The sequence below is a fragment of the Nicotiana sylvestris genome, chromosome 5, assembly GCF_000393655.2.
Source record: "Nicotiana sylvestris chromosome 5, ASM39365v2, whole genome shotgun sequence".
Taxonomy (NCBI): Eukaryota; Viridiplantae; Streptophyta; class Magnoliopsida; order Solanales; family Solanaceae; genus Nicotiana; species Nicotiana sylvestris.
In genome coordinates, this window is record NC_091061.1 from 176582032 (window position 1) to 176654120 (window position 72089).

At 39.8% G+C, this 72089-nt stretch overlaps 3 protein-coding genes across 3 annotated transcripts; 1 reads left to right on the forward strand and 2 right to left on the reverse strand.

Annotated features, from left to right (window-relative positions):
- The first annotated feature begins 30044 nt into the window (after positions 1–30044).
- LOC138869700 (uncharacterized) lies at positions 30045–32507 on the forward strand. The gene is made up of 3 exons (XM_070147346.1): positions 30045–30344; positions 32078–32145; positions 32420–32507. The coding sequence occupies exons 1-3, from the start codon at positions 30045–30047 to the stop codon at positions 32505–32507; spliced, it is 456 nt and encodes a 151-aa protein (XP_070003447.1).
- Positions 32508–41749: 9242 nt separating this feature from the next.
- LOC104213242 (uncharacterized) lies at positions 41750–42427 on the reverse strand. Its single transcript, XM_009762695.2, has one exon. The coding sequence runs from the start codon at positions 42425–42427 to the stop codon at positions 41750–41752; it is 678 nt and encodes a 225-aa protein (XP_009760997.2).
- A 19444-nt stretch (positions 42428–61871) lies between these two features.
- LOC104228979 (DELLA protein GAI-like) lies at positions 61872–64272 on the reverse strand. Its single transcript, XM_070145684.1, has one exon. The coding sequence runs from the start codon at positions 63939–63941 to the stop codon at positions 62238–62240; it is 1704 nt and encodes a 567-aa protein (XP_070001785.1). The 5' UTR covers positions 63942–64272; the 3' UTR covers positions 61872–62237.
- Between the last annotated feature and the right edge of the window lie 7817 nt (positions 64273–72089).

Sequence of the window (72089 nt, forward strand, 5' to 3'; positions counted from 1 at the left end):
TTCTTTAACAGCTTAAAGATAGGCTCACAAGTTGTCGTGAGCTGAGCTATGAACCTGCAGATATAATTCAATCTCCCCAGCAAACTCATCACCTCGATCTTGTTCCTCGGAGGTGGCAATTCATGGATGGCCTTGATTTTTGATGGATCCAGTTCAATACCCCGGCAGCTGACTACGAACCCCAACAACTTTCTAGACGGCACCCCGAACGCACATTTTGCAGGATTAAGCTTGAGATTGTACATGCGAAGCCTTTGGAAGAACTTTCTCAGATCCCTGACATGGTCAGATTGCTTTCTAGACTTTACAATCACATCGTCCACATACACCTCGATTTCCTTGTGTATCATATCATGGAATATTGTTGCCATTGCCCTTATATAAGTTGCCCCAGCATTTTTCAAACCAAACGGCATGACCCGATAGTAGTATGTTCCCCATGGCGTGACAAATGTCGTATTTTCTGCATCTTCCTCGTCCATTAAAATCTGATGATAACCCGCGTAACAGTCCACAAAAGAACCAATCTCATGTTTGGCACAATTATCAATCAATATGTGGATATTCGGCAGCAGAAAATTGTCTTTTGGACTTGCCTTGTTAAGATCCTGATAATCGACACAAACCCTGGTCTTGCCATCTTTCTTTGGCACAGGCACAACATTAGCTAACCAGGTGGGATACCGTGTAACCCGAATGACCTTCGCATCGAACTGCTTGGTGATTTCTTCTTTGATCTTTACACTTATGTCCGTTTTGAACTTTCTCAACTTCTGCTTGACAGGAGGGAATGCCGGGTCAGTGGGTAATTTGTGAACAACTAAATCGGTACTTAGACCCAGCATGTCATCATACAACCATGCAAAAATATCCTTGTACTCGAACAATGTTTTGATTATCCCCTCCTTGAGCTGTGGCTCCAGATGAACACTTATTTTAGTTTTGCGAACGTTGTCTGGGTCCCCTAGATTAACTGCTTCTGTGTCATTTAGGTTAGGTTTGGGTTTTTCTTCAAAGTGACTTAATTCTTTACTAACTTCCTCATAGGCCTTGTCATCATCATATTCCACCTCATCATGACGCTCGATTTCTTGCACTATTATTTCTGAATTAGATTGGCTTTTAAAGCTGGGCCGAAGATTCCTCATGCATGTCATGTCATCGATATCAGCATAAAAAGAACTGTAGAGAAAAGAAAAAGAAAAAGAAATGGAAACAAAATTAGGAATTTAAGAAAGAAAAGGAATTGCATTTCATTGAATGTAAAGATAACAGGGTTTTAACTCATCCAAACGGACAGAACATAACAACTGAATTACAAACCCTGGAATAATCCAGGTGAATAAAAGGAAAACAAAACCCACTATCGCGACTCCCTCCGAGATGGAAGAGGAGTGGCTTCCTAGTTGTTGACATTAGCACGTGGCCCGATGTACTGTATATCTGCTTTGCTCGACCCTTCCCCGGCCTCAACCATGTTCACCTCAGCAAATACCTTCTCAAACCCTCTCTCCAAATTCCCATCCGCACCAATCAGTGGACCCGACACCTTTGCCAATAATTGCTTCCCGATACTTGGCCTGACGATGGACCTAGACAGACGTGGAATTGGTTTGGGAAGAACCCAGCCTCGTTTCTTCATCTTGTGGGCTCGCCTTACATACGTCGTCGTAGGCTTGAAACCCAGCCCAAAGGTATCCAGATTTTTGGGCAAATAAACTGGCTGAACAATACCTTGCAAATCAGTACCCAACCCTTTGCCTGGTACAAACCTGTTTTTCAACATTTCAGAGGCTACCATGACAGTTCCAGCTGTTATTCTGGGAACCGGGACGCTTTTCCCTTCAGGAACCTTTTCTATCGAGACTGTATCGAAAACCTGGTAAACCCACGGCCCCTTATCGTCATCAGTCTCTATGAAGGGTACGATGGCATCACTTACAATGCTCATGTTGTCTTCCCTATGTACTACGATCTCTTGTCTATCCCACTCGAATTTAACCATCTGATGTAGTGTAGAAGGCACCGCTTTGGCAGCGTGGATCCATGGTCGCCCCAACAGAAAAATATAAGACACCGCCACGTCTAACACCTGAAACTCCATGGTGATCTCGACCGGACCAATTGTCAATTCAAGTATGATGTCACCCACTGTGTCTGTACCACCACCATCAAACCCACGAATGCAGATGCTATTCTTATGAATTATGTCATCATAAACCTTCAACTTGTTCAGTGTAGACAAAGGACATATATTGGCACTGGACCCATTATCAATCAGTACTCGAGTGACTACCGAGTCTTCACATTTCACGGTCAAATAAAGAGCTCTATTATGTTCTGTACCCTCCACGGGCAATTCATCATCAGAAAATGTCACTCTATTTTCCTCAAAGATTTTGTTCGCGATTTTCTCCAAATGATTCACCGAAATTTTATCGGGGACATGAGCTTCGTTCAATATCTTCATCAGAGCCTGTCGATGTTCATCCGAGTGGATAAGCAATGAAAGCAACGAGATTTGGGCTGGCATTTTTCTTAGCTGCTCAACAATAGAATAATCTTGCACTTTCATCTTTTTCAAGAACTCTTCTGCCTCTTCCTCTGTAATAGCTTTCTTAATTGGCGCCGGATTTTTCTTGGGAACCCTAGCCTTACTCAACTCTTTGGGGGCAAAACAACGTCCCGAGCGAGTTAAACCTTGTGTTTCACAGACTTCCTCTTTGATTTCCTTCCCCTTGTAGGTCATAACTACCTGTTCATACTTCCATGGAACGACTTTACTGTCAATCACTGGTAACTGGGTTACTGGTTTTATGACAACTAGTTCTATGTGAGCCCCCTTCGCGACTACCGCAGGTGTGCTTGATACTCCTCGAACCACTACCTTGATCGGCTCTGGTTTCTTTGCAACGATGGAAGATCCTTTCCCCATCACCACAACTGGCTTGTTGTCTATTCTTTTCACCTGAACCGTTGGTTTCACATTAGCTGACATTTCATTCACTTTGGCTTCACTAGAACGGATCGTCATGACTGTCTGTGATGGCTTCTTAAGCTCTGCTCCCTTATGTGTCAGTTCAATCATGTTGGCCTCATGATGTACTGGCAACGGGTTCCGGTTAATATTGGGTGCCTCAAGGGCCTGAACCTCGATGCTATTTGTGTCAATAAGTTCTTGCACAACAGTTTTCAACCTCCAACATTTCTCAGTATCATGTCCGTGAGCCCCTGAGCAATACTCACAGCTCACAGAATGGTCCAGATTTCTAGGAAGGGGATTTGGCATTTTGGCCTCAACCGGGTTCAACAGGCCTACCTGCCTTAGTTTGTGGAAAAGAGTGGTATAGGATTCTCCCAGCGGAGTGAATGTTTTCTATTTCTGCACTCTCTCGTTTCTGAAAGCCTGGTTTCGCCGGAAACTGGATCCTGGCCTATAAGCCCTCAGGTGTGGATATGTGTTTTGTGGAGCTGGGTATGTATTTTGGGTAGCCGGCGCACGCCATTGCGCGTGAGCCGGAGGCTGGGTATAAGTTTGGGCATGATGGACGGAAAAGTGTGGCTCTGGTGGTGGATAATAGTGTTGAGGAGGGCCATATGGGGTATACGGGTAACTTGGGTGGTGGGGTCTGGGTTGGTTGTAATAAGGTGAAGGACTTCTAGACCTGGACCATGCTCCGGATTCAACAGTTGCAACCTCTTCATTCTTCTTCTTCCCAAGCACACACCCAGTGCCGTTTTGAATGGCTTGGGTGGTTGCTTTGATTGCTGAATAACTCATGATCTTATTGGATTTGAGTCCCTCCTCAACCATGCCTCCCATTTTCACGACTTCATTAAAGGACTTGCCCACTGCTGACACCAAATGACCAAAATAGGTGGGCTCCAAAGCCTGCAAGAAATAATCAACCATTTTGCTCTCTTTCATCAGGGGGTCAACCCTCGCTGCTTGCTCTCTCCAATGGAACCCATATTCTCGAAAGCTCTCACCGGGCTTCTTCTCGATCTTTGTCAATGACAGTCGATCTGGGATGATTTCAAGGTTGTATTGAAACTGACAGGCGAAGGCTTGGGCCAAGTCGTCCCAGGTGTACCACCTGTTATGGTCTTGTCTAGTGTACCATTCCAACGCCGATCCGCTCAAACTTTGGCTGAAATATGCCATCAGCAATTCATCTCTCCCTCCTGCTCCTCTCATCTTGCTACAGAATCCCCTTAAATGTGCTACTGGGTCGCCATGCCCGTCGTACAAATCAAACTTAGGCATCTTGAACCCGGCCGGTAACTGAACATCTGGGAACAGACATAAATCCTTATAGGCCACACTTACTTGGCCCCCTAACCCCCTCATGTCTCGGAATGATTGCTCCAGGCTTTTGACCTTTCTGATCATCTCCTTTTGCTCAGGGTTTTTGGACGGCTTCTCGGTGCCTGTCGTGAGATCAAGATGAGGGGTATAAGAGTACGGTTCTGGTACTTTGAAGGTAGGCTCAGGGGGATAATACTGATTGTCGTGCGTCTGGAATAGAGGTTCACTGGGGGATCGGTATAGGGTAGCAGGCGGAGGTGCTACAAAAATGGGAGTGATTGGTGGAGGAGGGTATGAGACTTGTTTGTACGGAGGATCCTGTGATGTATAAGAAGTGGTGCCTTGGCATTGTTGGTAGAGGAGAAATGCTGGAGATGAATTCACAGTGGGTGGCTCCTGAGGCTAAGCCAATGGTGGGATATAAGCAGGGTTAGTGGGATAAACTGGCGGTGCATGCCCCTTTGCCCAGGCTTGGTACATTTCATCCATCTGTTGTTTCAATTTATACATTTCCTCCCTCATTGCATAAACGTCCATTTCTTCTACTTCTTTCGATGGGTCAACAATACTCGTGTCAGATTCTAGGCATGTTCACTTTATCCTTAGACCGGGTGTTGTACGGATGAGTTGCCAGAATGTCAAACAACTAACCACCTACCTGGACTCACACATTTAGACAACAATTCCGTTAGCGATTAGGCTTTAACAGATTGGATAACCGCACATTGGGCATGAATGCACCTATACAGTTATCCATTTCTATTATAAATTTGTTCAACTGCATGCGTCATCCCGGCATTTCCTTAGTTCCAACTGTAAGCTTTCTCTTGTTTGGTGCATTCTATCCCTTTCTTGTTTTTCCGCTCTTTTCTTTTCTTATTCTTTTTCCATCCTCTCTTGTTTTTCTTCTTTCTTTCTCTCTTCATTTGGTTACGGTCGAATCCTATGGAGATTTCCTACGTATCGTGACCCCGCACGAATCAGACCAGGCGTAGTTCGTGAAAATAAGTGCCAAAATAAAGGAACAATTTTTTTGGGAATTTTCAAATTTTTCATTACCACAACATTCTATTACAAACTAAACATTCTGAAATGGAAAATAACAGACTCCAACTAAACTCAAATACAGACTCCGAACATACTAGCATACTTGGACGCAAAAAGAAAACAGACTAACAAACAACAAACTCTGAAGTGGAAAATACAGACTCGATCTATGAATACATTAGTGCTTCAAAAGTGGGTGCTCGTGGGGCATATTTCGGCCTCGCCGCGGGCTTAGGTGCCAAATCCCTTTCAAGTTGCTCTAGCTCATACATGGTCCGCTTGACATAAATCATTACTGCCGAAAAGAAGGTAGTGCGGGTCATATCTTCACATGCCCGACATCTCCTAAGGATGGCGTGGGCAATAGTCTCGATCATGTATCTTGTTCGACCCTTTTCTATAAGCAATCGCCTTACTTGATTATTGCGAGCCTCCAACACATGAGAATCCTGAAGATGCTGATCCTGCAGCTTCTGTATTTCTACTTTCATTCGGGCCAGTAAATCATAGCAGTGTCTACTTTCGGTCTCAAAAGCTTTAGCTTGCTTAGCTGTTTTATCCTCAAGGGTGACCACTTTCCTTTTCAGACTAGCGATGGTCTTTCCATAATCCTTCTTTAATTGTTGCATGTAATGGGTGTGTTCTTCTGTTCTTTTTACCCACCGTGCCCGGAGTTCCGCTATGGTGCCTTCAGATTTTTTCAGCTTATCCCGGCACTCACTATTTTCCCTTTTCAGCCCTTTTATCTACCGTTTGTCCGACCGGCTCCTTTTTGGTTATTGGCAACTATCCTCATTTGCTGGATTTGGGCCCTAAGCACCTCGTTTTCTTGGGCCAACCTGTTCTTTTCTCCCTGATCAGCAGCAACTTGCACACTATTCTCAAATTTCAAAGCTCCAATCTGTTGTTTTAGCTTGCCGATTTCAGCCTGATAGCCTTCTTCTTTTGCTAGCCAACCCCATTGTTCTTGTGATGAGTCAGTGAAATCCTGGATGTGGGGTCTTTTAGCTGGCCTCTGATGCTCAAGTTCTCTTTTGTACTATACGAGGTATTCTGGCGACATTTCTCCTTTGGTCCGATCCTGCACACAAGTATCTGCTTGTAGATATTGACATTCATTCCAAATCTCGCGGACTTTTGCTTTGGGAAACTGTTCGTCGGGGCTAATCTCAATTACTTGAGCACTAAGATCTTCCTCTCGTGGCACTGTTTGGCATCTCCCGAGTTGTCTCAGAACTCGACATGGAGCATAAGGTTGGATGCTCTTAAGTCCCATCAAAAGAAAATGTGACCTAGTTGTTGGCATGTATATGATTTCTTCAACAGGCAACCATCCCAACGTCCACTGTATCTGACTATCCGTGAGAGTACGAAAGTAAGATATCCATGCTATTACTCCTTCAGGCAGACTAACCCCGTCAATCCTTGTGTAAAACTCTCCTATACATGTCTTGTCAGACGAACCATAACTCAAGAGCTGGAAACGGTGGCATAGATGCTCAGTCATCCACATTTGTAGCAACAAGTTACACCCCTCAAAAAAGTTGCCTCCGGCTTTGCAGGCAGTGAGAGCTTGGAAAATGTCAAACACGATCATAGGCGCAAGAGTGCTTTCATTTTGAGCAAGCAAGGTACTGACGACCCCGACTACTTTTATATCAATATTCTCGTCTTTTCTTGGGAACACCAGGAGACCCAAAAAGGTTATCCTGAAAGCCACCCGTCTGTGCTCATTCCATTTTTTACGGTTATTTTTACTGCATAGCTTGATGTCCGTCTTGTTAAACCCTCCCACGTGGTCGTACCTGTCGTATATAAAGCGCAGAGTACAGAAGCCTTTTTCCAAATTTGGATTATGGACTGCCCTGGGTATTTTTAATGAATCTAAAAATCGATGCACCGTCATGGCTCTTGGAGCAACCAGATATTTTTCTCTTAATGGAACCTCGGCATTTCCGATGTACCCGGCGATTTCCTCCAGAGTTGGGGTGAGCTCAAAATCTAGGAAGTAGAAGACATTGTGCGTCGGGTCCCAGCAAGTGACCAACGCTCTTATAATATCACCCCGAGGCTTGATTCCAGCAAACCCGTAAGACCTTTCAGATATTTCTTGACCTCGTCTTGTCCTTCTTTGCCTAAATCGTTCCACCATAATCGCAACTCGAAAGGGATTTTAGTCATTATTGAGAAAGGTTCGTTTTGCATCGTGCTCATTCTGCACATTTATTAAGGTGATTTAAGCAAAAACAAAACTTTTATTTGACTTAAAACAACATTAACTATTTCCTTTTCCAAATTTAAAATGACATACACTGTTTTCAAACACGGCCTTTCAGCACTCCCAAGAACGAAGGTTTTAAGGCTGTGAGAGTCAACCAATCAAAAATCAAATTTGACCAAAGGTGGCCGTTATGCAGAGTCAGCCTTCCGACGTCCATTTCGGGAACGTTCGGATGTTTTTGACAAAACGGCATCACCCGATTTATTCATGCCAAAATTTAAACTTAAATATTCTTTGGCTATTTTTTTGGAAAAAGGGAGGTTGGACCCGATGAGGGTTGCCTACGTATCTCACACTCGGTGAGAATCAAACCTGCGTAGTTCGACCCGAGAAACTAACTATATTTTGACAACAAGACTCTTTTTTTCATTTTCCATGGCAAGATAAACTATTTTTCTTTTCTATTTTTGAAAATGAGACAAAACAATGACTCTTTTTCATTTTCGACAGAAAATAAACAACCTATTTTCCTAAAATAAAAACTTTTTTTTTTCAATAAAAGACTCCTTTCTATCTTTCTTTTGCTTTCCGTAAAGCAGATTATAAAAATAAAGCATTTTCTTTTTCACTTTCTCAAAATTTCGGCAGAGTTTCGACAGTATTTGGTCATTGGTTTTCTAAACTAATCAATTAACCCCTAACTGTTATTTCTCTCGTTTCTCTTTTCCTCTTTTTCTCAATTTTCCAACATTCAAAAGCCGGTCAACATGCTGGTTCGAAACAAATATATGTACATAACAAATAGGATGCATCAGGATGGTCTTTTATTTCAGGTTGCTAGCCCTAGACGGACCCAACCCCTGTGTTGAGTCCCCTAAGTCAAATGCAGCGTGATGCAATTAAGCGCTCCTACTAGGGATCCGGCATGAAGTCAAGTTATTCTAGGTTCAAAACCTGGTATGTGTTCTAAACAGTGCACTCGAGCGGACAACTCGAGTCGAGGAGGGGGCAGCATACCGGGGACCCGCGAGATCGTCCGGCTTTGCAACTTATCCGAGCCTCTTTTTTATTTCAGGGTATGACACTAACAGAATAGGGAGTCTCAACCAGTAAGCACATCCCCGGGGATGAAGAGAGAAGGGTGTCGGCACAGTTTATATACAGTTCAAATGATATCAAAGCGGTAACATTTAACATATTCAGCACAAAACATGTAGGAAAATCAGATATAACCAAATACAACAATTTACCTAAGCTCAAATTCTGAACCCTGAACCAGAGATTCTGGGTTCGTCCCCAGCAGAGTCGCCAGAGCTGTCACACCTCCTTTTTCACTTACACCCGCAAGGGCATAAAGGAGTTTTTCCAATTAAAGGACAATCAGAACGGGATTTATTATTATTATTCAGAGTCGCCACTTGGGAAATTAATGGTGTCCCAAGTCACCGGTTGTATCCCGAACCGAGGAATCGTATGACTTTGTTAACAGTACGCGAACCAGAAATCTGATTAAGGAATTCTGTTAACCCGGAAGAAGGTGTTAGGCATTCCCGGGTTCCGTGGTTCTAGCACGGTCGCTCAACTATTGTACTTGATTTTATCTAATTTTAATACATGCTAGCCTATGTGCCACTTATTCGTAAACCGCTTTTATCATTATATTTTAAAAGAATTGCAACATTGTGGAAATGCGTCTCGAACCACGTCGCAATCAATGCACTCATGGTTGTCAACACATTTCGAATCCGTTGAGATTTGGATTTGGGTCGCATCAATGCGCACCCGAGTTTAGGAATGTAATTTTATTAAAGTCGTGCTTAAAGAGTCTAGTGTATTATTATTTTGGGGAAGTCCGTGAAATTCGCTAAATAGCCCTCTCGAATTCATAGCGTTTATTGAGGGCCCCGCATTTTGTATTTTATTTGGCGAGGCTCGTCTTATCATTTTATTAAAAGGCCCACCTAAAAGAGACTACGATTTCTATTTTTATTTATCTCTAAAAAACCTACTTAATTTTACATTGAATTATACTAGGTTAGCTGAAAGTTGAAGCCCAACGTGAGCGGATGATGACTTAGACAACTGTGGTGTTTCCATCTTGGGATCGAGTCCCAGCAAAACAAATATACCTTCAGCGGCTACGATCAATGTCCAGTTCCCTACCACAACAGTGATTACTTGTCTAAAATTCTAAATAGTCTACTAATTGACGAGTTTAAACAACAATACTGGAACGATTAGCCTATGTCACTGCATTAATCTCAGAACCAATTCTTACGCCAGCTTTCCTTTTGATATTACCAATTGCATTGCACGGAACCTGAACCAAATTTACTAAGCCCAATGAAAATATCTATTATAACTTGCCTAACAATCCACTTGAATTAGATAACATACTGAGTTAATCACGAATCGTGCCATCTCAAACTGCAGCCTACTGTCTAATTTCAAAATTTTAAAAAAAAAAACAAGTTTAGGCAACCAATTCAATTTAAAAGTCCATTTGTTCATACAGTCCCATTTCAGTCCAAAATATACAACAAACTCTGTTCGAATCTAGTTCAAATGATTACCCGAACTAACTTTATCCTACATAATTAAGCTGATGTCTAAGTCCAATTACAGTCAACGAATTATGACAAAAAATACAACAGAGGACATTTCAAATATAACAAAGCTAACTAGAGTAGTGAATTTACAACAATAGAACCAATCTCAATTTATTTCATGTTCTAATCATGTGAAGCTACGGCCATGAGATCTCGAATCGTGTACCTGGATATGAAGATTCAAAGAAGAAGAAAAGATCAGCAGTAGTGGATAACAGGCAGCAACACTTTGAGATAACCAAACAGCAACAAATACACAGCCCAGAAATCGAAGTATAGCCCAGAAAGAAGTTTGAAAATCAGACAAAGTGATGGATCAACTTCAAAACAGACCAAATAACATTGGAAATCACTCAGAATGAACTCAACACTTTCAACCAGACCCAAGCTCAATCAAACTTAGCTTAATTGAACCTAATCTCATGCGAAACCATCTCAAATTTCTCTGACCACAGCTTATCTGATTTTGAACTAGGAAACTGGAAATTGAACTGCAAATTCCAATGGAATAATAACTATTTTTTTTTGGTTTTTCTATTAGATTTTCTGTTGTTTTTGGGTTTTTTTTTTTGGAACTTTTGAATGTTTTGAACTTCAAGTTCAGATCTGAAAAATCAGAGAGGAGCTTCCTTGGGGAATTTTTTTGGCCAAGCCCCTTAATGAAGGCATTGGGGTTGCCTTTTATAGGCAACAAATACGGTAGAATGTTCTAGATGGCACTCACACATTTTCCCTCTTTTAATTTCAGATTCCCCCTATTAGTCCTTCAATTTCTGCCTTGTTTCTTAAGTTACTGCCCTAAGTTTACTGAAATCTACACTAAAGTCTTATTATAGAAGGCCCTAGGGTGTTCTTTTACCTATACAATACCTATACTACCCTTATCTTGGTTTTGAAATTACTATTCTTAATACAACTACCTTTTTCCATGCCTAAACTACCCTTATTTCCTCCCTGAATATACTATCCAAACAAGCTAAGCTTTAAACCCCTAACTAACTGACTCAAACACTCTGTTAGCCTAACTACAAATCAATTATAGTCTCCCAAATAGTCCAATTCAGCCTTAATCAGACCAAAACAAACTAAACTAATTAGAACTAGCTAGACGACTAATCAAACTGAAGCCAAATATGAACTAATTAGTAATTAACTAGAGGAACACCAGAAACTAATTTAAGCAAAACTTAGTAAAACTAATTAACAAATTATAAATCGAACTAGGATCAGGAATCGGAACATATTAAAATCAAACAAACAACTAGACTTATCAAATCAGGACACAAGATTAGAACAATATTGACAAAAATTAAAACGCAAATTAACAAGACATTAACCATGGAATTCACACATGCAGAAAATCAGAAAAGGAAAAAGAAATTGAAAATAAAATACCAATAAGAACTCACTGACAACAAAGAGCTCCGGCCAGTGGTTGTTTCTCCAAATCCCTCGAAATTTCTGACCCGTAACATCCCTAACCACGTGCTTTCAAAGGAAAACAACTGGTTAGGGTTGTTAGTGTCCGAAATCATGGAGATTTTGCATTAGGGTTTTGGTCAGTAACCTTCTATTTGATATTCGAGCTGTTCCAGGTAGATTCGAGAGACAGGGCCATGGGGTTGGGTAGAGGAGTCCCAGGCGGTCACATGGTGTTAATTTGGTGGTGATTGGGTTACTTTGGGTTTTGGCCGGAAACCTTTGATCGAAGATTCGACGAGCTAGGGCTGGATTTGAAGGAAACGAGTGGTGGATTCATGACGAGGGAGAAGAAGGTCTCGTGGTGTTATTTTGGTGGTCGATGGCATAAGTGGCGTTCGCCGACGGTGGGGTTCCGGAAAAGTAACAGGGGGTACAAGGAAGATGAACTATGTTTTTAGGGTTTGCGAATTTTCGGACAATTATATTAAAGTGGGGAAGGGGGTTCCTGGCCGTCGGATCAAAAGTTTTAATGGCCAGGATTTACTGTCCCCCAAACGACGTCGTTTTGAGGATTTATGAATTGGACCGGGTGGGAAGGGCTTGGACTGGGTCGAATTATATTGGCCATTTGGTCCTGAGTGAAATGAATTGGGCATGGCCCAAATCGTGGGCAGCCCTTTCTCTATTTCTTTTTGTTTTATTTTCCTTTTCATTTGTTTCTTTTATCTATATTTTCTATATTTTTCTGATTTTATAAAATTGAAACAATTAAAATAAAGTTCTAATATATTTCAAAATTAAACTAATTAATTTCTAAAATTATTTTAAAAACTATTTCGGGACGAATTCACATTTAAACCATTAAAAATGCAAAAGTGAACTATTTTTGTTATTTTCTTCATATTTTGTTCTAAAACAAATTAACCCCTAATTAATAATAAAAATATGAAATTAAATCCTAAATGCAAATGAATATGTTTTGTATTTTTCATATGAATTAGAATGCACATATAAATGAGACAATTAGCAGAAAATGACACCAAAATTCACAAAAATTATAATATAAAAAAATGTTTTGTTTGAATTTCTGGGAATAATTTGCTTTGGGCAAAAATCACGTGCTCACAGCTGCCCCTCTTTGCTCGGAAACATGAAAAGTTTTCGGGCAAAGATAAGTGAGCAAATATGAGCGATTTTTGCCCGTTTGAATATTCCATGTGAGGCATTTTTGAAAGAGTTGACCGCACCCTGCTTCGGAAGTTGCCTACATATCCTGGGCTAAACATGAATCAGGTCAGTGTAGTTCAGGAGTGTGTGGTAGCTAGGACTACCATGAGCTATGATTTCACTACGATTATTGTTGCTACTGCTTGCTGACCTTCCTTATTATACCATGGCAAAATAAAAGAAGCTAAACTAAACTATGACCTATGAATTACAAAATCCTATCTAAATTCTTCAACCCTGTTGTTGTACTTCCTCGCTGCCTTGTTGTCTTGTGTTTTCTTGGTAAAATCCCTTGTTACCATTGCGAACTACAAACTGAGGTGTTGTTCCTTTCTTCAAATTGTTGAACTTGAATGTATTCCCTTATTGTACGGGTGGGCTCCCGATTACTAAAACTTGAACCGTATATCTCTGTTCTCCAAGCGGACTCCTGACTTCTGAATCTTGAACTTGAATGTATTCCTCTGTTATCCAGGCGGACTCCTGACTGCTGAACTTGAACTTGAATGTATTCCTCTGTTATCCAGGCGGGCTCCTGACTGCTGAACTTGAACTTGAATGTATTCCTCTGTTATCCAGGCGGGCTCCTGACTTCAAATAGACAAAACAAAGAAAATTCCTGCCCTAGTTTGGTGGCTTTTTGGTGACTGCCTTTCCCCGCAGAGAGTTCCTCTGAAACAAACGAACTTTTCTGCCCCTGTCTTAATCAAAGAAAAATTTGTTAGTTCAAAAATGGTGGTTAGTTGGCGGCATACTTGTTGGAGATCTTTCTGCTGCATTGTTTTGTTCCGACTGGCTTCTCGAACTGGCCCTTAACCGCTTTGACTTTCTGACTGATCTTCAAACCCCTGACTCTGACGAATCGAGTGTTATGTACCCATGTTGTTGTTTCACACCTCTGACCCTTTTCTGAACCTTTGCACTTCCCACGACATTTCCCAATCATTCCACCGATGACATTTCTGGTGATTCCCTGTATTCCACTTTTCATCATATTGTTTTTGACATGCTCTGACCACATTGCGCTTTACACTTTCCGAAATCTGGTAGTGAGTTTTGAAATCCCTTTCCACTTACTTTGAAAAAAACTAACATTGAAACATTTTAGACAGATAAAACCCCCAAAGAAAATAAAATGCAATGAGTTTACGAGTTAAGGATAAGAAGAATCCAAAACTGGATGATTGTTAAAAAGAAAAGGGAAACAAACTTATCTGACCGGAGCAACTGGTACCAATAGTCATGACATGCATTTCGCACTAATCGGCCCAATCTGTCCAACTAACCAACTCTTGGTCGACACCCTCCGTTGCCCTAGAACCATCACTTGATTACTTTATCCAAAACTTAGCCTTGTTCATCCTGTGGTGCCTCGAAACAATTTTCCACCAACAGACCTTTCTCCATTAATCATTCCTCAACTCACTTTTCCCTCAAGGTGCCCGCAAGGGTTTTCACCAATAAGACTCTCTCATTTTATTCTTTTTCTTAACTCCCGTCGCCTTACGGTGCCTGTGCAGGTTTTCACCAATAAGACTCTCTCATATTTATCTTTTTGCTTTTCTTGCTTGAACTAGAGTGTTGCCCCAGACATGAATTACATTTACCTGCTTGACTTGGCATTTCTTAAAGATTAATCAAAAGGTCTTCCTTTGGACCCTAATGTGGGCTTTGGACGGGGCTAGAAAGAAAGGGTATGAAACTCTCAAAATAATTTTAAGGTGGGTTAAAATTACAACTTTCGAAATCAGATTTCTTACAACAACCACGACTTCTGCCCCAGTTTCTTGCTTGAGGACCTTTGAATTTTATTTTGGTATGACTGAACCTCAAAGAGGCTGCCTACGTACCCTTTCGGGATCAAGTCAAACGTAGTTCACGTCATAGAGACTATGTTGTTGTTGTTTTTTCACTCTTCGTTTCCTTTCTTTTCTTCATTTTCTTTTCTTTCTTTTTTTCTTTCTTTCTTCTTTTCACTTTCAATTTTCTTCTTCTTTTCTCTTCCTTCTTTTATTCCTTTCTTTTCACTTTTCTTTCTTTTTTTCCATTTTCTTTTCTTCCGCACTCGCGTTTCTTAATGGTGACATTGATTCCGAAAGAGGGATATGAAAGAAAATAAGTAAGTCTCAAAGGGGATGACAAGGGGTAAAAGTGTTTAAATAGCAGATCAAAACGCCTTCGTCATTTCAATCTTTAAAGTATGCCAAATACAAACAAGTACAATCAAAATAAAGAAATCATACATAGTATCTCTTGACCGTATCGGAATTGATGGCCATTTCTACACATTTTCCTTCTATGTCTGTCAAATATAGTGCACCGTTAGACAACACTCTGGTTACAACAAATGGCTCCTGCCAGTTCGGGGCGAACTTTCCTTTTGCTTCGGCCCAATGAGGCAAAACACGCCTCAACACTAACTCTCCCACCTCAAACTTCCTTGAACGCACTTTCTTGTTGTATGCTCTTGCCATTCTTTGCCGGTACAGCTGACCATGACACACGGATGCCAATCTCTTCTCGTCAATTAAACTCAACTGCTCAAGGCGGATTTTCACCCATTCATCATCATCGATATCGGCCTCCTCAATGATTCTAAGAGATGGGATTTCCACTTCGGCGGGTATCACCGCTTTCGTGCCATACACCAAAGAGTAAGGAGTTGTCCCCACCGAAGTACGAACAGTGGTGCGGTATCCCAATAATGCAAAAGGCAGCTTTTCATGCCATTGTCTAGATCCTTCCACCATTTTTCGAAGTATTTTCTTTATATTCTTATTGGCCGCCTCAACCGCACCATTTGCCTTAGGGCGGTATGGAGTAAAATGATGATGAGTAATCTTGAACTGCTCACATGTCTCTTTCATCAAATGACTGTTGAGATTAGCTCCATTGTCTGTAATGATAACTTTGGGTATCCCAAACCGACAGATAATGTTTGAATGCACAAAGTCCACTACAGCTTTCTTGGTCACGGACTTGAATGTTTTAGCCTCCACCCACTTGGTAAAATAATCAATGGCCACCAGAATAAACCTGTGTCCATTTGATGCTGCTGGCTCGATTGGCCCAATGACATCCATGCCCCAAGCAACAAAAGGCCATGGTGCAGACATTGTATGTAATTCGGATGGTGGAGAATGAATCAAATCTCCATGAACTTGGCACTGATGACATTTACGCACAAAACTGATGCAATCCCGCTCCATAGTGATCCAGTAATAACCTGCTCTGAGAATCTTCTTTGCTAGAACGTACCCACTCATATGAGGTCCACAAAATCCGGAATGTACCTCAGTCATGATGGATGTGGCCTGTCTCGCATCAATGCATCTCAACAACTCGAGGTCTGGAGTTCTTTTGTACAACACTCCTCCACTAAGGAAAAACCCGCTGGTCAACCGTCGAATTGTTCGTTTCTGATCACCTGTGGCCTGCATCGGATACACACCCATCCTGATATATTCCTTGATGTCATGAAACCACGGCTTACCGTCCAGTTCCTCTTCCACCACATTACAATAAGCGTACTGATTGCGGACCTGAATCTGCAAAGGGTCCACGTAAGCCTTATCCGGATGGTGTAACATCGATGCCAGAGTAGCCAACGCATCGGCCACTTCATTATGATTCCTTGGAATGTGCTTGAATTCTATTGACTGAAACCGCTGACAAAGCTCATGCAAACATTGTCGGTACGGTATAAGCTTTAAGTCCCGTGTTTCCCATTTTCCTTGAATTTGGTGTACCAGCAAGTCCGAGTCACCCATGACCAAGACTTCCTGGACACCCATGTCTACAGCTAATCTCAACCCCAAGATACATGCCTCATATTCTGCCATGTTGTTCGTACAATAAAAAGCTGAGCTGTAACATGGTAATGTTGCCCTATTTCAGAAATAAGCACCGCTCTTATTCCCATGCCTTTCATGTTTGCGGTGCCATCAAAGAAAAGTTTCCATCCTGGCTTCTTAACTTGTTTCAATTCTTCAACATGCATCCTTTCAAGATGAGTATACTTAGCCTCGTAGGGTGTGAACTTCTTGTTGAGGTAATAGATGGCATGCTCCTTCCTTCTGGTGATATCATGTTGACCCAATACACAGCCGAACGAATTGTCCAGTACCGTCAAATATAGAATCAAAGGTCGCCCTGGTTCTGGCGGAACCAACACGGGTGGATTTGACAAATACCCCTTTATCTTATCAAACGCCTCCTGACATTCGTTTGTCCACTTGACTGCAGCGTCTTTCTTTAACAGCTTAAAGATAGGCTCACAAGTTGTCGTGAGCTGAGCTATGAACCTGCTGATATAATTCAATCTCCCCATCAAACTCATCACCTCGATCTTGTTCCTCGGAGGTGGCAATTCATAGATGGCCTTGATTTTTGATAGATCCAGTTCAATACCCCAGCAGCTCACTACGAACCCCAACAACTTTCCAGACGGCACCCCGAACGCGCATTTTGCAGGATTAAGCTTGAGATTGTACCTGCGAAGCCTTTGGAAGAATTTTCTCAGATCCCTGACATGGTCAGATTGCTGTCTAGACTTTACAATCACATCGTCCACATACACCTCGATTTCCTTGTGTATCATACCATGGAATATTGTTGTCATTGCCCTCATATAAGTTGCCCCAGCATTTTTCAAACCAAACGGCATGACCCGATAGCAGTATGTTCCCCAGGGCGTGACGAATGCCGTATTTTTCGCATCTTCCTCATCCATTAAAATCTGATGATAACCCGCGTAACAATCCACAAAAGAACCAATCTCATGTTTGGCACAATTATCAATCAATATGTGGATATTCGGCAGCGGAAAATTGTCTTTTAGACTTGCCTTGTTAAGATCCTGATAATCGACACAAACCCTGGTCTTACCATCTTTCTTTGGCACAGGCACAACATTAGCTAACCAGGTGGGATACCGTGTAACCCGAATGACCTTCGCATCGAACTGCTTGGTGATTTCTTCTTTGATCTTTACACTTATGTCCGTTTTGAACTTTCTCAACTTTAGCTTGACAGGAGGGAATGTCGGGTCAGTGGGTAATTTGTGAACCACTAAATTGGTACTTAGACCCGGCATGTCATCATACGACCATGCAAAAACATCCTTGTACTCGAACAATGTTTAGATTATCCCCTCCTTGAGTTGCGGCTCCAAATGAACACTTATTTTAGTTTCGCGAACGTTGTCTGGGTCCCCTAGATTAACTGCTTATGTGTCATTTAGGTTAGATTTGGGTTTTTCTTCAAAGTGACTTCATTCTTTACTAACTTCCTTATAGGCCTTGTCATCATCATATTCCACCTCATCATAACGCTCGATTTCTTGCACTATTATTTCTAAATTAGATTGGCTTTTAAAACTGGGCCAAAGATTCCTCATGCATGTCATGTCATCGATATCATCATAAAAAGAACTGTACATTAAAGAAAAAGAAAAAGAAATGGAAACAAAATTAGGAATTTAAGAAAGAAAAGGAATTGCATTTCATTGAATGTAAAGATAACAGGGTTTTCACTCATCCAAACGGACGGAACATAACAACTGAATTACAAACCCTGGAATAATCCAGGTGAACAAAAGGAAAACAAAACCCACTACCGTGACTCCCTTCGAGATGGAAGAGGAGTGGCTTCCCAGTTGTTGACATTAGCACGTGGCCCGATGTACTGTATATCTGCTTTGCTCGACCCTACCCCGGCCTCAACCATGTTCACCTCAGCAAATACCTTCTCAAACCCTCTCTCCAAGTTCCCATCTGCACCAATCAGTGGACCCGACACCTTTGCCAATAATTGCTTCCCAATACTTGGCTTGACGAAGGACCTAGACAGACGTGGAATTGGTTTGGGAAGAACCCAGCCTTGTTTCTTCATCTTGCGGGCTCGTCTTACATCTGCCACCGTAGGCTTGAAACCCAGCCCAAAGGTATCCAGATATTTGGGCAAATAAACTGGCTGAACAATACCTTGCAAATCAGTACCCAACCCTTTGCCTGGTACAAACCTGTTTTTCAACATTTCAGAGGCTACCATGACAGTTGCAGCTGTTATTCTGGGAACCGGGATGCTTTTCCCTTCAGGAACCTTTTCTACCAAGACTGTATCGAAAACCTGGTAAACCCACGGCCCCTTATCTTCATCAGTCTCTATGAAGGGTACGATGGCATCACTTACAATGCTCATGTTGTCTTCCCTATGTACTACAATATCTTGTCTATCCCACTCGAATTTAACCATCTGATGTAGTGTAGAAGGCACCTCTTTGGAAGCGTGGATCCATGGTCACCCCAACAGAAAAATACAAGACACCGCCACGTCTAACACCTGAAACTCCATGGTGAACTCGACCGGACCAATTGTTAATTCAAGTATGATGTCACCCACTGTGTCTGTACCACCACCATCAAACCCACGAACGCAGATGCTATTCTTATGAATTCTGTCATCATCAACCTTCAACTTGTTCAGTGTAGACAAAGGACAGATATTGGCACTGGACCCATTATCAATCAGTACTCGAGTGACTACCGAGTCTTCACATTTCACAGTCAAATAAAGAGCTCTATTATGTTTTGTACCCTCCACGGGCAATTCATCATCAGAAAATGTCACTTTATTTACCTCAAAGATTATGTTCGCGATTTTCTCCAAATGATTCACCGAAATTTTATTGGGGACATAAGCTTCGTTGAATATCTTCATCAGAGCCTGTCGATGTTCATCCGAGTGGATAAGCAATGAAAGTAACGAGATTTGGGCTGGCGTTTTTCTTAGCTGCTCAACAATAGAATAATCTTGCACTTTCATATTTTTCAAGAACTCTTTTGCCTCTTCCTCCGTAATAGATTTCTTAATTGGCGCCGGATTTTCCTTGGGAACCCTAACCTTTCTCAACTCTTCGGGGGCAAAACAACGTCCCGAGCGAGTTAAACCTTGTGTTTCACAGACTTTCTCTTTGATTTCCTTCCCCTTGTAGGTCACAACTACCTGTTCATACTTCCACGGAACGGCTTTACTGTCAATCACTGGTAACTGGGTTACTGGCTTTATGACAACTAGTTCTATGTGAGCCCCCTTCGCGACTACCGCATGTGTCCTTTATACTCCCCGAACACTACCTTGATCGGCTCTGGTTTCTTTGCAACGACGGAAGATCCTTTCCCTATCACCACAACTGTCTTGTTGTCTATTCTTTTCAACTGAACCGATGGTTTCACATTAGCTGACTTTTCATTCACTTTGGCTTCACTAGAACGGATCGTCATGACTGTCTGTGATGGCTTCTTAAGCTCTGCTCCCTTATGTATCAGTTCAATCATATTGGCCTCATGATACGCTGGCAACGGGTTCTGGTTAATATTGGTTACCTCAGGGGCCTGAACCTCGATCCTGTTTGTGTCAATAAGTTCTTGCACAGCAGTTTTCAACCTCCAACATTTCTCAGTATCATATTCGGGAGCCCCTGAGAAATACTCATAGCTCACAGAATGGTCCAGATTTCTAGGAAGTGGATTTGGCATTTTGGCCTCAACCGGGTTCAACAGGCCTATCTGCCTTAGTTTGTGGAAAAGAGTGGTATAGGATTCTCCCAGCGGAGTGAATATTTTCTGTTTCTACACTCTCTCGTTTCTGAAAGCCTGGTTTGGGCGGAAGCTGGATCTTGGCCTATAAGCCCTCGGGTGTGGATATGTGTTTTGTGTAGCTGGGTATGTGTTTTGGGTAGCCGGCGCACGCCATTGCGCGTGAGCCGGAGGCTGGGTATATGTTTGGGCATGATGGACGGAAAAGTGTGGCTCTGGTGGTGGATAATAGTGTTGAGGAGGGCCATATGGAGTATACGGGTAACTTGGGTGGTGGGGTCTGGGTTTGTTGTAATAAAGTAAAGGACTTCTAGACCTGGACCATGCTCCGGATTCGACAGTTGCAACCTCTTCTTTCTTCTTCTTCCCAAGCATACCCCCAGTGTCGTTTTGAATGGCTTGGGTGGTTGCTTTGATTGCTGAATAACTCATGATCTTATTAGATTTGAGTCCCTACTCAACCATTCCTCCCATTTTCACGACTTCATTAAAGGACTTGCCGACTGCTGACACCAAATGACCAAAATAGGTGGGCTCCAAAGCCTGCAAGAAATAATCAACCATTTTGCTATCTTTCATCGGGGGGTCAACCCCCGCCGCTTTCTCTCTCCAATGGAACCCATATTCTCGAAAGCTCTCACCGGGCTTCTTCTCGATCTTTGTCAATGACAGTCAATCTGGGATGATTTCAAGATTGTATTGAAACTGACAGGCGAAGGCTTGGGCCAATCTTGTCTAGTGTACCATTCCAATGCCGACCCGCTCAAACTTTGGCTGAAATATGCCATCAGCAATTCATCTCTCCCTCCTGCTCCTCTCATCTTGCTACAGAATCCCCTTAAATGTGCTAGTGGGTTGCCATGCCCGTCGTACAAATCAAACTTAGGCATCTTTAACCCGGCCGATAACTGAACATCTGGGAACAGACATAAATCCTTATAGGCCACACTTACTTGTCCCCCTAACCCCTTCATGTCTCGGAATGATTGCTCCAGGCTTTTGACCTTTCTGATCATCTCCTCCTACTCAGGGTTGTTGGGCGGCTTCTCGGTGCCTGTCGTGAGATCAAGATGAGGGGTATAAGAGTAGGGTTCTGGTACTTTGAAGGTAGGCTTAGAGGGATAATACTGATTGTCGTGCGTCTGGAACAGAGGTTCACTGGGGGATCGTTGTAGGGTAACAGGCGGAGGTGCTACAAAAACGGGAGTGATTGGTGGAGGAGGGTATGAGACTTGTTTGGATGGAGGAGCCTGTGATGTATGAGAAGTGGTGCCTTGGCATTGTTGGTAGAGGGGAAATGCTGGAGATGAATTCACAGTGGGTGGCTCCTGAGGCTGAGCCAATGGTGGGATATAAGCGGGGTTAGTGGGATAAACTGGCGGTGGATGCCCCTTTGCCCAGGCTTGGTACATTTCAGCCATCTGTTGTTTCAATTTATACATTTCCTCCCTCATTGCATGAACGTCCATTTCTTCTACTTCTTTGGATGGGTCAACAATACTCGTGTCATATTTTGGGCCAGTCATATTCAATTTATCCTTAGACCGGGTGTTGTACGGATGAGTTGCTAGAATTCCAAACAACTAACCACCTACCTGGACTCACACATTTAGACAACAATTCCGTTAGCGATTAGGCTTTAAGAGATTGGATAACCGCACATTGGGAATGAATGCACCTATACAGTTAACCATTTCTATTATGCATTTGTTCAACTGCATGCGTCATCTCGGCATTTCCTTAGTTCCAACTGTAAGCTTTCTCTTGTTTTGGTGCATTCTATCCCTTTCTTGTTTTTCCGCTCTTTTCTTTTCTTATTCTTTTTCCATCCTCTCTTGTTTTTCTTCTTTCTTTCTCTCTTCATTTAGTTACGGTCGAATCCTATGGAGATTGCCTACGTATCATGACCCCGCACGAATCAGACCAGGCATAGTTCGTGAAAATAAGTGCCAAAATAAAGGAACAAAATTTTTGGGAATTTTCAAATTTTTCATTACCACAACATTCTATTACAAACTAAACATTCTGAAATGGAAAATAACAGACTCCAACTAAACTCAAATACAGACTCCGAACATACTAGCATACTTGGACGCAAAAAGAAAATAGACTGACAAACAACAAACTCTAAAATGGAAAATACAGACTCGATCTATGAATATATTAGTGCTTCAAAAGTGGGTGCCCGCGGGGCATCATTCGGCCTCGCCGCGGGCTTAGGTGCCAAATCCCTTTCAAGTTGCTCTAGCTCATACATGGTTCACTTGACATAAATCATTACTGCCGAAAAGAAGGTAGTGCGGGTCATGTCTTCACATGCCCGACATCTCCTGAGGATGGCGTAGGCAATGGTCTCGATCCTGTATCTTGTTCGACCCTTTTCTATAAGCAATCGCCTTACTTGATTATTGCGAGCCTCCAACACATGAGAATCCTGAAGATGATGATCCGGCAGCTGCTGTATTTCTACTTCCATTCGGGCCAGTAAATCATAGTAGTGTCCACTTTCGGTCTCAAAAGCTTTAGCTTGCTTAGCTGTTTTATCCTCAAGGGTGACCACTTTCCTTTTCAGACTAGCGATGGTCTTTCCATAATCCTTCTTTAATTGTTGCATGTAATGGGTGTGTTCTTATGTTCTTTTTACCCACCGTGCCCGAAGTTCCGCTATGGTGCCTTCGGATTTTTTCAGCTTATCCCGGCACTCACTAATTTCTTTTTTCAGCCCCTTTATCAACCGTTCGTCCGACTGGCTCCTTTTTTGGTTATTGGCAACTATCCTCATTTGCTGGATTTGGGCCCTAAGCACCTCATTTTCTTGGGCCAACCTGTTCTTTTCTCCCTAATCAGCAGCAACTTGCACACTGTTCTCAAATTTCAGAGCTCCAATCTGTTGTTTCAGCTTGCCGATTTCAGCCTGATAGCCTTCTTCTTTTGCTAGCCAACCCCATTGTTCTTGTGATGATTCAGTGAAATCCTGGATGTGGGGTCTTTTAGCTAGCCTCTGATGCTCAAGTTCTCTTTTGTACCATGCGAGGTATTCTGGCGACATTTCTCCTTTGGCCCGATCCTGCACACAAGTATCTGCTTGTAGATATTGACATTCACTCCAAATCTCGCGGACTTTTGCTTCGGGAAACTGTCCGTCAGGGCTAATCTCAATTACTTGAGCACTAAGATCTTCCTCCCGTGGCACTGTTTGGCATCTCCCGAGTTGTTTCACAACCCGACATGGAGCATAAGGCTGGATGCTCTTAAGTCCTATCAAAAGAAAATGTGACCTAGCTACTGGCATGTATATGATTTCTTCAACAGGCAACCATCACAACGTCCACTGTATCTGACTATCTGTGAGAGTACGAAAGTATGATATCCATGCTATTACTCCTTCAGGCAGACTAACCCCGTCAATCCTTGTGTAAAACTCTCTGATACATGTCTTGTCAGACGAACCATAACTCAAGAGCTGGGAACGGTGGCATAGATTCTCAGTCATCCACATTTGTAGCAACAAGTTACACCCCTCAAAAAAGTTGCCTCCGACTTTGCAGGCAGTGAGAGCTCGGAAAATGTCAGACACGATCATAGGCGCAAGAGTGCTTTCATTTTGAGCAAGCAAGGTACTGACGACCCCGGCTACTTTTATATCAATATTCTCGTCTTTTCTTGGGAACATCAGGAGGCCCAAAAAGGCTATCATGAAAGCCACCCGTCTGTGCTCATTCCATTTTTTATGGTTATTTTTACTGCATAGCTTGATGTCCGTCTTGTTAAACCCTCCCACGTGGTCGTACCTGTCTTATATGAAGCGTAGAGTACAGAAGCCTTTTGCCAAATCTGGATTATGGACTGCCTTGGGTATTTTTAATGAATCTAAAAATTGATGCACCGTGATGGCTCTTGGAGCAACCAGATATTTTTCTCTTAACGGAACCTCAGCATTTCCGATGTACCCGGCGATTTCCTCCAGAGTTGGGGTGAGCTCAAAATCTGGGAAGTGGAAGACATTGTGTGCCGGGTCCCAGCAAGTGACCAACGCTCTTATAATATCACCTCGAGGCTTGATTTCCAGCAAACCCGTAAGACCTTTCAGATATTTCTTGACCTCGTCTTGTCCTTCTTTGCCTAAATCGTTCCACCATAACCGCAACTCGAAAGGGATTTTAGTCATTATTGAGAAAGGTTCGTTTTGCATTGTGCTTATTTTGCACATTTATTAAGGTGATTTTAGTCATTATGAGGGTTGCCTACGTATCTCACACCCGGTGAGAATCAAACCTGCGTAGTTCGAGCCAAGAAACTAACTATATTTTGAAAACAAGACTCTTTTTTCATTTTCCATGGCAAGATAAACTATTTTTCTTTTCTATTTTTTGAAAATGAGACAAATCAATGACTCTTTTTCATTTTCGACAAACAATAAACAACCTATTTTCCTAAAATAAAAACTTTTTTTTTTCAATAAAAGACTCCTTTCTATCTTTCTTTAGCTTTCCGTAAAGCAGATTATTAAAAATAAAGCATTTTTCTTTTTCACTTTCTCAAAATTTCGGCAGAGTTTCGACAGTATTTGGTCATTGGTTTTCTAAACTAACCAATTAACCCCCTAACTGTTATTTCTCTCATTTCTCTTTTCCTCTTTTTCTCAATTTTCCAACATTCCCGAGATTCAAAAGCCGGTCAACATGCTGGTTCGAAACAAATATATGTACAGAACAAATAGGATGCATCAGGATGGTCTTTTATTTCAGGTTGCTAGCCCTAGACTGACCCAACCCCTGTGTTGAGTCCCCTAAGTCAAATGCAGTGTGATGCAATTAAGCGCTCTTACTAGGGATCCGGCATGAAGTCAAGTTATTCTAGGTTCAAAACCTGGGTATGTGTTCTAAACAGTGCACTCGAGCGGACAACTCGAGTCGAGGAGGGGCAGCGTACCGGGGACCCGCGAGATCGTCCGGCTTTGCAACTTATCCGAGCCTCTTTTTTATTTCAGGGTATGACACTAACAGAATAAGGAGTCTCAAGCAATAAGCACATCCCCGGAGGTGAAGAGAGAAGGGTGTCGGCACAGTTTATATACAGTTCAAATGATATCAAAGCGGTAACATTTAACATATTCAGCACAAAACATGTAGGAAAATCAGATATAACCAAATACAACAATTTACCTAAGCTCGAATTCTGAACCCTGAACCAGAGATTTTGGGTTCGTCCCCAGCAGAGTCGCCAGAGCTGTCACACCTCCTTTTTCACTTACACCCGCAAGGGCATAAAGGAGTTTTTCCAATTAAAGGACAATCAGAACGGGATTTATTATTATTATTCAGAGTTGCCACTTGGGAAATTAATGGTGTCCCAAGTCACCGGTTGTATCCCGAACCGAGGAATCGTATGACTCTGTTAACAGTCCGCGAACCAGAAATCTGAGTAAGGAATTTTGTTAACCCGAAAGAAGGTGTTAGGCATTCCCGGGTTCCGTGGTTCTAGCACGGTCGCTCAACTATTGTACTTGATTTTATCTGATTTTAATATATGCTAGCCTATGTGCCACTTATTCGTAAACCGCTTTTATCATTATATTTTAAAAGAATTGCAACGTTGTGGAAATGCGTCTCGAACCACGTTGCAATCAATGCACCCATGGTTGTCAACACATTTCGACTCCGTTGAGATTTGGATTTGGGTCGCATCAATGCGCACCCGAGTTTAGGAATGTAATTTTATTAAAGTCGTGCTTAAAGAGTCTAGTGTATTATTATTTTGGGGAAGGCCGTGAAATTCGCTAAACGGCCCTCCCGAATTCATAGCGTTTATTGAGGGCCCCCCATTTCGTATTTTATTTGGCGAGGCTCGTCTTATCATTTTATTAAAAGGCCCACCTAAAGATCACGTGCTCACATGCTCACAATGATGCGTACGTCTCGTTCATTGAGACTGAAGATGACAAAGGGCCTTGGGTCTATCAAGTTTTTGAAACAGTGTCGGTCGAGAAGGTTCCAGAAGGGAAATATATTCCAACTCCAAAGATAACCTCTACATCCGTCATGGTGGCCTATGAGATGCTGAAAAATGGTTGTTTGCCAGGTAAAGGTCTGGGTGCGTCCCTGCAGGGTGTCATACAGCCAGTGTCCCTCCTTGAAAATTTGGGTACATTCGGTCTTGGATTCAAACTTACAACGGCAGATGTGAAAAGGGCTACAAGGTTAAAACAGAAGGCATGGGCACTTCTGAAACCTATTCCACGTCTCTCCAGGTCTTTTGTCAAGCTCGGTGCCAGGAAATTCCTAGTGACGACAGTTCCAAGTTCTGTGGTTGACATTGATAAAGAGTTAATTGAAAAGTTCTAAAGGTTGTTTGATGATGTGAACATGGTAGAAGTTGGAGAAGGCTCTAACAAAGAGGACGTGCAGTTCGTCAGGCCGAATGTAAAACTTAACAATTGGAAGGCTACTCCTCTCTCTACTCGGAAGGAGTCTTGGTAGTTTGTTTTGTTTTCCTTTCTATCTGAGTCATTCCAGGGTTGTGACCTAGACTTTTTTTTTTTGCTTGTTGATGTACAAACTCTGTTATCCTTTATTTTCAATAAAATGCAATTTCCCTTTTCCATCATTTCTGACAGTTTCATTTTTGTTTTCTTTTCTTCTTTGTATAGTTCTGTTTATACTGGTTTCAATGACATGACATGCATGAGGAATCTTCGGCTCAGTCGTAAAAGTGAATCTAATTCTGAAATAATAATCCAAAAAATAGAGTGTGATGATAAATCAGAATATGATGGGGATGAGGCCTCTGAAGAGATTAGTAAGGAACTAAATCATTTTGAAGAAAAACCCAAGCCTAACCTGAATGATACGGAAACAATCAATTTAGGGGACCCAGATAATGTCAGAGAAACTAAGATAAGTGTCCATCTTGAACCGCAAATCAGGGAAGAGATAATTAAAGCATTGTTTGAGTATAAGGATATTTTTGCATGGTCGTATGATGATATGCCAGGCTTGAGTACTGATCTGGTGGTCCACAAATTGCCAATTGATCCAGCATTCCCTCCCGTTAAGCAGAAGTTGAGAAAGTTCAAAACTGACATGAGTGTGAAGATCAAAGAAGAAGTCACAAAGCAACTTGATGCAAAGTTCATTCGGGTCACGCGTTATCCCACGTGGTTAGCCAATGTTGTGCCTGTGATAAAGAAAGATGGTAAGACTAGAGTGTGTGTTGATTACCGTGACCTTAATAAAACAAGTCCAAAGGACAATTTCCCACTATTGAATATCCACATTTTGATTAATAATTGTGCCAAGCATGATATTGGGTCTTTTGTAGACTGTTATAGGGGTATCATCAGATTTTGATGGATGAGGAAGATGCGGAAAAGATGGCATTCATCACATCGTGGGGAACATATTGCTACCGGGTGATGTCTTTTGGTTTGAAAAATACTGGGAAACTTATATGAGGGCGATGACAACTATATTCCATGACATGATACACAAGGAGATTGAGGTTTACATGGATGATGTGATCATAAAGTCCAGGAAGCAGTCTGACCACTTTAGAGATTTGAGAAAGTTTTTTCAGAGGCTCCGCAGGTACAATCTTAAGCTTAACCCTGCAAAGTGTGCATTTGGTGTTCCATCTAGGAAACTATTGGGGTTCATAGTCAGTCGACGGGGCATTGAGTTGGATCCATCAAAGATCAATGCTATCCAGAAATTGCCATCGCTAAAGAACAAGACCGAGGTGATGAGTCTGCTAGGGAAGCTGAACTACATCAGCAGGTTCATTGCTCAACTCACGACAACTTATGAGCCCATCTTTAAGCTGCTAAAGAAGGATGTCGCGGTCAAATGGACTGATGAGTGCCAGGAAGCATTTGATAAGATCAAAGAGTATTTGTCGAATCCACCTGTGTTGGTCCCGCCAGAACCCGGGAGACTTTTGATTCTGTATTTGACAGTCTTGGATAACTCATTTGGTTGTGTGTTGGGTCAGCATGACATCACTGGCAGGAAAGAGCAAGCCATCTATTATCTCAGTAGAAGTTTACATCTTATGAGGTCAAGTATACTCCCCTTGAGAGGACATGTTGTGCCCTGACTTGGGTAGCACAGAAGTTGAAGCATTACTTGTCATCCTACACTACTTACCTCATTTCTCGCTTGGATCCTTTGAAGTATATCTTTCAGAAGCCCATGCACACAGGAAGGCACGCAAAGTGGCAGATCTTGCTCACAAAGTTTGACATCGTATATGTGATTTGGACAGCGATAAAAGCCCAAGATTTAGCCGATCACTTGGCCGAGAACCCGGCGGATGAAGAATATAAACCTTTGAGGAATTACTTCCCAGATGAAGAGGTAATGCATATCGACAAGATCGAGAAAGATGAAAAGCCCGGTTGGAAACTTTTCTTTGATGGGGCTGCCAACATGAAAGGTGTCGAGATAGGGGCAGTGCTTATTTTTAAAATAGGGCATCACTACCCTGTTACGACCCAGCTATATTTCTACTGTATCAACAACATGACTGAGTACGAGGCATGCATTCTAGGAATAAGGCTAGTTGTGGATATGGGAATCCAGGAAGTCTTGGTCTTGGGAGACTCGGACCTTCTGGTGCACCAGATTCAAGGAGAATGGGAGATACAGGATTTAAAGCTTATACCATATCGACAATGTCTGCATGATCTTTGTCAACAGTTTCGATCAATAGAATTCAAGCATATTCTAAGGATCCATAATGATGTTGCCAATGCTTTGTCTACCTTGGCGTCAATGTTGCACCATCCGAACAAAGCTTATGTTGACCCTCTGCATATTAAAGTTTGTGATTAGCATGCCTACTGTAATGTGGTTGAGCAAGAACTCGATGATGAACCGTGGTTCCATGACATCAGGGAGTATATTCGGATGGAGGTATATCCGGTACAAGCCACAGGTGATCGAAAGAGAACAATTCGGCGTTTGGCTAGTGGATTTTTCTTGAGCAGGGGAGTCTTGTACAAAAGAACTCCAGATCTTGGGTTGTTGAGATACATCGACACAAAGCAAGCCACTACTATCTTGACTGAAGTACATTCCGGAGTTTGCGGGCTGCATATGAGCAGGTATGTTCTGGCAAAGAAAATTCTTTGAGCAGGTTATTATTGGCTCACCATGGAATGAGATTGCATCAGCTTTGTGCGCAAGTGTCATCAATGACAGGTACATGGAGACTTGATTCATTCTCCGCCATCTGAGTTGCACACATTGTCTGCACTGTGGCCCTTTGTTGCTTGGGGCATGGATGTCATTAGACCAATTGAGCATGCAGCATCAAACGGGCACAGGTTCATTCTAGTGGCCATTGACTATTTCACTAAGTGGGTTGAAGCTAAAACTTTCAAATCTGTGACCAAGAAGGCAGTGGTCGACTTTGTTCATTCAAATATCATTTGTCTGTTCAGAATCCCAAAGATAATCATCACAGATAATGGTGCTAATCTTAACAGTCATTTGATGAAAGAAATATGCCAATAGTTCAAGATTACGCATTGGAATTCCACTCCGTACCGCCCCAAGGAAAATGGAGCTGTCGAGGAAGCCAACAAGAACATAAAGAAGATACTTCGGAAAATGGTGCAAGTTTCCAGGATATGGCATGAAAGGTTGCCCTTTGCATTGTTGGGTTATCACACTACTGTTCGCACTTCAGTAGGTGCGACTCCTTATTTGTTGGTATATGGCATTGAAGCAGTGGTACCCACGGAAATTGAAATTCCATCCCTTCGGATTGTTGCTGAAGTCGAAATTGAGGATGATGAGTGGGTCAAAACCCGTTTGGAGCAATTGAGTTTGATTGATGAGAAAAGATTGGCAGCAGTGTGTCATGGCCAGTTGTATCAAAAGAGAATGGCAAGAGCATATAACAAGAAGGTGCGTCCTCCGAATTTTGAAATGGGTCAACAAGTATTGAAGTGCAGCCTTCCACATTAGGCTGAAGCAAAAGGCAAGTTCGCCCCAAATTGGCAGGGGCCATTCATCGTAACAAGAGTGTTGTCCAGTAGTGCTTTATATTTAAAAGACATAGAAGGAAAATATGTAGATATGGCTATCAATTCTGATGCAGTCAAAAAATATTATGTATGATTTCTTTGGTTTGCCTAAATTATTGTTTGTACTTGGCATATTATGAAGATTGGAATAATAAAGGCATTTTGTTCTGTTATCTAAACACTTTATCTTTTGGTACCCCTTTGAGCCTTATTTATTTTCTTTCATACCCCTCTTTTGAAATCAATAGCGATATTCAGAAATACGAATGCAAAAGGTAAGTAAAAAAGAAAAAGAGAAAAGAGAAGAGAAAAAAGAAAGAAAGGAATAAAAAATGAAAGAAAAAAAAAAGGGGGAAAAGAAGAAAGAAAAGAAAAAAGAGAAAAAAAAAAAAGCACAAAAAACAAAGCAATTCGTATGACATGAACTACGTTCGACCTGATTCCTTTCAAGGATACGTAGGCAGCCTCACGGTTCAGTCCCATCAAATCAAAAATTCGAAAATCCCCAAACAAAGAAACTGGGGCAGAAAGTTGTGGTTGTTGTAAGAAATCTAATTCCAAAAGTTGTATTTTTGAACCAATTCAAGTTGTTTTGAGCCTTTTGATATCCTTTCTTTCTAACCCTATCCAAAAACTCACATTATGGTCCAAAGAAAGACCTTCCGATCAGTCTTCGATAGATGCCAAGTCGAGCAAGTAGAGGTGTTATTCATATCAGGGGCAACACTCCGGTCTAAGCAGGAAAATGAAAAAAATGAGAGAGTCTTATTGGTGAAAACCTTCTCAGGAACCGTAAGGCGATGGAAAGCTCAGAGAAATTAAAAAATGAAAGAGTCTTACTGGTGAAAACCCTCACAGGCACCGTAAGGCGACGATGAGTTTGAACGAATAAATGAGAGAGGTTTGCTGGTGAAAACCCTTCAGGGCACCGCAAGCCGAATAAGGTTGTTGACTTTGCAAAGGAATCGAATTATGGGAACCCCATGCATAAAGTGTGAAGACTGAAAAGGATTGAATGAATGGACTAGGTTGTTTAATCCAAAATGCATGTCATGATCATTGGTGCCAGCAGCTTCACTCAGATAAGTCCCTTTTTTCTTACTTCCTCAAATAGTCCTTCTATTTTTTATTTTTCTTCCCTACTCATAACTCTCGAAGTCATTGCATTTCATTTCTTTTGAGTTTATATTTCTAAGGTTTTTCCAACGTCAGCCTTGTTTAAGCAATTAAGAAAGGATTTCAAAGCTTACTACCAACTTCCAAAATTTCACAAAGCAAAGTGCGGCCACAGCTTACCAGAAATAGCATGTTGCGAAAGTGGAAAATAAGGTGTTAACCAAAGTTCAGGCGGTCGAGTGGTTTGTCAATTTTGTTGGAAGATACAGAGGTTCAAATTGGAAGGACAAAAATGTAAAACAATTGGTTAAGTGTAGAGCATTCGGGTCATTCAGGGTCCTGTGGTTGAAATTCAATCAAAAATGCAAACAATTCTTGGCCAGTTCAAGGCGGACAGTCAAAGAAAAGCATGGAAACAAAAGGGCCACCTTCATCAAGAATGCCGCAAACTAACCACCACATTTTCAAACTGACGAGATTTTTCTTTGATTGAAACAGGGGCAGAAAATTTCGTTTGTTTCGGAGAAATCCTCCGTGAGGAAAGCAAGTGCCAGACAGGCTTGGCAGTAAGTTCCAGTACCCTCTTGGATAACAGGATTTAGTAAAATTTTGTGACCCTCGCGAATGACAAGGTCTAACGAGAGGTTTAATTTTAGGAAGTATAATTTGGCATTTAAGTTTCCACTTTTGAGATGAGGCTTGGTTTGAAATTTCCAGGATAAAGTAATTTAGTTTAGAATTTATTTTGATAACAAGAAGCGGTTAACACTCACAGATGTTCCCAATATCAAACTGGAGTAGAAAAATTTATTTTGTTTTGTCTGTTTTTGTTGAAATCAGGTGCCCACCTGTAGAACAAGGGAGAACAACTCAAGTTTCAAAGGAAAACGGTGTGAGTCCGGCAATCAGGCACCCACCTAGAGAATAAAGGGAAAGCAGCAATGTTCAAAGGAAGATGGTTCAAGGTCAGCAATCAGGAGCCCACCGGAGAACAAGGGAAAACAAGCCAAGTTCCGAGGAAAAGTAGTACAAGTGTTGGAAATTAGGCACCCACTTGGAGAACAATGAGAAGCAGTTCAAGTTTCAAGGAAAAACAGTAAAGTTTTGGCAATTAGGCACCACCCGGAGAGCAAGGGAATACAGTTGAAGTTTTGGCAATCAGGCGCCCACCTGGAGAGCAAGGGACTACAGTGGAAATTTCGGCAATCAGGCGCCCACCTAGAGAGCAAGGGAATACAATTAAAGTTTTGGCAATCAGGCGCCCACCTGGAGAGCAAGGGAATACAGTTAAAGTTTCGGCAATCAGGCTCCCACCTGGAGAGCAAGGGAATACAGTTCGAGTTTGGGCAATCAGGCACCCACCTGGAGAGCTAGGGAATACAGTTTGAGTTTTGGCAATCAGGCGCCCACCTGGAGAGCAAGGTCATATAGTTGAAGTTTTGGCAATCAGGCGTCCACCTAGAGAGCAAGGGAATACAGTTGAAGTTTTGGAAATCAGGCGCCACCTAGAGAGCAAGGAAATACAGTAAAAAGTTTTGGCAATCAGGCGCCCACTTGGAGAACAAGGAAAGCATGTTCAAGTTTCAAAGGAAGACAGCACAGGTTTCAAGGAAAAACAGTTTAAGGTAACGAAGGGAATACAATTCAAAGTTTGGGTAATCAGGTGCCCGCCTGGAGAACAAGGGAGTACATTCAAAGGTTAGCAATCAGGCGCTCGCCTGGAGAATAAAGGAATTCACTTTAGAATACAATTCAAGTCAGCAACAAAGGAAGCTCACCTGGAGAATACAAGTCAGCAGAGCAGCAGAAATTGCAAGATCAAGTTTGAATATTGTAGATAAGATTCGTGAAATTCATAGATCATAGTTTAGTCTAGCTTCTTTTATTTTGTCTTGGTGTAATAAGGAATTCAGCAAGCAGTAGCAGTAGCAACAGCAACAACAGTGAAATTACAACTTCCTGGAAGTCCCAGCTACCGAAACTTCCCGAACTACACTAACCTGATTCTTTTATAGCCAAGGATATGTAGGCAACCTCGGAAGCAAGGTACGGTCAAATCTTTCAAAATGCTTCCCACGGAGTATTCAAACGGGCAAAAATCACTCGTATCCGCTCACTTTATCATTGCACGAAAACTCGTCGTGTTTCAGACCAAAGAGGGGCAGCTGTGAGCACGTGATTTTTGCCCTATAGGAATTACTCCCATAAAATACAAGAAAAAAATCCATTTTTTACAATTTTATAGGATTTTGTGGGAATTTGTGCTAATTGTTTGCATTTCTATGCATGTTTATTTTTGTTAAAATCATGAAAATGCCAAAAATACCATGCATTGCATTTAGGTTTCATTTTCATTTTTTAGGATTAATTAGTAAATTATTTGTTTTACTAGAAAATTAAAATTACAAAAAAATGGCTCATTTTACATTTTTTACCCTTTAATCTTTAGATTATTGAGTTTTCTCTTTTAATTTTGGATCAAGTAATTTTCATAAATTTTGCAATAAATAATTAGTTTAATTTTACGAATTAGATCAATTTAGGATTTAATTTAGGGTTTTAATATAGAAAAAGAAAATATATATATAAAAGCAATCAAAGGAAAAAGGAATTGTGAAAAAGGGTCTGATTTATGCTTTTAATTTGGGCCAAATTTTTGCACCCAACCCGTCCAAACCATGCCCAAACAAAATCCCTACCCGGTCCAGCCCCCTATTAACCAAACAACACCGTATTGGAGGTGTTTAATCCCAATCGTTGATCTCCATTAAGCAAACAGTTGGGAACTAAGGCCTCCCTTAGTATAAGACTGTCCGAACTAACCCCTACCCCCTCAGAACCCCCCTCCCCCCACTTCACTCTCGTCTCTCTCAATTCCAAACCCTAGAGACCGCCTCCCTAAGAACCCCCACCGTCTCTGCCGGTGGCAATACCCTAGACTACTCCAATCCCCTCCAAATTAACATCATAGGATCTCCTCACCCTCTTCTTGCCGAATCTCCTAATCTTTTTCGCCAAATCACCCTCAAACCTCTCGAATTTCGAATCTAAACTCAGAATCCCGAAACTTAACTCGTCCAAACAACCCCAAACTCACACCATGCAATCCCTCACCCTTCCTCTCCCCCAATATGCCTTTGTTTCCTCTCAAATCAGCCCCAGGTCTGTCAATTTTGAATCAGGGGTTCTGGAAAAGCCCTAGGTTTTCCCCCTTTCCCTTTCTTGGGCAGTACGTGGTCGAGTGAACTCCAAACCGCCATTAATCGATTGTTCCTTGTTAAGGACAGTAAATTAATGATAGTTAAAGGTTCACACTTTCTTTAAAGAGGCTGTCAAAGTTTATGAAAGGTTCCGTCTGAAACGAGCAAGGGTAATTCTCTTTTGTTTTGTCTTATTTGTTTCCCTCTAATCTTTTCCTCTTCTTTCTTTCTGTTCTTTCTTCAAGAGTTTTGTTTTTGTTTAATTGCATGATTTAGGGTTCTGATTTTTTAAGTTTGTCAGATAGTTTCTGTGCTTAATCGTTAATGATAGTCAGTTAGTTTAGGGGTAATGTTGAGTTTGCCATTAGTTCATTAGGGTTCAATTTTTTTTCCTTTCTTCAATTTGGGTTTATTTTGGTGTTTAATGAAATTGAAATCAGCATGTTAGTATCATTTGATTTCCTGTTAATTGGTTGATTTAATTGCTTCAAAGGTTGAAATAGGTCATTCATTGGTTGTTTCTTCCTGAATATCAGTTTCAAGTGTTCAATTGTTGGTTGTTTCTGATCTTATTTCATGTTAAACCTATTCAGGTTTTAGAAACTCATGCTATAGATTTTGTTAGAGAAGCAGTTGCCTTGGTTTGTAAATGCCTAAGACTTTTAGGGTGTTAATTGAATAACTAAAAACTTAAGGGGGTAATTTGGGGATTGTTAACCTACGAGAATCTTTAGCAATTGATTGGGAAACTTCTTGAAGTGGACAGCTACCCAAAATTGTTAGGATAAGAGGCTGAAAAATGAAAATATCTGAAAGGAAAGGGACAGCTGTACATAAATCAGTTTTAAAAGATGTCCATAAGGGGTATTTTGGGGAAAAGCCTATTTCCTTGACTTGGAAGGCATACAACAGATTTCTGTTGTATAAATAAGGCCTTCCCCTCACTCTTTACAGACGAAAAAAAAAACAAACCTCAAAATCTTTCAAAAAAAAATCTCTCAAATAGTAGGCTTTTCTCTTTTCTAGTTTTAAAAAGAAAAACTGAACAATCTTGTTTGGTATTTTCTGGGTTTTGGAATTCTTGTGACTTGAGACTGAAACTATTTACTGACTATTTGCTGCCCTGCTCTCTATTTGTCGAAGTAGCTGTGTTTTATTTGTTATTTTGGAGCAGAATTCCAGGCACTAAGGTACACATCATGGCCTTATTCCAAAAACTTTGTAATCTTGACCTCACATGAATGTTAGAAGTGTTGGTCGAACAATAGGATGTATATCTATGCTGATTCTTGTTTCATATACCCTAAAACATGCTTTCGTTGTGCTTTAAATACATCAGTTGATATCTATTGGGCTTGAGTTTTATGTACACTGTTTTATTGATCATTCATACCTAATATTTTGTTTCATGGGTTGAGCTTTGTGTGTTGGCCAATGGTCATCATGTCTGCAGCATGAATCTTGGTGGATCTGACCTTGACATGATCAGAACCATGAGAGTTGGGAGCTGAAATTGATATTATTCATGTGTGGGAAGAGATAGTGGCTTTATGGAAGATTACTACCCAAATGAGCATTTGGTTTTTAATAGTTTAGGTTAATTCTGTTGGTAATTTCGTAAGTTAAATCTTGTTTAAACTTCATTTGCTAGTTAATTGTTATTCAATGGCTCAAAGTCTTGTTAATTAAGCATTGAGCCTACATGTAAGTAATTGTAACGTATAAAGAAGTGGTGAAGGTCAGAAATGTACTCTCCTAGTAATTTGATGTTGATGTATTAAACTCGTGGGAAATCCCAAAGGGGTTACATGATGATTTACATACTGTTGGTTTTTCTGGAATTTGCCTTTATTCTGTTTGGCCATGTTTGGGATTAATGACAGGTCCAAGAATATTTACCCCCACCCCTTCCTCCTTTTTCTTGCATTTTATGTTTAAGGGACTTTTTTATAACGCGAGGCTTGGTATTTTCGCTGGACCTTTGTTTGGCCCGACCTCAATATTAGGCATAGTTGGCGCTCATTCTAAGAGATGGGCTCAACTTCAAACCCAGTCCAATGCATGACTCGTGAGGCTCAGTTGGTCTGTAGCTGGCCCATTTTCTTTAAATAATCAAAATCATTTAATTACCTCGTCGCATGGTTGTAATTAGGCCCTAGACTAAATTCCAAGTTAGATTAATTTTGAATTGAATTGATCAAGAGCCTTGCAACATCCTAATTGAACGTAGTTAGTTTAGATTGAGGTGTGCCATTTTAATTAAATTACTTATGGCCCTCATACTAATCTCATAGCTTAGATATTAGAAAAATAAACTTCGTAGTTTGCTTTAGGCGCGTTAATTATATAATTATCACGGTTATTACTAAAATTCGGATGTACATTTCATGTGACCCGGTTTCAATTTCCAACAAGGTTAAATAGACATGTCCTGAATCACGGGTGCATTTCATATAGTGTGGCTTGCGATGTGTTTTAAATAACCTTGGAATAATTCCTTAAATCAATAAAAGCAGTTTTAAAGTTAAAAATGCACATAGGTTTAAAAGTATTTTAAAATTAGATAAATAGGCCAATAATAATAGTTGAGCGACCGTGCTAGAACCACGGAACCCGGAAATGCCTAACACCTTCTCCTGGGTTAACAAAATTCCTTACCCGGATTTTTGTGATCGCAGACTATAAAACAGAGTCAATCTTTCCTTGATTCAAGATTTAAAACTGGTGGCTTGGGACACCATAAATTATCCCAAGTGGAGACTCTGAATAAATAAATAAATCCCGTTTTGATTGTCAATTAAATTGGAAAAAACTCCTTTATACCCTTCCGGGGTAGTAAAAATGAGGTGTGACAATGAAGGGATTCAATAAAAGTAAAGAGTGAAAAGGTGTGGAAAGCTTAGAAAGGAGAAAAAAGGTTTGAAATGAACAACAAAGAGTGACAGTGTGTCTCTCTAACCCCTAAGAAAGAAGTAAATGACTTAAAAGGTCAAGAGGATGTATGCCAAAATGAAGCAAATGAAGTGCTTAAGGGAAGATGTAACCTACTTAGACCAAATATTTCTTACCCTGAACCAAAAGCCTTCACTAGATCTCCACAAAAGCCCTATATGATCTTGAGTTGAATGAAGCTTACATTAGTGGTGACTCACATAAAGGGAAAACTTATGGTACTTAGAGCCGGACTTGTGACCTTTCTTTGAGAGAGATGAGTGTGTTTCCACAATCCTCGTTCTGAGTGTTACAATCTAAAAGTGAGGTTTGCTTAAAGGAGAGTGAGGAGTATGAGTTTGGGTTCCACAATGACCAAAGTAATAGAAAGAGTTTTCTTGATGTGTTGAGTCAATTCTTGATGCTCTTGTGTCACGCTAAAACCATAGTACTTAAAAGGTTGAATGTTGTTAATGATTCATTTGACTTGAGGGCAATTGTTAGTCCCAATTGATGCTAGATGAGGTCACTTTAGGTCAACTGAATTTTCTTAGTTTTACTCTTAAAGAGGTGGGATATATTTTGTTTGCTTGAGGACAAGCAAAACCTTAAGTTTGGAGGAGTTGATAACTAGGGATTCTAGTTTATTTTACACTCTTTTTTACTTGAGTTTTGATTAAAAATGTATACAAATAGTCCCAAAGGCTTACATGTTGTACTTGTTTGTAGGGTTTGGTCAAAAAGGTGACAAGTAGTCAAAACCAGCTCAAAAAGGAGTGAAACATGCACAAGTACCAAGAACCAGTCAAGGCATTGTTGTAGCATAAAATCCATTGTAGTCGCAATAGACCCACCACGACCGCAGACCATTTAGTGCAGTCCGTGGTGTAAGAGTTCAGAGAGGTACACTTTTGGGGGCTTCAAGCAGTGCGGTCCACGGAGGATTTCTCGCGGACGCAGTAGCCTCTTCGCGACCGCAAACCATTTTATGCGGTCCGCGAAGAGAGGGGATTTAGAGACCTTGGAGCTTGGACAATTGGAACCAGCACGATCCACGGAGCATTTTGTGTGGACCATAGTGAAGCCACCGCGGCCACGGAGCATTTTATGTGGTCTGCGGTGGACAGATTCAGAGACCAAGAACTTGAAGCCAAAAAGCCTCATCGTGGCCGCAGTTCATTTCTTGCGGTCCGCGATACCTCCGTCAGGGGTATTTTTGTCCAAAAAATTCGGCCTTGTATAAATACTTTATTTTCACATTTTTAGGTCATCGGTTAGATTCCAGAGAACGTGAACGGTTGTATTAAGCTATTTTGAGTAATTTGTAGCTAGTTTAACACTGAATCTTCATTATCTTAGTTTGTAATCAAATCATATGGGTTATTCTTCATCTATTTATCTATTTTCTTCCATTATTATGAGTAGCTAGACCCATTAGCTAAGGTTGTGGCTCAACCCTAGTGTAGGTATTTGATGGGTCTTTTGTTTTAAGGCTTAGATGTTTATGGTAGTTGATATTTGGACTGATTTGTGTTTTCCATGTTGAATTAGTGGTTGCAAACATTAATTTGTGCCTATTTAACTTGGGCTCTTCTTGAGAAAGAGATCTTGAGTCTAGGAAATTCAGTCCAACAAGGAATTGGGGTGTAATCAAGAGATTGATAACCTCAATTAAAGGGGTAAGCCTAGAGATAGTAATACCCGACTTGAACCTATATTGCTTGCACAATTTTGACACCCAATTGGTCTTGAGAAAGTTAATTAGGGTAAAGTCACTCAAGTTACCGAGAGGTATAGAGTGAGTAGATCCGTGCATTGGCTATATCGCGATCCCCAACATAACATCTTTGTCTTAGGCTTTAGATCCTGTCAAGTATTCACCTACGAGAAAGTCATTTCCCTAGTGCCTCGTTAACCATTTAGAAAACCTTACAAGCATTTACTCTTAGTTTAATTTAGCATATCATTAGCATAAATTAGAAGTAACAAAAAAATAATTATGATTGGAAGTGTAATTAAAATCACTACGCACTACTAGTTTAGATAGGAATCTAATTCCCAATTCTAGCTCCCTGTGGATTCGATCCCGACCTTCTCGAGTAAAAGTTACATCCCCCACTCTTGCCACTTCGTAGCAGTGTAGGGTTGGACTTGATCAGTACTTAAAGACTCATGAGAATATCCAGGAAATGAGCAAACAAAGATGACACATATGAATATGTAGACCCTGTATCAAACAATATCGAAGCATCCCTACCGCAGACAAAAATAATACATGTGATCACGGCATCTGAGGCCACTGCATCTAGTCTGGCCGGAAAAACATAGAATCTAGCTGGAACGCTGGCTGGACTCTTCCTGGCTAAGAAATGGCTCACTAACCCCCCCCCTTCCTGGCCTCCACCACTAGGACGGCCTCTACTTGCCTGCCCTCTGCCTCTGGGCGGCCGGACGACCGGTGCTGCAATCATAGGCTGATGACCCTACTGTACTGCCTTGCCCCGAAGTCTTGGACAAAATCTCTTCATGTGACCTAGATCCCCACACTCGTAACAACCCCGTTGTGCCATAGACTGTTGTCCTGAAGCCTGAACCTGATGGCCTGAATACCCACTAGAAGAACCCTAAATGGCTGGTGGGCGGTATGAACTCTTTGGCATAGTACTGAAGTAGGCACTGGAAGAACCCTGATGGCCAGAATACCCATCGGAGGAACCCTGAATAGCTGGCGGGCGGTAAGAACTCTCCGGCATCACACTGAAATAAGGCCTCACTGGAGCATCTCGAGGAGGAGGAGGTGGTGGTGATGAATATGGGGGGTTGCTGGGCTGACCCTTCCCAAACTGACCTCTGCCCCTAACTGGGGCACCTCTAAACCCTCCAGAGAATCGGGTCCTCTTGTCCTTCTACAACTTCTCTCTACACCTCTGGCGGTAACCCTCAATCTTCCGAGCAATCTCCACCACTAGTTGATACTCAGCCCCATCTCAACCTCCCAGGCCATGCTAGCTCAAATACTAGGGTGTAACCCCGTAACTAATCTCTGCACTCTCTCTACGTCTGTAGGAAGTATTGTAAGCACGTGATTTTTGCCCAATATGAGAATTACTCCCAAAAATTCAAAATAAAAATAATTTTCCTTTTGTGTGCAATTTTGAGGATTTTGTGGTATTTTTTGATAATTATTTGTATTTGTCTATGCATGTTTATTTGTTAAATTAATAAAAAATACAAAAATATGTCGCATTTGCATTTAGGATTTAATTCTACAATTAGGAGGAATTAAGTTTGTTTCTACAAAAACAAAAAATCATAAAAATAATGTACGATGCATTTTTAGCATTTAATGTCCAAATTGTGTGATTTTATTGTAATTACTATTTAATTGTGTGTTAATTGTTATTGAGAGTTAATTTGCACTTTTATAAATTAATTTAGTTCTATATGATAATTTAGGATTTTTAGAATTTAGTTTTAGTTTAAGAAAAAATAAAAGAAGAAAAAAGAAGCAATAAAAATATAAAGAAAATCGGATTGGGCCACCTTTTAATTTAAATCAACCAGGCCCAAACCAAATAACCCCACCGGGTCGACCCGACCCAGTCCGCCCCATAACCCAAGCTAATCCCAACCCCCCTTTTTCCATTTTTTCATTTTTCATTTTTTAAAAACCCTAACCTAAAGCTACCCCCCCCCTCTCTTCTTCTTCTTCTCCAAACCACCCCCCTTCCCCTCGTCCCAAGCTCCCATGGCTGACCCCAAGCTCCAGTTCCAGCCTCCTCCTCACGACCAGCTGCTGCCCAAGTTTCGTCTTCATCGACGAACAACACCCCTCCTCGTCGTCTACCCAAACCACCATCGATACTGCTTCTTCTTCTTCTCCATGGCAGCTACTGCCCCGTCGTCCGTCTTCAACCATGACGACCAGCAGCTCCTTCAGTCGACCACCCAAGTCAACGAACCACCATGACGACCAGCAGTCCATCACTCGTCGTCCACCCAAACTGTCATGGCTGCTGCTCCTTCTTCTTCTTCGTTCCTAGCTCAACCACGGCGACCACCCTTTCTGCATCTGCTTCACCTTATCTTCCACCCAAACCACCCGCCGACGATCATGCAAACAACCACCTCCATTTCCGTCAAGAAGCAGCGAGCAGCAACATCTCAAGCCTCCGACATAATCTGGCACTATATTTCGGTCATACTCGTCCTTGGTAACGTTATAAAGATCACATCTGCACTCAGTGCATCCCAATCTATCTTCGGCACCTCGTGTATCAATTGCATGTACATTGAGCAACCATCCCTGCTCGTATCCCGGAGGTACTTCAACTGGATTGCCGACCTCTATACCATAAGGATCTGGAACATACGTTATTGTCTTTCGGGTCTCTGACCCAAGTCCAAAATATTGAGTAAGACCCCCATTGCATATCCCTGAGTTTCTCTTAACAATAAAATCTGATTGGTGGAACCCCAGATTGTCGTGGTACTTTGCCACTTCCACACCTTTTCGTTGATAATATCTTACAACAACCCAGTGATGAAGATATGTCTCATGAAGGGGTACAGAATTCCCTACCTCATCAACTACTTCAGCATCAAAATTTTTGATAGCAATGTGGCCTTTTGGGAAGTCGATGTTGTGGTAAAACTTGTTAGAGACTGATCCAGGTTCCAGCACAATCTTTGGTGATAAAAAGACAGCAGATTTCATCCATGAACAACCTCAAACCAGTGAACTCGATCGTCACTACATCAAAAATGAAAATGGTTTGAACACGGTGATGTTTGTTCAGTTTGTCGAGTTTCCGTTCGAACCCGGACTTCAAACTAGTAGGTTTCCGTTCTCTTTTCTTTTAGTTTTCGTTCAGTAAATTCACCTTCCGCTCCTTTTCTTCTTTCTATGATTGTGTTTGTGTTCCGATGGGTTGGTTTGAATTCGAACCCACGTCTTTGTTTGTATTAAAGATAATTCATGTTCATTTTTGTTTGAAGTTCGTTAGTTTTTCATCAAGTAATTTAATGTGAGTGTTTATGTGTTGGTTTTTTTTTTGATTTAGTATGAATCATTCATCTTGGTTATGATGTTGTTAGATTTAATTTAAAGTTCAATTGATTATTGAGTTTAGTGATTTGAATCTACTTGTTTGTTATGTTCAATTTGTCACTGTTATTGAATCTGAAAGTATGTTTGTTGTTAAAAATATTGTTCAGTCAAAAAATATTGAGTTTCTAGCCCAAATTTGTTGACGAAATTTGATTAGAAATTGGTTATAGCTGCTGTATTTTGGTTAGATTGATTAGGTGAATTGGTTATAACTGATGGGAGTAGAATGGTAAATTGCAGTATTTCCAGGGGTAAAATGGTAATTTCAGTAATTTCAGAGGGGTATTTTTGGAATTGAAAATTTGAACAATTATTTAATCTGAGTGTTCTGTCCACTAAGCGCTAATATAGTAAAATAATGCATAAAATAATATGTAGTGGGGGACAAGACATAATGGTGGGGAATTAATACATTGTTTAATATAGTGGGGGACAAAGCATGCGGTAGTGGGGCAATAAGGAAATTAAATAAGGAAAAGACATGTAGTAGTGGGATTACGGGGCTCAAGAAGATGAGACCTCTTCTTTATTTGATTAATTGTTTAAAGTGGTCTGTTTTTTGACATAAATAAGGGGAGTTTGGGCAGAATTAGGGGGGACTTTTAAAAATCTTGGGGGCTGGACACAAAGAAAAAAAAGGTTTTCCTGAATATTAAGGGGAAGAATTCCGAAAATATTGAAAGGGGATAGGAGATTGGCTGAATATTGAGGAAATATTTTGAAGGAGATTCGAAAGAGAGAGTAGTATACACCCGATATACAATCCACATACACTGGATATGATAGGGGTCAGAATTTAAGGGTTAAACATTAACTGGTCTTTCAATCTAAAAAAGATTCACTTTGTTTCTGTCCGTTGATTGTTGTTGGTGTTTCTAGATTTTCATTTGATTTGTTTCCTTGAGTTTGGTTGGTTATTTGCTACAACTTCATTGGTTATTGCTGAATTTTTGTTTGATTTAAAAATCTGTCACTGGTTTCTCGTTGCTAGTTGTTACTGGTTGCGGGGTGTTGCTGTTGTTATATGCTACTGCATTTCTGCTGATCTTCCTCTTCTTTTACTTCCAATATCAGGTACACAAATTGATACACTGGTTCTTGTAGAATGGAAACTGAACCATAAATATGAAATGAAGAGTTGAAGTTCTGAATTTATCTTAGTTATATTCTGAATTTTAGTTGTGTATATACATTATTTGGTTACCTCTAATCAGAATCATGTAGTTGTTTAATATATAATGGAACATCTGACAGTAGCTTAGTGGACGAACTGTCTATGTATTGCGAAAAAAATAAATGATGTAGTAACTCTGTTCAGATAGTTCGTTATTGTTTGATGATTATCATGTCTCAAAAAACATGTTAGCTGATTTAGACTATTCTTAAACATTCAACAGTTAGCTCATTAAATGAATAGACCGTTTCGGAACTTGTAGGAATATTGTTTAGCTAGATACTATTGGTTAATTTTAGCATGTAAATGGTTTAGGATTAAAATTAGATTGCCAAGTTTTTTTAAATTTGACAAACTGTGAGCATGTGTAGTATAATGTAACTAGGTAGTAACATGTGAATGAGATGGCCCAGGTCCAGTTTTGTGCCATACACATTGGGCTTGGGTCCACGTTGGCCAACGGGCTGTCCATATTGTGTTTACATTCTGATTTAACAAATTGCGTTCGGAACCCGACTATAACAATTCGTAAGCATGTAAATAAATTAGGATCTTTTCTCTTTCATTTTTAGAGACAAATTTAATAGAAAAAATGTAGGCACTTTAGGATTATCCTTTTTTAAAACAAATGAGATGAGATGAGCCCAATAAAATGCACAAGTTGCGGGGCCCTCAATAATTGGTTAATAATTGTATAGACTTCGGGATCGGTCGTTTAGCAAATTTCACGGTCTTACCAAAAAATAATGATACGCTAGTCGCTTTAGGCGCGCCTTTAACAATTTACTTTCTTAAATTCGGGTGCACATTTATGTGACCCAAATCCAAATCTCAACAGAGTCTAAATGTGTCGATAACCATGGGTACATTGATGTGACATGGTTCGAGATACGTTTTTCACAATGTTGTAATTCTCTGTTAAAATAATAATAGTAATAATAAAAGCGGTAAAGAGTTTAAAGTTTGCACATAAGTTCATAATTGTATAAAATAAGATAATCAAGCCGAATATGATAGTTGAGCGACCGTGCTAGAACCACGGAACTCGGGAATGCCTAACACCTTCTCCCGGGTTAATAGAATTCCTTATCCGGATTTCTGGTGCGCAGACTGTTAAATAGAGTCATTCTTTTCCTCGATTCGGGATTCAACCGGTGACTTGGGACACCATAAATCTCCCAAGTGGCGACTCTGAAATAAATAAATAAATCTCGTTTCGATTGTCCTTTAAATGGAAAAAAAACTCCCTTCCGCGCCCCTTTGCGGGCGGCGCGGGCGAAAAAGAAGGTGTGACAAGTATCACTAGTGCATGGCGAGACAACTCAGAGAATCTTGTCTCATAGTCGGTCACGGACATCTGACCCTGCTCGAGCTGCTCAAACTGACACCTTAACTCTTCCCTCAAAGAGGGTGGAATATACCTGTCAAATAGAAGTCGTGTAAACTGATCCCAAGTCATGGGAGGAGAACATAATGGTCTGTCAAGAAGGTAAGATTGCCACTACCTACGGGCCCTGCCCTCTAACTGGAAGGAGGTAAAATCTACTCTATGGGACTCCAATATCCTCATGTTGTGCAGTCTGCCCCTGCACCTATCAATAAAATCCTAGGCATCCTCATGACGTTCACCTCCGAAGATGGGAGGGTGTAGCCTAGTCCATCTGTCCAATAACTTCTGTGGATCATTGTTCGCAGCTAGTCTATGCTCAGGTGTCACTGCTGCAACTGGCTGGGCATCACCTACGAGTAGTGTACCCAGAGTCTGGTATATGACAGATGCGTGCCCAGGAGCTTGAGCAGTATGGGTATGTGCTCCCCCTCCTATCTAAGATGTGGCTGGGTCTGTTAGAAATAAACCATCCTGAGTCATAGAGTCCATGAACCGCAGCATACGGCCCATGAAATCCGCCGGGGTAGGCTCTGCTATGGGCACCTCGCCCTGCTCCTCAATAATGAGATCCCCTATTGGATCTGTCGGTAGTGCAACTAGGGCAGCTCTGGGACGCCCTCGTCCCTTACTTGGGCCAGTGCCCTCCCTCGGCCTCTGCCTTAGCCTCTAGCAACGGGGGGCAGCTCCTACCAAGTTTGGAATGTTCATTGTACGTGTCCTCACCATTTGTGACAGAATAGAAGAAGAAAATTTAGTATACCATCGACTGCATGATAGAATATGAATAAAGAGTAGTTTCTTAACACCTTATAGCCTCTCGAAGATAAGTACAGACGTCTCTGTACTGATCCGTAAGACTCTACCAGGTTTGCCCATAACTTGTGAGACCTACGTGAACCTAGTGCTCTGCTACCATGTTGTCACGGCCCAAATTCCATATTAGGCCGTAATGGCGCCAAATACAATTGTTAGGCAAGCCAAAACTAACCATAGTAAATTCTCATTTAAATAATTAGTATGGGAAATCGTTTCCTTATTGAAAAGAAATGAGGAGTTTGAAACTTAAGCATAATTAGAGGGAAGTAATAAATACGAACTTAAATCATAATAGTAACCAAAAAAATTATGAGTCTACCAATGTGTGTGCCAAGACCTGGTGTCATAAGTATGTGGGTAATCTAGCAGAATATACAAAACCATACTATCCTACTATCTGAAAAAGAAATAGACAGGAAAATAAAGATATAGAGAGACTCCAGTTGTTGTATAACGGCTCAAAAGGGGCAGCTCACCAGAAAGTCTCAAGCTGAGGATTCCACTCTACGTGCCGGTCTGATGGTGAGATGCACCTACCTCAAATCCTATACAATCAGGTACAGAAGTGTAGCGTGAGAACATAAAAATATATACCCAGCAAGTATCTCGCCTAACCTCGCAGAAGTAGTGACGAGGGGTTGACACCGACACTTGCTAGGGCCAGCAATATAATAATATGAAGTTAAATATTTTAGATCACAATGTATGTAGATAACAACAAGCTCAAACAAGAATAATACTGAAAATCTTTTCATCAAATTAAGAAATCAAGTCACTTTTTTCATTTAAAACAAGTGAGTTTTCAAGCAATGAATCATACGAATTATGAGGAGTTCCGGTTCTATTATCACACACAAATACCACCGAAGACGTTCGGTCTGATCAAACATAAAAGTAAAATGTACACACCATATATATATTTATTAACCTGCCGAGGTGAACGGCCTGCTCCCATGAGAGTAGTGGAAATAATTACCGCGCTCGTGGAATATACTTGCCACGTGGTTACATATAAATATAACGTAATGTTCCCTCACTTCTTTTCAAAATAATAATTTACTTGAAATCTTTGAAAAATCATGACATTTTCAACTAGTTCCATTCAATGCAAATCAACAATTATAATCATATAACGGTACCCACAAAGCAGGGTGTAAGCTTAGAACTACCCGGACATAACAGGAATAGTAACTGCATACGGACTCTCGTCACTTCGTGCGTACGTAGCCCCCATAATTAATTTTATATTAATTAAGTTCCCCTATGGGGAAATTTCCCTCTTATAAGGTTAGAAAAGAGACTTACCTTGTTTCGATCCTACTTCCAACTCAAGAATGCGCTCAAACCGAAGCTAAACAATCCGAAACTATTCAAATAGTGTAAAAACCAATCATTATAGGTTCACAAGTTCATATTCTAGCTATTAAGATAATTACCCAACCCCAAAGGTAAGATTCCTAAAATTTACCCCAGGCCCACGTGCCCGGATCCCAAAAATATTCGAAGAAAGTTGTTACCCATACTCTAAGGAACATAGATTTATGATTATTACTAAGTTTCATGGTGATTTTCGTGGTAAAAATCTTATTCTTGCCAAACCCTAGGTTTTCCTCATAATCCCATGATTTTCACTAAGTTTTACATGTAAATCTATCCAAAATCTAAGTATTTAACTTACATATAGTAGGAATTATTTAACTCAAGAAGCTTGGTGGAAAACCCCTCTTAAGAAGCTCCAAAATCGTCCAACAATGGAGTGACATGTGTCAGAAATGACTAACTCTCGTATTAAATTAAGGCCACTGTCTTCAGCGATTTCTACACCTGCGGTGCTTTGACCGCATCTGAGGTCTCGCTTCTCCGGGCAAGTGGTCGCTTCTGCGGAAGTGGGCTGGGCCAACTAGGGCCGATTCTGTGGAATGCCCACTGCTTCTGCAATTCTGCTTCTGCGAAGGATGGTCCGCATCTACGATTTCTGGGCTGCCCACCCTTGGCCGCATCTGCGAATCAAGTCCCGCACCTACGGGCTCGCATCTGCGGCTGACCAACCGCAGGTGCGGTTATGACAGCAACTGGAGATTCAGCTCCCTCTCCAAATTTTCAACTTAGCTCAAGCCTTATCCGATTGACGCTCGGGGCCCCGCCCGAACATACCGATAAGTTTGGAATCATAAAACAGACTCGCTCGAACCCTCGGAACACCCGAAACAACATTAAAACTAAGAAACACATCCTAAAACTAATTGAATCAAACTTATGAACTTCAAGTTCTTCAATCTACCTCTAATGTGCCGAAGCGTGCTTATACTACTCGGAATGATACCAAATTTTGCGTTCAAGTCTTAAATGACATTATGGATCTATGTCGGTCTCGGAATTCTATTTGGACCTCGATATCACCAAAACCCACTCTAAACTAAAATTTAAAGAACTTCTAAAACATTCAAAAATCAACTTTCATTATTAGGCGCTGAAACGCTCCTGGGTCATCCAAAACTCAATCCGGACATACGCCCAAGTCTGAAATCGTCATACAAACCTATCGGAATCGTAAAATCCCATTTATGAGGTCGTTTACTCAAAATATTGACCGAAGTCAAACTTGGCCTTTTAAGCCAACCTTAAGGAACCAAGTGTTCCGATTTCAACCCAAACTCTTCCAAATCCCGAACCAACTATCCCCGCAAGTCATAAATCAATAAAAGCAAGTACGGAAAGCTTTATTTATGGGAACGATGTTCTAGAAAGTAAAACGACCAGTCGGGTCGTTATAGTTTCTGAGGTCGCTTTTGAAGATGCTCGGGTTAAGGCACGTGAGGCTTGTCTTGCCTATGGTTATGACCCTGCGACACCGGAGGTCGGTGGAGGCGCTGAGATTGAAGATTGGCTTCCTTTCGATGATGACAATGCTGGAGAGGACGGTGGTGGAGAGGAAACCGAGTGAAATTTTTATAGCTTTTTGTACTTAGCTTTTTTCTGTTCTTTTGTTGTTGCTGGGTGGGGGCCCCTTTTTTGGCCCTTTGTAAGATACTTATCTTTTCTTCAAATGAAATAGTCGGCTATTCCTTGTTAGTATGTTTTTGGCTTTCCCTTCTCTTTTCCTTTTCAAATTTCCTAGATTTTCTGGAAATAAGTCCCTAACTTCTAGTAGTTGATCTGAGTGGTATCAAATTCGACCTGCTAACTGGAACTTGAGTTTGTTAACCCGAGCGGGTTCGAATTTTGTCTTGCAAATTTGAGCAAAGTCGGTTTTGAGCAAAGCCATTTTTGACTTGTTAATTCGAGTGAGATCGAGTTTTGTCTGCAAATTTGAGCGAAGTCAGTTTTGAGCGAAGCCATTTTTGACTTGTTAATTCGAGCGAGGCCGAGTTTTGTCTCACCAACTTGGGCGAGGTCACTTTTGACTTGTTAATTCAAGCGAGGTCGAATTTCATCTCGCCAACTTGGGCGAGGTCACTTTTGACTTGTAAATTCGAGCGAGGTCGAATTTTGTCTCACCAACTTGGGCGGAGTCAGTTTTGACTTGTAAATTTGAGAGAGGTCAAATGTTGACTTATTATTTCGAACAAGGTCAAATTTTGCTTTTGCTTGGCGATTGCCGGGGGCCGCATGGGTGTGAATTCGAACGAGCCTGTGATGAGTTGAGGTCGAACGTTGATTTGTTAATTTGAACGAGGTCGAATCTTACTTACGCTTGGAGATGGTTGGGGGCCGCATGGGTGTGAATTCGAACGAGGTCTAATTGTGACTCGTGATGAGTTCGAGCGAGGTCGAATGTTGATTTGTTAATTCGAATGAGGTCGAATATTACTTTTGCTTGGCGATGGTCGGGGGCCGCATGGGTGTGTATTTGAACGAGGTCAAATTGTGACCCATGATGAGTTTGAACGAGGTCGAATTTTGATTTGTTAATTCGAACAAGGTCGAATATTACTTTTGCTTGGCGATGGTCGGGGGCCACATGGGTGTGAATTTGAACGAGGTCAAATTGTGACCCGTGATGAGTTTGAACGAGGTCGAATGTTACTTTCACTTGACAATGGTTGGGCTCGGTGGAGTGGTAAGAATGTTGCATGCGTCCTTGCTTTTATTGGAGAATATTACTCGTTATTGCATCATTTATACATGCATCGGGGCGAGTCCCGGTTTATCTAATTTTGCTTTCATTGGAGAATATCATGCATTGTTGCATAGTTCATGTTTGCGTCGGTGGAGTCCCAGTCTATCTATTCCCTTCATTGCCAGTCCTGGAGAGACCGTTGACGGGACGGGCGATGAACTTACTGCTTGGGCTTCTGGTCACCCTAGGACTCTAATTCGAACGAAACTCTGATGTGATTTATAGTGTTTTTAGTCGGCTGAATTGGCATAGCATCGCCATGGTGAGCATATGGGCAAGCTCTTCATGTTTATGTTCTGCCTGTGTTGGGGAGATTGTATGTTCCCTGGGCTCTCCGACCAGTCCTAGGCTATGGAGATTGTTTCTTAGTGATGCCGACTTATTCTCAGCCTATTATCGGGAGGATGTCCCTATTCTCTGTTTCACTTTTCTCTCTTCTTTTAGAAGGAATAGCGGGTTAGAAGTACATAGAATCATTTGTTACCTTGGTCGGCTGTTCAGCTGACGAATGAGGGGGATTGGCCACGCTTTCCTCGATGGTTGCGGTCTTTAGATCTGGGAAGTTCCCTCATTTGGCAATGAACTAGGGATCGCGCCGCAGGGCAGCTCGCCTAGTTCAGTATTCTGGTACTAGTGTTCGGCCTGATGTCGGCTTCGGCTTTGCATGCAGCCCTGTCACCAGTTGAGCTTTGGCATCTCGTGGGTGGACGATCCACCCCCCCCTCCATTAGGGTTTCGTCTCAGTCCCGGGCGCGCAAAGATGGCAGAAATGTAAGTCATACCACAAACATACAGGCGAGGAGTATTTTAATCAGTAAATTATACAAGCATCGTCTCATACAGTACGAGGGAAGGCGATATGTGCAGGATGTAGGTGTTGGGTACTAACCTGGAAATGGGATTACAGGTGCATTGGGTGTGCCTAGTCATAGTCCCACCACGATGGCTCATGTTCACAACGCATCAGGGTTGCTGCTGTGACGCAGCGCAGTTTTCGTGTGCAACCCAGGCGTAACTCCGGTTTCGCGTAAGGATTTAACCTTGGTTGGTTCGACGGTTTTCAAGGGTTTACCGATCGGTTTTGCGAGTTGATATTCGTAGTGAAAGGGTGAAACTTCACCAAACGGGAGATAGAGGTAAGATCATGCTTGGATCTAGAGGGAACTAAGGCTTTGGCTAGAAAATCCCCACAGACGGCACCAAATTATTTAACCAAAAAAGTGTTAAATCTTTTCTTAAAACGAATTAATAAGAAAATAGAGGATAAATCCTAGCCAAGAAAAATTTACTCTAGATCAAAGAATATTAAGTAGGAAAATAGGATATAATTAAACTCATGAACTCTTTAAGATTATAAAGATATCATATGTATATGACGGGCTTACATTTTTAACGCTACTATTCCGTAATGCAAAAATGAAGAAGAAAGAGAAGGTACACCATTAATAGCTACGAGATCTATCTTTATTGATTCCATAATGATGATTACAAAGATCAACAGCCAAGTTCTAGACCTTCTCCTGGGTTTTCTGAGAAACATTCTTCCATTCTTCTCTGTTAAGAGAGGAAGAAAAAAGTCCTCCTTCTCATTCTCTTACCTAGTATGTATATAATGGGTATTCCCCTTTACCCAACGTTCCTTAGCCAGAATACCCTAATCTGCCAATTGCACTTTAGGTCGTCCCCCCAAAGTGTCATGGCGTGTACTTCGCCATACATGCTTTCTGATGGTTTGAGCTCGGCCTTGGCGGAGATACTCGTCGCTATCGTGCCTTATGGATATAACCACGGCTTAATCGACCCCTCACCATTCCTTTTTGTGTCGATTCTCGTATGGTCAGATTTCGACCAGGGGCGGATCTAGATCAAACATTACGGGTTCCCGTAAATCCAGTAATTTTTGCATAGACCCTGTATTTGTACAAAAAAAATTATAAAAAGTATAAGAATATTTAGCTTGGAACTCAGTTCGTTAGTACAGTTATCATGTAAATTAACTCGAAATTGTTGTAGGAACCCATAAACTTAAAATTCTGGATCTGCCTCTATTTCAACCTATACAAATATGTCACAAGCTGGAATGAGTATGGCTGAGATGATTAGTATGGGTCAATTTTCCATCAACAGCTGACCTGTAACAATTAAAGCACCCCACTCATGCATTAATTTACTAATCTAATATAGATTAATTTAATCAAAGCCGTTAATAGTTTAATTTTATTTATTCACCAATCATGCATTTGGTGGGGATATCCTCTGTGTTAGTAGTGGTGCTCGCTACTCTTCAAGCCAATTATAATTCAAGTTTCAGAATTACTCAGGTAGCAGATGATCTGGTGGAAGATAGCAGACATACGGTAAAATTAGTTAAGGCCATGCGTTTATCAACATGGTATTTTGTTATTTATTTTAATCAACATAAATAGGTAATTTCACTATAATGTTCAAATTTAAACTACAAAAGTAAATTAAACTAAACTATGACAATCAAATCGGCGAAATTAAATCAAAGTTCTCCCCAACACATAATGCTCTTGCCTTTTTATTGCGGCCAAGTAAAAAGGGGAAATTCTAAGAGTCCGGAACCAAAATGTTATTTTTTTGGACTCAAACTACACAAATAGGTGGTAAAAGAAAAATGATCTTTTTATGTATAGCGTCATAATACCTGGCGCTATATACTAACAGTAACGGAACAGTTAAGGTATAGCGCCAGGTATTGTGGCGCTATACTGTAAAAGCTGACATGGTCAGGTATAGCGACACAATACCTGGCGCTATATATACAACATTAATGTATAGCGCCAGGTATAGTAGCGCTATACATAGATTTTTTATACCCCTCCATCTTCTTCTCCGATTCCATCCACCATTATTTTAAAACCCTTCCCCTCTTCTTGGCCCCCCACCGTTTCTGCCATTTTCTTTATTAAAAAAAAAATTGGGTCCCCCCGACACATAAAACTCGAAGAAAAAGGGTCCCACATTCGAGTAGAGTTTCGTGATATTGTTGATTCACAATTTCGGAGTCAAAATTTTAATCTTTTTGCTTTGCCAAAATTCTAAATCGAGGTATTTCGATTTATTTTAAGTTGAAACATTTATAATAGTGTATATTATTTGATTTGTATGTGTTCTATTTCGGTTTGTGCCTTTTTTTCGAAACTAGCATGTTAAATTTATCCGAATTTAATATTAGTGTTTTCTAAAAAAATATAAATTAGTAAAATAAATTTGTCTGTTAATATCCTGATTTATATATATGTTTTTTCATTCCGTTTTGTATTTTATTTGCAATTAAATTTATTTGTTGTTTATGCTTAGTTTAGATTATTTTTTAGCGTAGTAAAATCCAGACCCTTATAGCGTAGTAAAACGTAGACCCTTATAGCGTAGTAAATTTTAGAGCCTTGTAGCGTAGTAATGTGTAGTATTTTAGCTTAGAATTCCTTTTATTTAAGTATCTTATACTGGTAGTTGAAAATGCAAATTTTGTACAATTAAGTTAACAATTGTATCAACACACATAATTAGTAATTTGTACAATTAAGTTATTAAAAATATGAATTTAAATTATAATAAAAATACATTATTATATATATATATATAATTTGTACAAGTAAGTTATTAAAAATATGAATTTAAATTATAATAAAAACACATTATATATATATATAATTTGTACAATTAAGTTATTATAAAATATGAATTTAAATTATAATAAAAACACACACACACACACATATATATATATATATATATATAATTATATAATTTGTACAATTAAGTTATTATAAAATATGAATTTAAATTATAATAAAAAACACATAATTATTAATGATAATTTATATATATATATATATATAATTTGTACAATTAAGTTATTAAAAAATAATAATTTAAATTATAATAAAAACACATAATTATATATATATATATATATATATATATATATATATATATATATATATATATATATAATTTGTACAATTAAGTTATTAAAAAATATGAGTTTAAATTATAATAAAAACACATTATATATATATATATAATTTGTACAATTAAGTTATTAAAAAATATGAGTTTAAATTATAATAAAAATACATTATATATATATATATATATATATATATATATATATAATTTGTACAATTAAGTTATTATAAAATATGAATTTAAATTATAATAAAAACACATAATTATATATATATATATATATATATATATATATATAATTTGTACAATTAAGTTATTAAAAAATATGAGTTTAAATTATAATAAAAACACATTATATATATATATATATATATATATATATATATAATTTGTACAATTAAGTTATTAAAAATATGAATTTAAATTATAATAAAAAATACATAATTATTAATGATAGTTTATAGTTGACGACATGGACGCGACTATACATCCCGGCCCCCGGACGTTGGATTTATTAGCCCTACAGCCCCAGCATAGATCCGAGTATATATGGGATGGACAGTTGCTTACGCAGACTTTCCGGGCTAGGAGAGTGGATCTATTGTGGGAGTTTTTGAGTCCTCCCCGCGTTCTACATACCCGCGTGGTCCATTACTTGGAGGAGATGGGATTTTATAGGATTATTAGGATTGGTCAGATACAACTCGACTATGCTTTGATCACGACCTTGATTGAGCGGTGGCGACCGGAGACGCACACTTTCCATTTGCTCATCGGCGAGGCCACCATCACACTCCAGGACGCTGAGATTTTATATGGCCTATCCGTTGATGGCTTGCCAGTTTTACTGTCTGCGACCATGAGATATTATTCGCGGCAGGCATATTGGGATATGATGTACATGCTCACGAGTTTCATGCCGGAGGACGAGGCGGTAGCGTCTGGGTCCAGTCGTATACAGTTGGTCCCCATTAGAGACCACCTAGTGCAGATCCACCATACTATCACCGATGAGTCTGCGGAGGTAGATGTACAGCGATATACGAGGCTGTTGTTGCTCCTTCTATTTGGGGAGGTCTTGTTCCCGAACACTTCGGGGAACCTAGTGAGCCTCCATTTTCTGCATCATATTGCCCGGTTCGAGGATACATCTTTGTACAGCTGGGGTGGTATTGTCATCTCATATCTGTACAGGCAGATGTGTCGGGCTTGCATCGGCACACAAAGAGACGTTGGTGGCTTTCTGCTGCTTCTACAGGTGACAACAAATTCAAATAATATGTCCATTAGTTACAATTCTACCAAGTTATAGCTAATCTTATACTTTACGTCAACTTTGTATGTTAGGTTTTGGTCTGAAAGCGATTTCTGTAGTTTCAGCCACCTCTACCACAGCTACCGGCTAATGTAGAAATTCCGCAACTCCCTCTAGCCTGTAGGTGGGTTATGCGTCGTACTCTTGCACGGGAGTATGATGCCCATCATAATCTCCCCCTCTGCAGGGATGTGTTGGATCTGCTGGAAGACGCACGGGTGAATATCTAACTAAACTTACCTGTTATAGATTAACTTAGTGATGCGCACTAACGGTTTGTGTTCTTATTTGATAGTTCATCTGGACGTCGTACACCGATGAGGTGATAGGTACCTTGCCAGTGTATTGCAGGTTTGGTAGACATATTTGGAGGGCTTCTGTCCCACTCATATGCCTCGATATTATCGAGCATCATGCCTCCGAGCGGGTATTTCGTCAGTTTGGCCTGCCGCTACCTATACCGACTCCGCCTGCATGGCATGGTTTACATTATGAGAGGGATGATCGGTCCAGGGCAGACGACACATTTATGGCATGGCTTAACGAGAAGTTGGGTACCTGGGGCAGGCGAGGGGACTTGACCGCACCTCCGCAGCACTTTCCTATTCCACGTTATATGGCATGGTACCGCACTGTTTCCCGGATTTTATCGGGAACCCAATTCATCAGGCACACGGTCAGTACGTCCCATATGCGGGAGACATGAGGCCCTGGTATGTTTTCTGTTATTATTAGTTATACAGCTATAATTTAGTGCCAAATATGTAGTTTATATTATTTACTTTGTGCAGGCGATTGGATTGCATACCGTCTATCATATGGGGCAGCAGATGCAGAGTTATGTCCACAATCCTGTGGCCATGCAGGTGTATAGTCGTCGATTCATGGATGTGGCTGCGCAGACACTGCAGCGAGCCCGATCGAATCAGCGTTTGGCACACAAGGCTGATTATATGGACCCAACAACGTACCAGCGAGGCCGTGGTATCCCACGAGCTGGTGGTGCCCGACGAGCTGGTGGTGCCCGAAGAGCTGGTGGTGCCGGACAACGTGGTCGTGGGCGGAGAGGAGGTGGTCCCCAGCAAGGGGGCGTTGAGGCTCCTGCTGATGATGTTGATGCTGATATGGCAGGTGGCATGCATGAGACGGACATGCCGTCTTACAGCCTTGGAATTTATCGCACTCCAGTGCCATCGCAGGTGACCCCATCGGGTCAGTTATTGATCACGAGCTCGGATATTCAAGGAGTGGATTAGTGTAGATACTTCCCAGGCCCGTCTACCACTGTTGAGGATCGACCGACCCGAGATTTTTATAGTGGGCACCGACTGAGTTATGGCTCCACATCACAGGCGCAGGTATGAGTTTATTAGTATTGAATTTGTGTTAACTGTAACTTATTTATTTTCTTTAACTTTATTAATTTCCTTTTTAAGGCTTCATGCGATGCAGCGACAGATGACTACATTCAGGATCTAGAGACGATGATGGTAAGACAATATAAATTGTTGTGAATTGTTATGTAGTTTTCTATACTAAGTTTCATATTATTATGTAGCCTTCTACTGGAGCTGACAGCACCACCGATACATGTCATCCTGCGCCGCATCCAGCTATAAGGAGACGACTTGATGATGATGATCCTGATAGCGTACCCGGGCTGGAGGGGATGCGCCTCAGGCCAGCGGCTGCATTGAGACACCCCGGATGCGGGACACATTGACATGGTGTAAATAATATTTTTGTATACATTAACAATATTATTTAATCGAATATGCGCATTACTTTTTTTAGTTCTCCATTCGTTTGATAGTTTCATAAAATAAAATTTAGTACAACACAAGCACTTAAACTTAACTTCTACTTCAGTTAAAATAAAATTTAGTACAACACACAAGGAAAACATTACTACAATACAAACACAATCACAAACACAAATATAGCAGGCCAACATAATAAAAATACATGAAATATAAAAAATACACTAAACACATATATGCCAATGTTTAGCCCCGGTTGCTATTTATTCTCCTCTCCAACCACTTAAATCGGTTCTTCCAGTTGTTCTTTTTCTTCTTCTACCTCTTTCAGTTTCGCCTTCACCTCCGCAAGTTCCAGTTTATATTTTTTTTCGATCCTTTTGTGCTTCACAATTCCATTGTGTTTTCCATTTTTCTTCTCCCACCTCCTTCAGGTTCGCCCTCAAGTCTGCAATAATTTTATTGCTTTCTTTTTCATGTTCCTATTGTCTTAACACATATTATGAAGAAACTGGAGTTGTTCTCTGTAACATTCCTGATAACATGGTTCATCAACTCATTCTTGAAAATCACAAATAGGTTCGCCGGGAACTTTGTAAAACTGGTTCATACAGTGCCAGTAGCGGCGTCCAACTTCACCACCTTCCCAACAATTTTGCATCAAGCATGCTTTTCCACAGTTGCACTTTGGTGGACGAAGAGGTTGAGCCATTTGTGTAATATTTGCTTTTAGTAAAAAAAAACCTTACCTTTAATAAAATATTTGCTTTTAGTAAATTTTGAGCACACAACATAACTACAATGAGCCCGTTATTTATAGGCGAGACAACACCCACATAACGTACTATCTAATGGCGCTATACTTTGCGTGTTAAATATCATGATGTTGACAAGACAATTTTATGTCACCTGGTCGGCTTTTTCAGTTCGACAAGACAACACGCACATAACGGACTATCTAATGGCGTTATACTTTGCGTGTTAAATATCATGATGTTGACAAGACAACTTTATGTCAGCTGGTCAGCTTTTTCAGTTCGACAAGACAACACACACATAATAAATATACAGATAATTTTATTAAATTATTATTTAAATAGGTAAAATGGGAAAGTACAAATAATAGTTAACAAGCATAATTTTATTTCATAAATCTTGCAACATAGATATAACAACTAATTATTACAACATCAACTCATGGGTAGTTAGGTACAGTAGAAGAACACCCACCACGAACTTGATTAGTTTTGCCACCCAAACCAGCTGAAGGACATTTACGATGGTCGTGTCCTGTTTGCAAGCATATAAAACATTTGCGCGCATAAACGGTGTCACTAACATCCATTTGGTTCCGTATACGTATTCTCTTCTACACCTGTCTTTTACCCAAATAGGACTTGTTACACACCATTTTAAATGGTTCCGAAGGCCAATAATGCTCAGCACCCACTGGATGTAACTGACCACTATATGTGTTTAGGTACTTGGAAACACTATATTGTTGATCAATATAGTTGGTCTCCACATTACCAACACGTTGAAAATACTTGATGGCATGTGAGCAAAGCATGTGGTAGATAGACCATTTCCCACAGGAGCATAACCTTACATATTCATTTACAGTATGTACATTATTACCCCGATTATTATGGATAGCGGTGCGAACTTCAAAAACACCTCTTTCGTTATCATACTGCAAAAATGAATGCCAATGTGCTCGCCGTCTGTATTTCTCAAATCTCTTCATAGGCACTGGCATAAATTCAACACCCCTCTCCATCAATTCCGTTGCAGCTGCAGACCGTTGAACAAACCTCTCCGCCATCTGCTTGAACGAGATCCGCACCATGGCTGTGACGGGCAATCCTCTTGCCGACTTCAATAACCCGTTGAAGGACTCTGACACGTTTGTAGTAAGAATTCCCCATCGTCTGCCACCATCCGCATGCAACGTCCACTTTTCAGGGTCATGTCGCATTAACCAACGATAGGCTTGCCTCGTCTTCTTGCCTGATAGAATCCATATGCCTCCGGAATTTATGCTAGTGGTGGTCTGTTGCTGCCATCCACATCAAATCATGTAGATCCTTGTTGGGATGTGTCTTCTGGAAATTGGCCTTAAAGTGTCTCACACAGTAACGGTGGTATGCATAAGGTTCTTGCCATGCAGGCAAGTTCTCCACAGAACTTAATATACCACCGTGCCGATCAGATATTAGACAAATACCTGAACGCTGTTTGACAACGTGCTCTTTCATGTGGTTCAAAAACAGCGTCCACGTCTCTGTGCTTTCATTGGCACAAACAGCAAAAGCTAGAGGAAATATCTGTCCATTAGCATCTACTACCACATCTATCAATAGCTTGATATCGTACTTTCCATAGACATGAGTTCCGTCTATGGATATTACTGGCCGGCAATGCGAAAAACCATCAATTGCTGGCTTAAACGCCCAGAACACGTAATTGAATATGTATTCTGGTGTTCCCGGACTCTGCTCAAGCTTCCATTCATCAACTGTCCCAGGGTTAAAGTGCTGTAGTGCGGCCATGTACTTTGGCAGAGATGCAAATGACTTATCCCAATTACCGTAGACAATTTCAAACGCTCGTTTGCGCCCGAGAAATGCCTTTCTTTTCGTAATGGTATGGCCATATTCCTGGTGGACCGATGTAATGTACTCTTTGATTGTATACCTTATGGACGCTTCGATATGCGGAATAAGTACAAGAGAAATCAAATCAATATCCAAGTTGAAGTGATTCTCGTTGAATGTGTCCATTTCGCATGTGTGGGTGGGAATGTATTTACCCACTTTCCGCATACCTGTCTTCTTCTTGATCGCACGTAACATCCAATTACATGGCCAAAACCACCTACGGCAAACAACCTTGTATACCATCGGACTTGACTCTCATACCTGCATCTCACGACACTCTTTTACGTTGTGCATTTTACAAGCCCTGCTTAAGCGCGTTTTATCAGGAAAAAGCATCCCCTTTGCAAGCACCGTTGGTCTAGACTCATCCCACATTGTTGTTCGGATTTCATCAAAATCCCTTGTTAGAGCTTCCACATCCGGCACGGTTGGCAAGTTATCAATGTAAGGAATCTCCCTTGAATGAAACGGCACTTCGGACTCATACACTCTTCGTCTAGGGGGGTCTCTCTTCAAATCAGGTCCTTCCTCCTCATCCTGCTCATCACCATCCTCACGAAAAAGGGTGTCTTGTCTCCGGATTCATCGGCATTGTTATCGTAATCAGTGTTCTGTTCCTCACTCTGTGCATCTGCCAGATCCCGATGTAATACGTCGTTTTCGGTCAATTGAGTGAGCACGGGTTGTTGAACTTGCTCGTTTTCACTGCACAACCAACAAAAATATAAGCTACTGAATTAATAAATGATTTCCATATGGCTATATCACTTCACTTACAAGTCGTAATGTGATGAAATTTCATTATGGGCGTTTTCAATTAAGTGATGACTATCGGATGGGCCACTTGTAAAATTCATATCCGGTCAGTACCCCTATTAAATATATGAGCGTTAATACAAATTCAATACGCCAAAAATATACATAATTAACACAAATGAAAATTGAAGTTTACCACTCGTCTTGTGAATTATGGAAAGCAGGGTATAAATTATTTTCTCGCTACTCAGTCGCCGGCGGTGATAAGTTTAAATCAAGGAAAACCCTTTCATCCAAAACCTGTCCGGCAAAAACTGCTCCATAATAACCACCCGATGACTAGGGTTATCTCTGCTACGCACAACCTCGTTTTTTGGAACGTCTTCGACCTTCACGTACATCTCAAATATTGTGATTAAAAGAAATTTCCGGCATTCGTCCGGAGTCCTCAGAAAATCACTCAAAGTTTCATCATCGTCGATGTTAAACTCGGAGTAAAAAGCAACCCCTTGCGGAGTGACGGAATACAGATATCTTCCGGTTAATTAAGTATCACTGAACGTTTCCTCACACTCAGTTTTTTGCATAACAATGATATCAATCTATCGTACTCTATTATAAGTGGCAATTTAACATGACACTGAGCAGGTAAACTGTAGCGCACAGAGTTATTCTCCATCACAACTTCACAACCCCCCCCCCAATATAATGAAACTCTTATTCTACGCTCTTCAGACATAATGAAAAATTGATGGAGAATTTAAGAACAATAAACGTTTCAACAAGAGGTAACAAAATTTTTGAATGAATTTTTATATAATCATAACCTCTTTATATAGGAAATGGCTAGCCAGGAATTTTTTTTATATAGGTATAGCGCCCAAAAAGTTGGCACTATACGTTTTTGAATTATTGAAGTCACGAATTATTGGTGGGGCCAGGAAATCTATGTATAGCGCCACTATACCTGGCGCTATACATTAATGTTGTATATATAGCGTCAGGTATTGTGGCATTATACCTGTCCATGTCAGCTTTTACAGTATAGCCGCCACAATACCTGGCGTTATACCTTAACGGTTCCGTTACTGTTAGTATATAGCGCCAGGTATTATGGCGCTATATATAAAAAGGTCTTTTTTACCATTTATTTATGTAGTTTGAGTTCCAAAAAACCACATTTTGGTTCCGGACCAACCCTACAAAAGGCTAAAAAAAAAATAATAAATACAACAACAAAATATTTAGTGGTTAAAAATTAAAAAAAAAGTGAAAAAAAAGGGGCTGATTTATAAAGAGGTTAAAAAGTAAAAGACATGATTTGACTCAATTTTGGGCACGTCTCTCTCGTTGTCCCTCACACTACAAATCACCCCCACCCACTCACGCCTCATCGACAATCACTGATAATTCACAATGTGGGTGGAGGGGAAGGAAGGGGAGGGGGGGGGTTACCCGAGTTGACTCAGTCTCCTCCCTGAGTTGACTCACTACAACTTGGTATCGCCGGCCGCCTTGAGCCGCCACGCGGAGGTGGCGATGAGTGGCCGAGTATGCCAACCCAACATTAAACACCCATCGTTCTCTTCAACTCTGTAACCATCGCCACCCGCAAACAACGCCAACAGCATACTAGCCTGCTTAAACGCATTCGAACCGAGATGAACCGGATCGAACCCGGCCGAGTTCATCCTAACTCGCCACTGACTCAGTGTCTCATGCCGCTCAACTCGGTCCACACCTTCACAAGCCACCACGTTACAAATCTGTCTCCCTAAATACACCTCAGACATAACCAAATCTTGATTGTTAACAATCGGCTGAGTCAACCCAGTAGACGATGTTGATACTGAACTCTCTAACGAATCAAACATTGTTGAATAATAATGTAATGCCTCGTTAAACCTGTCCAAAAAAACACTAGCGTTATGATTCGCTTCTTGTTCAACAATCGTCACGATTTTCGGGTTCATTTGTTTGATCGAATTCAACACTTTTTCTACAGCCCCAGGTCTTGCTAATAATCTGTGTAGCTCAAAAACTGAATTAACAGCCACCACTTCTGTTTCAGTACTTGACCTTAAATCAAGAATCTCAGCATCAAGATCAGCTAATGAGTTTGTTAGAAATCCTCGAAATTCAAATTCGACCCCGATAGTTTCAGCTAATTGCGCTAACTTCCACCCAACTTGTTGCAAAGCGTCAGTATTATCAGGCTGTGGAGGTCCAATTCCAGTAAGCCTAAATGCTGGTGGTCCACCTGGACGTAAAGCTAAAGCTTGAATAAGTGCTGGCCATTGCATCCCTTGTTTTAAACTGAAATCAATCACATGGACTTTATTGCAATTTGTAAAAGCTTCAAGAATTGCTTGATTTGCAGTAAAATGAGCAAATTTGAGATATGGACATGTTTCGTAAAAGTGCATCTGTAACACATCAGTATAAGATGATTCAATTGAATCTTGTGGGTAAATTTTGTAAATTCGTCGAGCTAATGCTTCAGCGAAATAAGTAGCAACTTTTCTCATAGCACCAGATTGTGAAACAGCAAGAATTCCAATGTGTCTAACAAGCGCATAAGCTACATTAAGATTCTCTTGTTGAACTGCTTCAGCACACGCCATTAATGTGTGCACAAGTCGAACACCAGTTTCTTGTGAATCTACAAGTACAACTGGCCTTGTTGTTGCATCTGCTGTTAGTGGTACACAAGATCTCTGTCTTTTATTACTTTCTGTTGCAAACACAGCTCCCCCTGGAATTGCTCTCAAATCATCATCAGAAATAATTCTGTTTTGCTCATTAATGGTAATACTATTAGAAGATGCACCACCACCTGGAGATACACATAAATCTTTTTCTCCAATACTACCAATCATGTCGAAATTAGAGGGAATTGAAGTGTTGTTGAGCTCAGATAACATGCTTTGTACCCAACCAGAAAGATCAGAAGGATTCTTATGAACTGTATCAGTAGAAAGATGAGAAATTCCATCTCCTAATGTTGTACACATAGCCATCTCAAGTTGTTCAAGTTGTTGTGCAACTTCAGCCAGATCTGAAGATTTAACTTTATAACCTAAAACAGCTAAAAGCTCATCCATTCCAGCATCTGGTTGTTCTTCTTCAAAAAACTTGGATTTACTAGAAGAAGAACCATCTTGGGATTTTTCTCTATCACGATCTCTCTTCATTTTCTTGGGATTTTCTCTAATGGGGTTTTTCTTTTTTGGGATTTTTTTCAGATTAATGGTTGTTTGTGACAAGTGCCGGATTTTGACAAGGAATTGGATTTCAAGAAAGATGGATGATGAATGGGGGAGTTTGATGAAGAAAAAGGTCTGATTTTTTTGCTTGGTTTTTGCATCAACTATCAGAAATTTGGGGACTGATTTGTTTCTTTTTATTTTGAATATTTTTTGTTTTTGTTTTTGTTTTTGGGAGTTGTGAGATAGAGCAGAGAGTAGTAAGAGGAAGTGCTCGTGAAGAGGGCGCGAGCTCCAAGAGAAGATAAGGAAGAGAAAAGGCCAGCAATAATATGGGCTTTATTTTTCTTTCTTTTTTAAACACATTTATTAAATATATATAAATAAATTACTTTTATGTCTTATTTTATGAGATCCTATAAACTAATGTTGGGATGAAAAAGTGGTGGAAATTTTTTAAGAATGGGATGCTAGTAGTCATCTACTGATGCATATCAAGGCTTTATCAGCGGGTTATTATCGTACTTTCCATCTATTTTGTATTTTTTATATTGTTGTTCTTTTATTATGATTCTATTGATGATACGATTTGGAAACAGTCTCTCTACATTAGGGTAGGGGTAAGGTCTGCGTACACACTACCCTTCCCAGACCCTACTAAGTGGGATTATACTGGGTTGTTGTTGTTGTTGTTGTCTATTGATGATACTAATATATGTCTCTTGTGACCTTCTTGGGTTGAGGGTCTCCTGGAAAACAGTCTCTCTGTCCCAAGAGTAAGGATAAAGTCTGCGTACATATTATCTCCTCAGATCCCACTTGTGGGATTACACTTGACCAATTGTTGTTGTTGTTGTTGTTATTCAAAAAGTGAAGAAGAATGGTAAAAACTTGTACGTTTTATTTAATTACTTTTAAACAATAAATCATATATTTCATGTAATATGATAATATTTTTTATTTAATAGGTCACAAAATAAATAATATAAATATTTAAAAAAACTTTTTTACTTTTGATACTCATTTCTTGTTTGACATCTTTATATTAATAATGAAAATATTATGGTATTTCTAAAACTACAAGTATATTTTTGGTGTGTTTAAAAAGAAAATTCTTCTTCAACTTTGTGCACAGTTAATCGCCACTGTATGAAATGAGAAGAGAGTATTTTGTAAACCAAACACTACGAAAGAATTTTTCTTTTTTTTTTTCCTCTTTATCAAAACCAAAAATCTTTTTTTAGAAAAAAGGTCACCTAAATTATTCGTAGAGGGGCCACAAATTCTCTGGTGTTTAAGACACAGTAGTAAAGGTGAACCCATGAGCTCTGTCTCTTATGTGGAAGTATACATGAACCTTGGTGCTCCGGCAGAGGCACAAGCCGAGTTACGGGTTCGATCGAAACTCAATAACTTTTATTAATTAATATATTAGGATTATAAACTTGTTAGATATATATACACATGGAGTAATTTAGAACACAAACATTAGCAATTCAAATCATCGTTTTAAAACTCAAAACTCATATAATTAAAATCTTGACTTTGCCTCTACCTTAATATAGGAAAGCTCTAACTATTCCTTTATACAAATTAGGGGCATCTATTTGTGGGTTGTGCGCATCTTTTTTTTAGCTCATTTGCGGTGCTGCCACGGCTCTGTAAAAATGGCGTGTAGTAGCCACTAATTAAGGGTGTCTTTAATTTTTATCCACTAATTATAATGCTCAGCAAAAATAGCCACTACTAATAAAAAAAAGACAATTTTATCCTTTCTTCCTCTCTTTCGCGTTGCATTTTCATCTGGAATACCCAAGATGATTTCACGGTCGGCCTCCTCCATGCTTGGTCAATAGCATCGGGTCTATTAGTGGCCCCAATTACTAGGACATAACCAGGTTCATCACGAAATCCTTCTGATTTTGCTTCACTATTTCTTTTACCAATACGTGCAGTAGTTCCTTTTGCATCATCAAAATTTTCAAGTTCTGAATTTTTTAGCAGATGTCTCAATTACGTACATTAATTTCTTTCTTACCTTGTTTTTGTTTCTTTTGAGTTCAAGGATTAAAAGTTAAGGACATGAGTCTTTGAGTTTCACATGCACGTTTAAAAGTTAAGGACATGCAGTACTTAAATTTGATATGCAGGTTCAAAAGATAAGGACAGACAGTCCTTAACTTATAGTTTCAAGTTCAAAACTTAAGGACAGTCAGTATTTAAGTTATTGTTTCAAGTTCAACACTTAAGGACTTTCTGTCCTTAACTTTGAGTTTTAGGTTCAAAAGTTAAGGACAGACAGTCCTTAACTTATATTTTCAAGTTCAAAACTTAAGGACAGGCAGTCCTTAAGTTATTGTTTCAAGTTCAAAACTTAAGGACTGTCTGTCCTTAACTTTGAGTTTAAAGTTCAAAAGTTAAGGACAGGCAGTCCTTAACTTACAGTTACACGTTCAAAAGTTAAGGACAGGCAGTACTTAACTTACAGTTACAAGTTCAAAAGTTAAGGGCAATAGGTCCTTAACTTTGACTTACAAGTTCAAAAGTTAAGGACGCTTGGTTTTGAAGTTTGAGTTCCAAGTTCAAAAGTTAAGGACATGTAACCTTGAAGTCCTGAACTTAGAGTTCCAAGTTCAAAAGTTAAGGACATGTAGTCCTGAAGTCCTGAACTTAGAGTTTCAAGTTCAAAAGTTAAGGACATGTAGTCCTGAAGTTAAGGACATGAGTAGAAGGGTATTTTCGTCCGAGCAGTTAAAGTTTATTAAATCAGTGGCTAAAGACTAAAGACATTTAAAACGCTGGTTTTAAAATAAAGACATGAGCGGTTAGTGGCTATCTGTGCACATCGCCCCTCGGCTCTCTTGTTGCTTTTTATGTTGCTGACGGGCCAATTCCCCACTTTTTTTGCAAGGAAAAGAAAATATTTACTCCTTGTTTTAATTTAGATAATACATTTCATTTAACGAGAGTTAAATTACATGAAATTTGATTAATATTTTAAAATATATTTTTTAATTATATTAACATGAAAAAAATTACTGAGTTGAATTAATTTTTTTGTATAAATTTTTAAATATTCAAATGTTAATTTTAAAATACTGAGTTGAATTAATCTAATTTAGCTCAAACATATTAACACAACTTGCCAAAGCAGAATAATCATCTAATATAAGAACAAGACATATTGAACACCTTAGATGTGAATCAAGACTAACATATGCATGTATTCATATGCCAAAAAAAAATCTCCTTTTCCATGGTACCTATTACTCTTACTTCCAGCGTTACTAATACATCATATTCAGAATTATTTTTATATATGCTACCAAGCCTGGATGATGTGTTGATGATTCTATATGAGATTTGAATATTGGTAGGACCATTATAAAAAGAACTTGTTCTGTAAAATGTAAAAGATTGACAACTTACAAATAATATTACAAATATTTTCTAAAACTAAAGCATCGATATTATCCAACTTGATTAACTCCCCTGAAAAAGGCAGGTAACCAAGGGCGGGCCTTTCCAAGTGTTGAATTAAAATAAGATCTTTAACTTGAACATAACATCAAATTAAGCTAACACATATTTATTAATGGCTCTGAATTTCTCAATGAATTTATTCCCTTGATCATTTTGTACCTAAAAAACAAAACGTTTACTTGCGCAAAGGCACGAGTTTGCAAAAAATAATAACAATAACAATAACAATAACCGAGTGGGATCTCATAAATGGGGTCTAGATAAGATAATGTGTACACAGTCCTTACTCTTACCTTGGAGGATAAAGAAGGTGTTTCTGAAAGACTCTCGGTTCGAGTTTGCAAAAAAATAAATAACTGAAATTAGAATAGTAACTTTCTTCTTCTTCTTTTTTCCTTTTTTTTTTTTTTTCATTTGAGGGTGATAACTGAAAAAGGACAAAGTAGAGAATCTCTATGTCCAACTAATACTACCAAAAGGATCATAATTCAATCATTTCATTTAATTTTTTCCTCTTTTAGTAAGGGAAAAGTTTATCTATATTCAGTATTTATATAAGACTTCACCAAATTATTATGGCTAAGTAATAAATTAAAGTTTAAATATATTACATTTATTATAATTAAGTAAAAAATGTATTTAAAAGACATGTCCTTTGATCATTAATTTGACGTATACATCGAACCTACATAAAGTTTTTTTCCCGTGATAGTTGTTATTTTGTTACATCTTTATGTTCCTTCTCTGTTAACCTGCTACTGCTAGTCAAGTGAAACTATCCACATATGTAGATTTTAGATATTCCTATGAGAAAAGTTGATTAGAGATATTTTGATTAGATATTCCGCGTCGACATCACCCGGTAGAAATTAATCCTTAAATTCCATGTTTACTTCTTAGCGCTTCTCCTCCAGCTCTCTCTTCTGTCGTTCATGTTCCTTGAATTTTTTAAAATGCTAATGCATCCTTGTCGGATCCTTCAAAATGCACTATTCGTTAATAAATCGACACAAATATGATAATATTTTTGGAGAATCCAGACAAGATAAGTAATAATTATATTAAGATTCAATCAACCCATAAACAAAAAGAAAATTGCAACAACAACAATAATCCAGTATAATCCCACTTAGTGGAGTTTGGAAAGGATAGTGTGCACGCAGACATTACCCCTACCCTGGGGTAGAGAGACTGTTTCCAAATAGACCCTTGATATCCTTCCCACCGAGAACTTCCACCTTGTTCTTGGGGAGAAAAATGCAACAACCACACAAAACGAAAATTGCATGCCCAAAAAATTGAGAACAATTAATCCCAAATGGAATCACATCGAACCAATTAATCCCAAATTTTGTTGGAAAAATGATAATATATAGCCGCTCTTTAAATAATCGCCGAAAAAATTATATTTTTTATATTTATTGTGTGTGTGTATATATATTGTATAATATATACAAAAATTATATAAATTTTATATACATTTTCTGCTACCGTCGTACCGAATATAAATAATTTCTAGCGAAGACTAAAATTTATAATACCCGAATTTTGTTGCAAGAACCCCTTCAATTCGAAAAATGATTCTGATTTCTGACAAGGGAGGTCTTGTCATACAGACTGCAGGCCGGTTGGTGAAAGGGCCTTAACCAATTGGGCCCTATTTTCATGGCCCATTTTGTTATCAAAATCTGCTTTTAGATTTGCGTATAAATTGATTGGACACCGTGACACGACACTCACTCCTTAGGTTATGTATTACTCCCCGAGTTCTGAACCTATTTCTTTTTTGGTCTATTCCAAAAAGAATGATCTCTTTCTAAATTTGGAAACTATTTAGTATAAACTTATAATTCTATCCTTAATAAGAAGTTTTATAACCACACAAATACTCTGAGCCCCTTTTTAACTTGGTCAGGACCAAAAATTTCAAAAATCTTCATTTTTTTAAACTCCGTACCCAATCAAACAGGATCACATAAGAAAGGGGTCTATTCGGAAAAAAAGTAAAAAAAAAAAATTAAATGAAAATAGAATTTGAAATTAGAGTTGTATTTGGACATGAATAAAATTTTGGACTGTTTTTGTGAGTAATCTCAAGTGAAAATTTTGAAAAATAGATTTTTGGAGTTTTTAAAATTTTTGAAAAATTTCGAAATTAATCTTTAAGTAAAAACCCAAAATTTTATGGCCAACCACTAATTTTGGAAAAAATAATTCAAAAATTCAAAAAAAATAAATCTTTTTTATGGCGAAACGGCCCCTAGTGTAATTCCACTAATTCCCTCCACGTATTGCATTGCAGGAGCTTAACATACCGAATTGCCATTTTTGTTTGTATTACTTATATGGAATTTTTGCTTACATTCTGTTAGGTACTTTTCAATTATATCTATATTGATTCCGTAAAATTATAGATCTTTTTTGAATTTTTCCCTCATCTGATCTAATAAATCTATAAACGACACTAAATAAATTAAACTCTAATATCAAAATTCATAACTAATGGAATATTAGATATGTGACATGTATTTATACATGCATTTTTCTTACTTAACTGTAGTCATTTAATACTTTCATCGCATTAACTCATTTAACCATGACACTTTAATATGATTTAGCGTAACACCTAATACGAGTAAGTTTTTACGCCTTATAAGTTTGTCCATTAGGTTCATTTACGGACTCATCCAAAATGGGGTATAAAAACAGTTGTAACCAGTGGCAGATCTAGAGGCTAACATGTAGGTTCCGAGGAACTCACTAATTTTTGTCAAGTCGTTGTATACGTATTATGAATCCGTATACTTCAAATCATGAATCCGCTCCGTAGTTGAGACCTGTGATGAGAATCTCAAAGGGAATTGCGGTGGTTATAACTTAATATGATTCGGTGGTAGCTGATGAAGTGATATGATATTTTGGTTGGCCTTAGCAACAAACAATGACGATTTCCCCCATCAGACTTTTTGGAATAGTGATAACGATAAGGTTTGGTAGTATTACCTTTTGGATTATATAACCCTTCTAAAAATAGAAAAAAGAATGACTGATTAGCAAGTAAAAGTATATAAATATATAGATCATTATGTTTAAAAATTTATCACAATAATATAGAGGTCGTTTGGACATAAGAAATTTTTTCCTTTTTTCCAAAAAGTTTTTACTTTTTTATGAAATTAGTGTTTGTTCATAAACTTTTCAATTTTTACTTGAAAATGCATTTTGAAAATTTTCAAAAATTTGAAAAACTCCAAAAAGATATTTTTCAAAATTTTCACTCAAATCACTCACAAACTTCAAAACAACCCAAAATTTATATTCATGTCCAAACACAACTCTAAATTTCAAATACTATTTTCACCTTGTTTTGGATTTTTACAATTATTATGTCCAGACGCGCCCACATAGAGTTCAAGTATTCAGTTTTGTTTCACCTTATAGGTTAATCTATTTTTAGTGATCGTATTGCCGACGGAGCATGAGCACAGAGGTTTTTTTTTTTTTTGGCCCGTATCAATTTACGAGCTTCTTACCTATTTTATAGAGTACCTATTATCTATTTTCACATAGCCAATAGTTACCGAATAACTCTATTTAATAGAGGGGAAATCACATTGTTGTTTTTTGTTTTTTCTGCAGAATGCAATAATTTTAGGTGTCTTTGGACCTTTTTTTCTTGCTTTTATTTTTTTGTGTTCCTTTTGGAGAAGTTTACTTAAAACAAAAACATTTCTTTTTCTTATGGCTATTTTAGTCCAAAAAGTAGCTCTCCGAAAATAGACCAAACAATGACTACTATTTTCCCAATAATAAATTATCTAGTTTAGCAACAATTCTCAATAAATGTTTGGTCTCGCTACTATAAGCCTCACTCTACTTTGTTTTCTTTGCTTATTACTCGGTGTTAGTATCCGCAAACAGGCACCAACTAACACAGATTTGCACTGTATCGATGCTCAGTATACACAATCGGGGCACCAACAAATATGGATTCATACCATATAAGGCTCATTAAAGAGTATTAAGACTATAACTGTATTTATCATCTTGTAACTAAGTTGAGTCAGCATTAGTTAGTGACATTAGTTAGTGTTAGTTTACAAATCAGTTAGGTGTTAGTTTACAAATCAGTTAGTGAAAATTTAGTTAGTGGATGTCACATATATATATTGAACAGTACCCAATACATTCTCAACAGTTTTTCTTCTCTCTTTACGAGCTCCTCTTTCTAGAAGCTATTAAATCCTCCATTGGAGGAGATACAGAGCTCGATTCATATCTGAAATCTTGACATGGTATTAGAGCAGAGGTTCTATCATCGACCACACCCTTTCTTATTCTGCTGTTTCTAGCCACCGAGCAATCTAGGGTTTTTCCTTCATCAATTAGAGTTTGGGAAAAACTTGGATCGGACACATGTAGTGATGATTTATCGACAAATAGAAGAAATCTCAGCCACACAAAGATCGATTCAACTATTTTCACATAATTTCGATGGCAATCACAGAGCGAGACAACCACACGACAACAACACAACCGGTAATCGACGCTACTAGCCCTCTTTACATACATCCTTCTGATAGTCCTGGTTCTACACTAGTATTGGTTCTATTTGATGGACTTGTATACCGTTCTTAGAGAAGAAGTGTACTG

Excerpts from the sequence above, each read along its gene's own strand:
- LOC104213242 (XM_009762695.2), bottom strand. The coding sequence starts at position 42,427 with ATGAAATCTGCTGTCTTTTTATCACCAAAGATTGTGCTGGAACCTGGA.
- LOC138869700 (XM_070147346.1), top strand. The coding sequence starts at position 30,045 with ATGGTGCAAGTTTCCAGGATATGGCATGAAAGGTTGCCCTTTGCATTG. Across the intron at positions 30,345-32,077 it reads CAAGAGCATATAACAAGAAG|GGGCAGAAAATTTCGTTTGT; the intron begins GTGCGTCCTCCG and ends TGATTGAAACAG. Across the intron at positions 32,146-32,419 it reads AGTGCCAGACAGGCTTGGCA|GTGCCCACCTGTAGAACAAG; the intron begins GTAAGTTCCAGT and ends TGTTGAAATCAG.
- LOC104228979 (XM_070145684.1), bottom strand. The coding sequence starts at position 63,941 with ATGAAGAGAGATCGTGATAGAGAAAAATCCCAAGATGGTTCTTCTTCT.